The sequence below is a fragment of the Embiotoca jacksoni genome, unplaced genomic scaffold (assembly GCF_022577435.1).
Source record: "Embiotoca jacksoni isolate LCO1_2020_lvr unplaced genomic scaffold, fEmbJac1.0.p SCAF_27, whole genome shotgun sequence".
NCBI classification, from domain to species: domain Eukaryota; kingdom Metazoa; phylum Chordata; class Actinopteri; family Embiotocidae; genus Embiotoca; species Embiotoca jacksoni.
Genome location: NW_027185378.1, coordinates 3,227,343 through 3,285,767, shown reverse-complemented (window position 1 = coordinate 3,285,767; position 58,425 = coordinate 3,227,343). Strand labels below are relative to the sequence as shown.

General features: G+C 39.5%; 3 protein-coding genes, 1 long non-coding RNA gene and 3 other non-coding genes across 12 annotated transcripts; 5 read left to right on the top strand and 2 right to left on the bottom strand.

Annotated features, from left to right (window-relative positions):
* The first annotated feature begins 1,449 nt into the window (after positions 1-1,449).
* LOC138204911 (exocyst complex component 3) lies at positions 1,450-7,084 on the top strand. The gene is made up of 11 exons (XM_069160454.1): positions 1,450-1,561; positions 2,737-3,214; positions 4,106-4,190; positions 4,302-4,406; positions 4,517-4,617; positions 4,715-4,816; positions 5,027-5,153; positions 5,273-5,377; positions 5,541-5,696; positions 5,801-5,922; positions 6,507-7,084. The coding sequence occupies exons 1-11, from the start codon at positions 1,450-1,452 to the stop codon at positions 6,637-6,639; spliced, it is 1,626 nt and encodes a 541-aa protein (XP_069016555.1). The 3' UTR covers positions 6,640-7,084.
* Positions 7,085-9,784: 2,700 nt separating this feature from the next.
* LOC138205132 (tumor necrosis factor alpha-induced protein 2-like) lies at positions 9,785-18,781 on the bottom strand. 5 transcript variants are annotated; one of them, XM_069160852.1, is made up of 13 exons: positions 18,684-18,781; positions 18,313-18,369; positions 15,934-16,128; positions 14,334-14,982; positions 13,460-13,571; positions 12,987-13,109; positions 12,299-12,393; positions 12,106-12,198; positions 11,893-12,019; positions 11,531-11,650; positions 11,290-11,445; positions 10,558-10,679; positions 9,785-10,444 (listed from the first exon to the last, which is right to left on the bottom strand). In XM_069160852.1, exons 2-13 carry the CDS (start codon positions 18,362-18,364, stop codon positions 10,294-10,296), a joined length of 1,995 nt encoding a protein of 664 aa, XP_069016953.1. In that variant the 5' UTR covers positions 18,365-18,369; positions 18,684-18,781; the 3' UTR covers positions 9,785-10,293. The 5 variants fall into 5 exon arrangements, with proteins under 5 accessions (XP_069016953.1, XP_069016955.1, XP_069016957.1 ...); XM_069160854.1 differs by lacking the exon at positions 18,684-18,781 and adding an exon at positions 16,841-16,985 and having other exon boundaries at positions 18,313-18,327; XM_069160856.1 differs by lacking the exons at positions 18,313-18,369; positions 18,684-18,781 and adding an exon at positions 17,772-18,302.
* Positions 18,782-22,436: 3,655 nt separating this feature from the next.
* On the top strand, positions 22,437-22,643 carry LOC138205205 (small nucleolar RNA U3). Its single transcript, XR_011178855.1, has one exon. It is a non-coding gene; the product is annotated as a small nucleolar RNA U3 (small nucleolar RNA).
* A 272-nt stretch (positions 22,644-22,915) lies between these two features.
* exoc3l4 (exocyst complex component 3-like 4) lies at positions 22,916-44,781 on the bottom strand. Of its 2 annotated transcripts, XM_069160936.1 has the most exons (15): positions 44,605-44,781; positions 42,907-43,177; positions 40,716-40,832; positions 39,269-39,496; positions 37,510-38,128; positions 35,879-35,996; positions 35,105-35,230; positions 34,171-34,271; positions 32,234-32,326; positions 30,316-30,439; positions 29,947-29,991; positions 27,753-27,875; positions 26,830-26,982; positions 26,237-26,358; positions 22,916-24,050 (listed from the first exon to the last, which is right to left on the bottom strand). In XM_069160936.1, the coding sequence occupies exons 1-15, from the start codon at positions 44,632-44,634 to the stop codon at positions 23,831-23,833; spliced, it is 2,490 nt and encodes an 829-aa protein (XP_069017037.1). In that variant the 5' UTR covers positions 44,635-44,781; the 3' UTR covers positions 22,916-23,830. The 2 variants fall into 2 exon arrangements, with proteins under 2 accessions (XP_069017037.1, XP_069017038.1); XM_069160937.1 differs by lacking the exon at positions 29,947-29,991.
* Positions 24,272-24,450, top strand: LOC138205207 (small nucleolar RNA U3). Its single transcript, XR_011178857.1, has one exon. It is a non-coding gene; the product is annotated as a small nucleolar RNA U3 (small nucleolar RNA).
* Positions 24,991-25,201, top strand: LOC138205202 (small nucleolar RNA U3). Its single transcript, XR_011178853.1, has one exon. It is a non-coding gene; the product is annotated as a small nucleolar RNA U3 (small nucleolar RNA).
* Positions 30,407-33,778, top strand: LOC138205178 (uncharacterized). Its single transcript, XR_011178852.1, has 2 exons — positions 30,407-30,493; positions 33,533-33,778. It is a non-coding gene; the product is annotated as an uncharacterized lncRNA (long non-coding RNA).
* Positions 44,782-58,425: the final 13,644 nt, after the last annotated feature.

The window sequence follows — 58,425 nt, the reverse complement described above, 5'->3', positions numbered from 1 at the left end:
TCTGGATCTTGTTTACCACTGCGGATTGACGGTTCACCCCAAAACGCTAATTAGGTAGTTACTTTATTAATCCCTGACGGGAATTTTTTTTTTTTTAAATCATCTAATCCTTAAATCTAAGTAAACATTTGTGCCACATTTGAAAAAAAATTATGGGCTGACACGGCTGTCGTCAGTGCAGAAAAATAAATAGGAGACCAAAATATCGGACATGTAAACCAACAGATAGACATTACAAGTTGAGTTTTAGATGTTAATCCATTTTTTTATTTTGCATTTTAGGATGTTGCTCTTATGTCATATTTTAGAGCAGTAGTAATTGTAGGTTGCAGTTTATTTTTATTGATCTGGAATTCCCTGTTACTTGATGTTTCTAGGAGTGTCTCTCCTGGAAAGCTTTTTGTTCTCGAGAAGGAATTTTATCACAACGTTCTCAGCGTCAGACAAACCCAGAGATCTGTAACTTACGCAGTAAATAAATCAATATTATATATGTTGAAGAAAATGAGCAACATGATTGATCACTGTGTTTTAATCTCAAATCTACAGTAGTACAACGTAAACACAGTAAATGTCTGCTTATAATAGTTCAAATAAATCAGATGCTTACACATTTAAAACTACTTTGCATCTATTTAAATATTCAAAATATTTTGAAGAGTGATGTATGACAGTTTTCCATTTTCCTTTTCACTCATGACTCCACACAATGACACACCTATTTGGCAGATGTTAATACACAGATCCCTGCAGGAAGAGAGAATGACTCTCATTCACTTATTGTTGCCTCCTTTCAAGTTACCAACAAAAGAAGAATTTATTTTACTCTACAAAAACAGAAAATTATGCTTTCAAGCTATGGTTCTTTGTGGATTACCTGCATGAATACCTTTTGCATTACAACAAATAAACTCTGACATAAAATTTTAATTAAATGTTTATCCCTTGTTATAATCCGGTGTGCACAATAGCTAAATTTCCTTTTAAATCTCAGCACAGAGTTTAGTTACTAGCTGCTCTGGAGCTCATAAATTCAGGAAAAAAAACATCCTTTCGGCAAAAGTGATGATGAAAAATATAATAATATAATAATAAACATCTATATTTCTCTGAACCTTTGTTAAAGTGGTGACATTGTGATGAAACTGACTTTTCAGTTCAGGGTCAGGGGTTACATTCGATTGCAATTGTAAACATCATCATTAACAGCAGCAGTATGGTAGCTGTAGTATTAATATTGGTTATTATTGTGACTCCTCAACATGATGAAACAACTTTCACTTTCCTGGTCGGAAAAGACTACAGTGTAAAACGAAAGCTGGCACAGTTGATACAGTGGTGATGTGATGGGAAAATCCCTTTTAACTGCCTCTATAAAGGACGGCAGTGCTTCAGTCTCACACAATAATTTGACATGCAGAAACGTGGATCACTACAAAGTAACACAACATGAAGATGAACATGAAGAAGATTTTTCCATTCAGAGGATGGACGAAACTTCGGAAGAGTGAAAGCAGGAAACCTTTAATAGAGCAGAACAACAACGAAGACATACAAGCTGGTAGGAGTCTAATGTCATTATTAGAATGTGCTGAGTCTGCATGTTTATATCTGCACTAGTGCAGTTGCTTTTAATCTGGACGAGCTGAATCATTCACTGTCTGGTTTAATTGTTATGGTGCTACAGCTTGAAAGGAGTCAAAGTCAGTTAAATATGTAAAACACTACCAGTAAACAATGTAAAAAAAACCTCTGAAAACAGTTATAAATAGGCATTTTTTTGGACAAAATAACTAAAGAAAGAGCACAAAAACTTGAAAATAATTGTACCTTTTGACTCTCGTCTGTTTCACTTCTCTGAGTGTGCTGAAGTGTGTTTTAATGAGACAATTCATACACTGTATATGCTAGGTTTTCTATTATAACACGAAGGGGCAGCACCCAGGTTTTGGTTCACAGCACTGAAGCCTCTATAGCTTCACTGTGAGCTTTGATCTACCAAAGTTTAGTGATTTTTTTTTTTTTTTTTTTTTTTAATGGCAGACAGCTTATGTCATGATAATCATACAAAATTATATGAAAATGCAGTTTAGTCACATAACTGCCGTAAACCCCCCACCACACACCTAAAATCCTCCAGAAACGTGCGGGGAAACAAGTAACAATATGTATAAAAATCTGGTGAAGATTGATTGATATTGATGAGGTCAAAACTAAATGCTGATGTAACATATGGAAATCAGGGCAGATCAGAGTGAGGCACGGCCTCTGGTGTTAATTTCAAGCATGCCGATTCGAGTAAACAAATATGTAGCACGAAGGGTGTGTCGAGCTGCACAACACACAGACAGACACACACACACACACACACACACACACACACACACACTCTATTGTTGTTCTTATGACGTGAAATGTTCCGCCTCGTGTGTCGTTAATTTGTTCGTGTTAACTCGCTGTTGGCTCTGGTTTTTATTTCCTCCTGCGCAGTATACAAACCGGTCTTCAGCTTTGATGTGACGGAGTGAGATACTTTAATTTGTTGCCAAGAAGTTCAATCAACCCATAAACCCCAGAATCTCGTGTCTTGGTTAGACTAAATGTGGACAAGACCAATTCAAAAACTAAATATATCTCTATTGGGTTTATCAAAACAGGAAAGGATTGAGTGTTTGCGGAGCTGTGATGCACGTGTGTGTGTGTAAAACCAGATTATTTCATTGGCCTCTTTCACAGGATACAACCATGCAGTTGACAGGTACGACAACCCTTTGGCTCAGAACAACATCAACATCGAACAGGAGCAGCGCTCGCAGAGAGAGAAAAACATCACCTTTCAGGAAATCGCTGAACTTCTTGGGGTGTCCTCCGAGACCACCAGCGACCCCCCTGAGGTCGGATCTTGCTGCTCAGAGCAGCAGACCGTGAATCAATGCACCGTTCACCTCATGCAATCATCTGCATCCCAGAAACTCCCGAAGCCTCCTGCAGGTCCGAACCAGAGCCTCCAGCAGCATCTGGCAAATGTGCACGACACCGTGATCAACGAGCTGTTGAGGCTCGGCCCCCTGCTGGAGTCCAAGGAGTTGATGGGATGCCTGATTGAATGCTACCACCGTCAGACGTTTCATCACCTGCAGCTTCTGCTCCAGGATATCAGATCCTCCAGGGATTCCTTCATGCTGATGAACTGGGTCCTACACACATATCTGAGGTATCTGCCAGCCTACTTGCATGTTAACCTACAGTATCTTCCACTTTCATTCAATCTGTTTTGTGCAGCCTTCAAAGTTTAGCTCAAAGCAATGGTTTAGGGAAATATGCTCAAGGCTCAGGTTATGTTCGAACTAGTTCATTCGATGTTTCTGAAGACAGAAAAGCAGCTAAAAATAGTTATGTCACGAAGACATATGATTGTATATTTCTGACATTGGTCCCCCCTAATCGGTGATCGGAAAGGGGTCAGGTGAAGGGGCTTTCAAAGGTTTTAAATCATCCCGTAAAACGTTCTGCACCCATGCGTATGGATGCCTTTTTATTAGTATGAAAAAAAAAAAATAAAACAAACTCTTCTAGTGGTGTTTAAGGATTACATGAGATCAAAAAATAAAACCATGTAATGTAACCTTGTAATGTTTTAACTATTTTCAGGGACAGATTTGAATGCAGAAAATGTACATCTAAGAATGTTGAAGTTTGCTAAGATTGACATCAAAGTGATAAAGTAGAATAATGTTTTAAATTTTTTTTATTTTAAAAGCATTTATTTACATGGGTGAAATTTGTTGTCTTTAATCTGTTTTTCCCACCAATATTTCTCATTTATTCTTTGCATTTTATTATGACTTTGAGACAAAAAGTTACTAGAAATGTGTCCTATTACAAACTTTTATTTTTAAAGAGTTTACCGGAAGTGTGAGTGTATTAGAATATGTATGTCTTTACACTAGGTCGTTACTAACATTGTTTTTATAATCTTTTTCCCCCTTTGACTTCCTCCTTTATCTCCTTCTAGCTAATATTTTTGACATGTAGAGTTTTAGACAGAGAAGTCAAATCGTGACTGTACCCAGTTCTAATGTTGGTATTTGTGGTACTTTCCCAGTGAGGAGCTTCTTGGTCATCCTGACCACCTACTGTTCCGTGAATGGGAAGCAAATGCCAAGAACAAAGTGCTTGAAAATGTTCAGGTAAGAATAAAAACTCATACACTGCGATAAATGCACACAAGGGAGAGGGCGAGGTCAGAATAAGGGATGTGATGCTTATTAGTTTGCCTTGTCTGGGTGTTTCTCACACAGAAAGAGATCAAAGGGTCCCTGGACAAAATCCTGCAGATTGAAGGAAGACAAGACTGCTGTGACAGCGAGGAAACTTATATTGGACTTTACGTGGACATAATTCAGGTAAGAAGAGCGTCTGACAGAATCAATCTGCGTAACTTGTATGCATGCTTGTGTGCAAACATTTGCATATTGAACACTTTTTTTTTATTTTTTTTTTGCCCCTCTTGAAGTGCATTAATGCCATGCCCAATGAAGCGCAGAAAATCAGCCCAGAACTGTATGATGGAGTGCGGGAGGTCTGTTTTGAGGAGCTGCAGATGTTTGTGGGGAAGTGAGTGGCTTTATTTAGTTCATCAGCCTTACGGTGACATGAATATTCATCACTAATCAGACTGTTGTTTTGACCACATATTCTCTCTGCTCTGCAGGTACATGGCGGAGCAGGATGGGCTTCTTGGAAAAAAAGCAAAACTGAACAAACCAGAAACTATATACTTCCTCAAGACTTTGAAAACCTGCAAAGAACTCAGGTGAGTGTTTGTTTCTCTTTTCCAGATCTTCATTCAATGTAATTTAAACTTCTTTGTTTTTGCTAACATAATAAAAGCACTCCACTGAAAAGGTCTGTGCAATATAGAAATGGAAGTAAAGGCCTCTAACTCAGAGTTTAAATACAGTAAGAGAAGCAATGGTAAATGACGATGCATGTTTTAAACATTGTTTATGTTCTCTGCTATCAGGAAGAACATCCAGACCAAAGGTGAAGGCGTCAGAACTTCCCTTCTTGAGGAAACTGTGGCAACACTTGGAAAAATTGAGACTTTTACTTTGAAACTCCTCATGAAAATTGTAGCTGACATCACAGAGGTATCAGTCTAAACTTAACCAGAAATATACAGTTTGCTGGAATTTCAAAATGCCCCAGTATAAGCATGCATTCCTCAGTTAAAAAAAAAATTAATGATATCACCTTTTCTGTTCCACAGCATCACCTTAAAAAATACTTTAAATCAGATGACAGGCAGCTCAGCTTGTTGGCTGCTTTAGAGGAGTATTTCCCCAAATTGGATTATGTTTTGGATGAGCAAAAGGTAAGAAGACAATTCTCCCACTGCCAAGTATATTAAATGTAATCTGTGAATAACAAAATACATATGCCCCAGTATATATATATACATATACACACATGTATACCAGAAATCATTCCATATATTTGTGTCCAAACACTTTCTGTTGCTGTTTTTTGCATCTCAGGTTGTGATGGACGAGGCGTATAAGATCATCGCTCACACTTACCTCGAACATCTTCTCAAAAGCAGCCAGCACAAACTGAGGCGGTTCTGGAGTCCAGATGTTGGGCAAAGAGTCGATGAAGATGCACATCAGCTTCACAGCACCATGTCGGACCTGGTGAGATCAACACTTCGGTCGCAATTGCTGCAGACAGTCGGTCTGATGTGAATGTGAACGATCTTAACGTACATCCCTGACCTGTATGTGTGGTGTTGCTTCAGGCTCCTGGAGTCCAGCAGTGGAACCAGATACTGCTGATGATCCCAGATGTGCTTGAGTGCAAATCCATTGACCTGCTGAAGCTCATAGTGGCGGAAAAACAGCAGGAGTTTGTGGGACAGAGGTAATTATCTGTTACAGGACACATCGACGCAGTTAAGGGGGATTCTCTGTATTTGTATTATTTTCTAAAAGTATAGAACAAAACTTGAAACATCAAAACCACAGCTCAAATGTATTTTATTTTTCCAGTATTCAACTGTTTGTCTTATTATTGGCCTATCAATCATCTGTGAAGCACTTTGAACTGCACCAAAATGCACAAAAAGTGGTATAGAAATAACGTTTGATTGATTGATCGACCAAAATCAGTATGTAACAAACCAAATTTCCCAAACATCACTTCCCACTTTAGACACCATCAATTTCTACCTGCGTCAAGCTAACGTTAGCATTATGTCAGATGTGAAGCTCAGGCAGATTTTATTTCTTGCATATCTAAATGATTAACAGCTAATTGCTGCAGGTGTTCCTCAGACACCTTGATTTGAAAATCTTTACATCTGCGGTCTCTGAACTGAACTGTCCGTTTCTCCTCAGCTCTGTATTGACTTCTTTATTTGTCATTGTTTGGATTTTCCTCAAAGCTGACAACATCTAGTAGTCGTTATAGGAACTGCATGTCACTCACCTGCTGGTGTTTTTCAGCATGGACCTGAAGCGCCTGCTGCGATGGAACGGTCTTTCTGAAAGGGAGGTGCGAGAGGTGCTGGAGGCCCTTCCCGGCAGTGAACCCACATACGGTTCTGGATCCTGGTTCTCTTGTCTCATCTGCTGCTGAAGGCCGAGCTGCTCGACTGCAGAGAGATTGTTCAACACATTACAGAGATTTTCAAGGGCTTTTCTGATCAAATCCTGTGAAGACTCACTCCGTTAAATGATTTCTAAAATATTTATATTAGACACTAAACAAATTTTTATCTGTGTACAAGAGGCTGCATGCGGTGGCCTGAATGTTGCAGATTTCCTTTAAATTGCTGGTGTCATTTCAGGAAAGAAACGTGAATTTTGTGTTATTCTTTTATGTAGGTTTGATTGTTTACCATGAAGGCAATGGTTGTTGTTATTTTTTGTCACCACAGAAGAAACCTCAAAAATAACAAAATCATCTTTGGTTTCATTGGTTGTTTACATTTGTGCATATGATGAAATATTCAGCTGGAGCTTGGCTGAGGGAGATTTACAAGATGGTACGAAATGTTTACTCGTAACCTTTGTGCAGAAGACTATATAAATGATATTTATTCTGAGTAAGAGATACATTTTAAAATAAAAACAATTTAAACTGATTGAATTAAAAGGGAAATGTTAAGATTCTCTTGTTCCCAACTGTTTAAATATTATTTTACTTTTACTTGAAATATTATTTGAAGTATTATTTATATGAATGTAGAAATCTTGTACATACATTTCCAGTATTTACGAGCCTGCAGCTGTCTGACGAGCACTTATGAATTATACTTGAAGTACAGATTCTGTCCAAACTTGACTCTTCTACTTCATCCTGAGAACTTATTTATTTATTAATATTATAGATAATAAAATCAGGTTGAAGATATGCTGGAATTTAAATTTTTAAATGATGCATTCCCATGAAACCAATTTCCGAGCTGTATTTTTTTGGTTTAATTGGGGGGCACGGTGGTGCAGTGGTTAGCACTGTCACCTCACAGCAAAAAGGTTCCGGGTTCAAATCCGGTCCTGGGCCTTTCTGTGCGGAGTGTGCATGTTCTCCCTGTGCTTGCGTGGGTTCTCTCCGGGTTCTCCGGCTTCCTCCCATCATCCAAAAACATGTACCTTAGGTCAGGTTACCTGGCGCCGCGCTAGTGGCAGCCTGCTGCAGCAGCTCCCCCCTGAGAGCCCCCCTGCTGTAGTGAAGAAATTTCCCCTCGGGGATTAATAAAGTGTATAAAATCAAAATCAAAAAATCAAATAAAGGTTTAGTTTTTCTACTCTGCTTCTTTGTTAATGTTATATTTTGTACTTTTATATTGTTTTTTTTTCTTGCTACCAATGGTGACAGGGTTTAAAAAAAACAAAAACACTTTTATGTCTGCAATGAAATCAATAAACTCGATTATAATTCACCACAACATATGTTTTTGACTATTTTTATTGTACCACCAGTAAAAAACCACTAGATGGAGACTACCATCAGTTTACTACGGTAACTTACGTCATGGTTTTAGTCCAGAGAGAAATCTGCGGTGTCTCACGATGTTTAAAAGAAGAGGAAGGAACATTTTTGCCAACTTTTTCATCTTCATGCCTCAAAAAAAGTGCAGGAGGCTCACAGGAAGGCAGGTCCAGGTACACGACGACAGGTAGAAGCAGGTACACGTCACAATGGCTGTAAGCAACACTTAACTGACAGGTGGAAATGGGCCAATAGATATCAATGCCGAGCTGATTGGATAATGAGAACAGCTGGGTAAGTGGGAGGTCAGGTGACTCAGAAAGGAGAAAGTTTATGGGGGCAATGAATGCAACAGTTTATGTTGGGGAAGTATTACTTGTTTACTTGACAATTAATCAAGCATTAATATAAAATCAAATTGACTATCTTTTACAGGACTGCAAAAAGTTATTATTTTCATTAATAATCATTAATCAGCTGATAATGTAATAAAATCATGATTTGACCGATAGTTTGATTTGTAAAGATAAAACTTTAAAAAAAAATGCACATCATAATTACCCAAAGTAAAACTTTCATAATGTTTCTTTAACATTATTTAAAAAATAATGAATTATAGCAGTAAAATAATTAAAAGGAGAAGCAGCAAATCCCTACAACTGAGAAGCTTCTTTGCATGAAAAAAGGTTTTTGTCAGTATATTAATTGACATAGTTTCAGCTCTAATTGTAAATATCATTGGTTAGTGTTATTAAATGATAGAGCATTGTATTTTATAAGATATTTGCAGGCTTTGTATGTTAAATCTGAATTTGTACAGTTACCAATGTAATTTGTGTAATTAAAGTAAATGTACTTTCCACCATTGATGATTAAAAACTGATAATGACACTAAAAAAATATTTTAATGAATAGGCTGTGATCCTGGTCTACATGGTCTAAATGCAAAATCTTAGGGTCAATTCCTCTAAGCGGGAAAACACTGTGGGAGTTTCCAGTTCATTCTGGAGATTCCAGATTATTAGCTTTAATAAGTTTTGTCATGACCTTCTCTCTCTCTCCCGGTGGGAAATTGTGGCCTCCCCCTTCCAGAGCACATCCTCCCTTTTTACACTTTCAGGAAAATAGCTCCATGCTGGCAGTTCTTTGTAGTGACTTCTTGAACAGACTCACATCCTTCCCCTGCTGAGCTGTAACTCTGAAATAATAAACTGGAAACACCTCAGCTCACTCAACGCAGTCTCGGTTCTCCCACAACAGGATTAATGACTTCCCTGAATTGTTCACATTTGGCTGCTTGTGACTAAAACACAGTAAAGAGGATTTAGAGGTCTCTGAAGCAGAGCATTTATTATAATACTCCTCTGATGAGGTGTCCATCTGTCACCTTTGACTTCCTTGTGGGGAATTTCATCAACTGTGATATTGTTATATATTTTTGGCCTCGCTAACAGTGGGACTTACGGGACAGCACTGCTGGTTTTCTGGTTGCTCCATCGCTTTGATTCAAGATAAAATCTCAAAACCTGTTGGATGGATGTTGACGGCAGTCCAGAGGATGAATCTTAGTGACCGCGCTGACTTTTTATACCGTGCACTTCCGTGCACTTAATGTTCATGTTTTTAGTCCTTGAACTCATCAAAGCTGCAGAAAATCTGCATCTACTTAAGGTCTTGTTGTTGTTTTTTTAATCTAATAACAACAAAAGCTAATTTAAATGTGCAGATCTGTAGAAAAAGTGGAAAATGTGGTTTGACATCTGTAAGAAAATGTATCAAATCACAGTTTTTTTACCATATTTATTTATAAATTTAACTTACATTTAACAGTTTACATTATGTACATCAGGAGACAAAACAGACATGCCTTCTTTCTATTTCACACGTGACAAAAAACGTGGTATTAAAAATAACAAACTGTGACACTGATTTGATATCATAAAATAGACACTATGAAATGATTGCACCTGCTAGTGCTGACCTGGTCCTCACAAAAACAGAGAAAGATACACACACACACACACACACACACACACACACACACACACACACACACACACTGACCCTGATTTTTCAGCTTTGAAATGCAAGATATTTACCAGCAATACTTGTATATTCATACAGTAACTACAACACTCGTTCCATCATGTAATCTTTGCACAATATTCCCTCCAGCCTGAGTAACATTTAACCCATAATACTTAGTACATATTCACATAGAAACACTGAAGTACAGGACGGTGTGCAGCTCAACTCTCAGCTGGTGCTATAGTGACGAAGAAACTAAATGTGTGCGACTCATTTGACGTCAAGTTTGGAGAAAAACGGCTGAATGTCACCACCAACGCTGGCTTCTTTCAAAGTGTCCAACAGAGTGGCTTTGATGGTTTTCCTGTTGGCTTTAGAGAGGTTCGTCTTCAGCCTGAGAAGAGCTGAAATGTGTTTTCCACTGTGGGGGGGAAAGAGGGGGGTTCAATTCTGATCATGGATTACAATAAGTTTATTATTCATTGTCTCAAACTGTGTAATAAAGTTTAAGTTAATCCAGAGTGTGAAGGATACCTGAGGTCAGGATAAGCAAATCCCAGTGAAACTACTTGCACCTGCAGGGCAGGGACATCTTGGAGTTTCAGCACTTCTCCAATATTGGTCAGGATTTCCTTCAACCACTCGTCCTTTAATCCCTGTGAAGACAGAGCAGGTACCTCCGTTCAGTCTCCTAACGTCAACAGTAATCTAAAAACCTTGTGTTTGAGGCAGGATTTCATGTTTTGAGTTGACAGTAATTAAGTTTTACACTGGATCAGTTCAGTCAAAAAACTATTACTCAATTGACACGGTGTCATGTTTAAATAATGGTAAATTCCAGTTGTTTTTTTGGATAGTTTGCCTGCAGTCTTGTGAAAAGTACCGGTCCCAGTGCAGAGCTTTGTGGAGCTCGACGACCAACTTTTGTGTGGATGAAAGAGTCATTGTTGGCATGAACAAGACAGAATCTGTGATAAATTTGATTTAAACCGGCCTCTTGTGGTTCCTTAAAGCCTTTTGATATGGACAGTAGTTTTTGTAGTCTTTCATTTTGTTGTCCTATCTATTTTATTCTAAATTTTAGATGCTAAAAACCAGAAATCATGTGGCCGGGTGATCACATTAACATAAAAGTAAACCAGTATTTTCTACCTAAGTTCAGTCAAAATTTGTCCAGTTAAGATTTCGTGTTTGATTAATGGGCTTGTTGATATCAGGTCTCAGTGCCGGGATAAATGAGAGTGATTAGTTACACTGAAGTCTCACCCTTTCGTTGAATATCTTGTGCAAACTCTCCGCGTCGTCTCTCACAGTCATGTAAGCCTTCTCCTGACGATCCTTGTCCTTCAGTCTGACCTCTCCTCTCAGGAGCCTCCTCACATATTCCTCCGTCACTTCCTGGTAAAGCTGGCCAATCAGCTCCTGAGATTAATTCAATCATCTCATCAGTAATTGTAGTATATTTTTATTTAGTATAAAACTTCCCTTCCTGTTTTCTTCACTTTACCTGGTAACAGGACTGAGTCGAACCCTGAAGCTCCTGAATCTCTTCTTCCATGTCGATCAGCAGGTTCTCAAACACGTTCTTGTTCAGCCAGTCATTGGTTCCCAGCTTCTGGTAATGAGGCTGTGTGAGGTACAAACACGAGGCATTTTATTTTATCTCTCACTTTTACAACAGACACCCCATCCAGTCTTGTTTTCAGGACATCCCATAAAAAAAAAATCCCAAAAGTAGAAACTGGAGGAAAGTGCATCTGTCGGGGATTATTTTCATCAGCGGAGTAATCCACATTTGGACCTCTACATTGTGTGTAAGTGAGAATAAACTACAAATTCTGTCTTTAAATGTGTTGTAAATAAAGTTACCTTGAGGACCTTGTGCACAGGACTTAATAAATAGGTGTGTGCTGACTGTTTCATGTCAGTCAGAACACACAAACAGTTTCTCCTCACGTCGTCCGGGAACAGACGGCTCCTCCGATCCAGGAAGTCCCTGCAGACAGAAGACACATCAGCTCACAGTGACGCGCTCTCCTGTTGCTATATATTTCGATCCGACTCGTCGGATGAGAGACGCACCTGAACTGTTCTACGCAGCCGAGGTTTGCCTTGACGAAGGCTCTGCTGTTCGGCCTGTTCTGCTTGCTGACGTCTTCTTGGAAGACTTTGAACCTGCAGGAATTTGTGTTTGAATGAAAAACTCTTTGCTCTCATAAAACAAAATATCTTTTAAAATGATGCTATTTAGAAAAATAACGATGTCTATTGTTACCTGTGCATTAAACCTTCCAGCTGGTGCGTTATGCTCTGGGCCTTCTGCAGGTCTCCGACGACTGTTTCTGCTGATGTCACCTTACCATTGATGAGCTGAAGACCGACAGAGGACACAAATCAGCGACAGCATTTTACATAATATTTTTTTTTACATTTAACGTGCAGTTAAACTAACACAAAGCACCAAACCCACTTGTGTGCAGTGGTAGAGCATTATTACAAAGCAGCAGGATCACGGCAGGTCTTTAACACTGTGACCTTGATCGAACAAAAACAAACATCTTCCTGGTTGGTTTTTCTTTTTTTTTTAAGTTTAGCCGGTCTATTAGTTTTTTCAGTTAATATGTGAAACAGGCTAGAAAACTCCTGAAGTTTCCTGGTCTAAACTGTAGAGCAGAATATACGGATAAACATTTTGTTTTCTCGTGATCAAAAGAAGCAAAAGAAAACATTAAAATACTATGTGATTTCACCTTAACAAACTATTATAATAAGGTATGCAAACCGCTCTGTTTTCGGTGTGTTTGAACTTCTATGAAATACGAACAGTGAACATCAGAAAACAGTAAAGATGCTGAAACTCACTGTAGACTCCTTTCACACTGATTTCACATTTCTGTTACCATTAGATAGAAAAATGTCATTAATAGCAGCTTTAACATCATGCTGATGTGTTGATATTTTACCTGAATGATGTCGTAGGCCAGGGGGCTGTCGTAGCAGCCGTCCTCTCTGGTCGGCTCCTCTCCTTTATCCCACTTCTCCTTCGCTTCCGCCAGGATTTGGACGATATAAGTGGTCAGCACACTCTGAAAGCACGACAACACACCGCTGTCACTACGACACACAGTCTTTCATGCACGGTGTTTGTTTCTATTTACACATTTAAATATTCAAGCTTATAATTGTATCTACATTTATAAAACTAAAACTTCACTACTGGCTCTTAGAGGCTGCAGTAATTCTTACAACTCACAATAAAGCAATAAAAGAAACATATACAGTCCTGATGATTGTGTTACTGCTAAAATACAACCTAGTCAATAAAATTAGGCGGGGGATTATCTTCTGCAGAGTCTGAATAATCTCCCTAAATTTCATGGCAATATTCCAATCTTTGTATTTCTAAACACGCCACACTTAAATAAACTGGGGTCACCTGTTCATTACTCAGGTAATGTTTCTCCAGAGGCTGCAGTAACTCTTTGGGCAGCAGCTTTCCCAGCGCTTCAGTATCGATCTCACCGACCAGCTCCGGCTTCTGAAGGATTCTGACACACAAAGCAGGAAACACACAAACTTGGATTAACACCTCGGGTCATATTAGAGCTACACAATTAGGATTGCACGTGGATTTTGCATATTATATCAGATACATATGCACTGTTTTGCATATGTAAATCACAGTGTAAACTTTCCCTCAGTCTTCTGACACATATTCTACATTTCCAAAAGAACGTCAGACTCTGCAGACCATAAATATTCATGACAAATTTAAGTGATTTCATGAACCAAATTGTTAATAATGAAGACCTTTTGACCTGATGGAGAAGCTAGTGGGAAGACAACATTGCCATCAAAACAACTGGGGTTTAACCTTTGACCTTAAAGTAGCTCTACAACAATCAGCAAGTAAGGCCGGCCTTCTGAGTTTTACTTATAAGCATTTAAATAAACTATAAAAAGTACAAAAAGTCATTATGCAGAATAATATTAAATGATACTTTATCATACAGCAACTTTAATGCTGCAGCAACCTGAGTTACTTTATATGCTTGTAAGTTTTTAATCTTTGATAATATTAATCTGCAAAGTAACTGGTAATCAAAACTGTAAAATAAATGTAAATTATCATGAAGAAAAGTTCCTTAGAAACTATTGTGGGAAGTATTTGGTGAGAAATCTTGGTCTGTTTGGATCCGTGTGTTTGACAGGTGATGGACGTAATGAAGAGAAAAATATACCAACACAGTACAGAATGCACCCAGAAATTCAAGGTGCTGCTTCAAACATAAACCGCATTGACGACTCACCCGGGATAAAACTCGTTCACCCAGCGCAGGACGAAAGTGCTGTCCTTGTCGTCCAGAACAAAGTCTGCGATCTTCCTGAATCTGGCACTGAGGGTTTGGTGGTACAGTTTGGCGTAAAGGTTACAGATGTCCATCTCCGGCGGGTAGCAGCTCTTCACTTCCTTCACCACCAGCAGCAGGTCCTCCTTCAGCTGCCGGCCCATGCTGTTGATGTCGGCCTGGATGGACGACTGCTGCGCCTGGTCGGGAGGCGCGGTCGAGGGGTTGTCCAGGCGTCCCTCCACCAACATGGCGAGCGCCGCATCGTGGCGCTTCCACAAGCCACTGGGCCTCCAGGCCGGCGGGGTCCGAGACGACTCTTTCCACAGCCGGTCCTGCTCCTCCTCCTGCTCGATGGCCTTCACGGCAGACGTCAGGGCCGAACTCAGACCAGACGCTGCTCTACTGTTCGTCTGCTCACAGCTGAGAGACAGACTCTGCTGCACGGTCCGAAGAACGAGCTTTTCAAGGGTTCTGTGGTCTGCAGCCAGCTTGTCCGCTGCCTCTGCAGCTGTTATCTCCCCAAACAGAAGATTCTCTCTGTCCATCAGCAGGCGGCTGGCCTCACAGAAACGTTCTTTCTCCAGGTTTTGTTCGAAGGTGAGAATCACTGAGGGAGAAAAACAAAGAGAAGGCTTTGTTTTGAACTGTCGAACATGTTTATAATAAAATGAGGCATTTAAACATCCAGGATGAAATGTGGATTATATATTTAAGGCAGCAGTGTCAGAAAGAAGTGCAAATTGCCTTCACAAATTCCTACAGCTCCATAGCTTCTTCTCTGACCAGCAGAGCCAGAAGATCTTTAATGTTACAGAAGAAAATGGGGAAAATTCAAATGTACAGGTTTAAATCCTCATATGTTTGTTATTGTGTTAGTCATAAAGAACTTAAAAGATTAGTCCATTCTCAAAACAGCGGCAGAAAATATTCAGCAAAAACATCAATCATCAAATAATTTTAGTTATACAATCATTGCTTTATTGTAAAATGTATAAAGCAGACTAAGCAACTTAAAATTGAATAACTATGTCAGTTAATCTATGTCAATTAATCAATCAACAAAAAAATAACTTGCAACTGTAATTTGTAATTTATTAGTAAATATTCATCAGTTCCAATGTAAATATTTGCTAGTTTTTATCATTCTCTGATAATATGTGTATTGAGTATCTTTAAGGTAACAGTTTCATTTTTACAGTTTAAATGTAATTTTAAAACCTAAATAATCAATCTGTAATGAAGATAATCATTTTAATAGACTGTTTTGGAGGAGATTGTTTTGTCTAATACTTGTCAGAAGTCTTCCTGAGTCGTTTTATTGTCTATGTTTGGCACGTTATTTCAGTCAGGCTGTACCACTGGAGTGTATGATGACCTTTCCTCTTTGTGATCATTATCATATTCCATTTCTGTGTTATCCGCACTGAGAGAAATTTTAGACTCCCTAATATTTCCCATATTTTTGCTTCAGAGAACTCTTCAGTTTACAGTGTGTTTTCTTCTACTTTACAAAACATTTTTTGAAGTTTGTAACAAACTATAAAAACTATAATCTCACCGATTGGACACTCCTCATGGGGCTCCTCATCACCGGATGGCCGATGTCCATCTGTCGTGGCTGGATTGCTGACGCCGGCCTGACTTGTGGGGCCTCTCCGGAACCTCTGGAGTTGTCCTCTGAACCATCGTCCTCCCGCAGATCTCCTGCTGTGATCCGCCTGCGCCAATTCTGACTGGGTTCGCATCCTCATACCTGCAGAGGACCAAGAAAAGCGCTGCAAAATCTGTGTTTGGAGGAAAAAAATGCAGCCCAGTGTTTGTCAATTCAAAAAACAAAGCATGTCGGAATCTAAAATATTAAAGTCTGTGCAACAAAGCTGTAGGTTCTTTCTAGTTTTTACAATTGTTGCGTCTCCCTAATTACTTTTTAATAGGCTGAGGCAGCGGTTAAATTAGCATCTAATAAAGCTATAACCACATTAATTGTCAACAACATAAGCAAGCAGCAAAAAAAATAATATATTGCATTTGAATTTAACGCTTTTTGGCTGATATCTATCACTTTCATTTTTCCTTTTTAATGTTTAAATCGGCTATTCTAACTTTCAACATTACCTTTGCATTTGTAGATAATGCTATTTTCAGAAAATTAAAAGTTTATCTGTTAAACTTTTGATATAACTAATTTCCTGTTGTGTTACTTTCAAAATAAAACCCCAACGGACACGTTTTAGTTGTTTGTGCATACCATATCAAAAGTGAAATAAAAACATATATTAAAATAGTAATCTGAAATGCAAAGATATTTTTATCAATCAATTAAGTAAGTAATCAACTTATTACTGAAAAAAGAGAACATTGACAGATAGACAGAAGAGAACAGATAACAGAATTTAAGGCAAATTAAATCAAAGTTAACTCTGAAGTGAAGAAAGTAACTTTTTTAAATGAAACATGCTACCAACCAGTCCAGACAGGCAGATAAACGTCTGTTGTGTGGTAGTTGTGTCCGCTCTCTCAGCAGATGCTTTTCACTCTGATCTCACAGTCGCTGCTCTGTTAGTCAGAGTAGAGCTGCTGTCTATTTAAGACAGAAGAGAGCTCCTCCTGCTGGATCATGTAAATGAACGAGTTCAAGAGCAGTGGAAAAACACAGACACACACACACACACACAACTTATTTTTAGACACCAGCGCTGTGGCAACGTCCTGACCACAGTCGAATGTCTCCACTATCATGGATTGTTCTGCAATTTTTTACAGAATTTTGCTCATGCTGCCCTGCAACTCTGGTGATCCCCTTAATTTGAGTCTAGCGCCACCAACAGGTCAACAACACTGTAAGCAGCAAAGTTGTCTTAAGTTTTCAGAAGTTAACAACTTTGTTTTTGTGTGTGTAAAACTGCAACTAATAATCATTTTTATTCAAGATTATGCATCAAAAAAACATCCAAAAACTTAAAAAAAAAAAAAAAAAAAAGTATCTCCTAGGGCGCAGAGTGATGTAAGAAAATGTTTTGTTTTGTTTAAAAATGACAAATTCACATATTTGAGAAGTCGAAACCTCCAAATATTCAGTTGCGGGGATGCCAGGATTCAGGGACGGATTAACGCACGAACGGGGCTTTGGGCAAAAAGTAAGCTGTGGGTTTAGTTGCAAGCAAAATAAATGCAAATTTACTTAAGAATATGCACCATCTAGGTCTTTTATCAACTGGAATATCAAAAGCCACTCAAGAGGACACATAATACATAAAAAGATGACATAAAAATAAAGAACCAGGTTGCATTAGTTCAGGAGAGTTCCCCACTTTACCCAGTTTGTTATCCAGCCTTGACACCATTACGTCCACACAGCCTGCTGTTGACATAACGCTGCAAACCGCTTTTTCTCACCTTTCACTCTTCATGATCTGCAGGCAAAACAGCTGCAACAGACACATCGCTGCTGAAGTTCTCCCTCCTCTCACGGTACATGACGCTCACAGGACAAAAAAGGCCCCACTGTCCCATTGTTGACCTCTTCAGGGCCTCCATGGTGTGCAGCGAGTTCGTACATGCCTTCCTCGTGATTTTTAACCCTCGTGTTGTCCTTGGGTCAAAATGACCCGCAGCTGTGTTCAACCAATTTCTATTTTATTTTCACATTTTTTGGGATCATTGGTGACAAGGAGGCTGTGAGGGTTTCTTTAAAGAATGATGACCAATGATCCCAAAAAATATAAAAATATAGAAATAAAATAGAACTTGGTTGAACACAGCTGCGGGTCATTTTGACCCGAGGACAACAGCAGGGTTAAGAACCTCTGCCTTCATCTATCCTCTGTTATCTCGACCAGACAGATGCCTCTCTCTGTCTGTAGGTGTCCCACTCTCGCTCTGTAGGTGCCAACTGAAAACACCCTCACGATGCTGACTTGTAAACGATTCCTCTTACCTGTCGGCCAACAGGATCTGAAGGAGAAACAGCCGCGGTCCGTTGAACACATGACTCCTGAAGGCAGCGAGAGTCACAGGTGTGATTAAATCATAACAAAATTACACAAGAGAATAGATCCCCACACACAGTAATTACTGTTGCATTTAATGCATAAACAAAAAAGTGAAAGGACATAAAAACACATGAGAACAGAGGGAAGAAAAAAAAAATCAGCTACTGAAAATACACATTTTCTATGATAACAGGCTTATTATTGAAAGAAGAGAACATTCTAGAGATGATACAGATAACATCAATTAAGGCAAATTAAATCAAAGTTAACTCTAATGTGAAGTAAGCAACGTTTTGAGATGAAACATGCTACCAACCAGTCCAGAAAGGTAGATAAATATCTGTTGTGTGGTAGTTGTTTCCGCTCCCTCTCAGATGTTTCTCAACCTGACCTCAGTCGCTGCTCTGTTAGTCACAGTACAGCTGCTGCGTCGTTTTAAGGCTCTTGAGTCTCTGCAGCAGCTCGACCTGAGTGAAACGAGAAGGTGCAAATAACGTTTGATGTCAGGATGTTGTTTTAAGTCACACTCAGCACTAATTTCCATTCGTACACTGATGCATGTTTGCACGTATGATGTGACAATGAACAGATGAAAACCAAATATCAAGCTTTAAAAAAAAAAAAAGAAGAAGTTTATACCCTCACCCTTAAACTCTCTCAGTAAAATATTCTTGAATCTAAAACATCATTCCACATTTTTAAAATTTTTAACTTCAAACCAGAAAATACTGGATTTTACTATCTTCCACATTAACTGCCTCCATATGACTTCCAATCACACAAAAAGCACTCAGGCCCTCATCAGTAACACTTTCTGTACAAAACTGAAGGTAATTCATGCTACAAATAAATCAAAGTAGGTTTTCACTTCCTTAGAAAACGCAGAAGCTTGTTTTCCGAACTTATATTTTTTTAACAAGAGCTCTCAGACACCTCGCTGACTTATAAATAATCATTTACAGGCAGCTGACCTGAATTTAAAAGTGTTGTTTCCTTCTTGCTCAAACGAGTTCAATAAATAGGATTTTAAAGTACTGGAACAGAGAAAAATAAATCTGACGAAACAACCCAGACAGAATATCTGCAGATCCTGAAAAGCAGCCGAATCAGTTTCAGTACTGGAACAGAGAAAAATAAATCTGACGAAACAACCCAGACAGAATATCTGCAGATCCTGAAAAACAGCCGAATCAGTTTCAACAAAAGAGAGAAAAAGGGTCAGTTTGTTGGGGTTTCTATTTACAGAAATCAAATATAATACTCATAATTAGGATTTCATTAGTGTATGATCACCTGAAACGAGGAATTGTTGTGTTTGTGTTACCTGAGAATGAACCTGACATTGCGCTACACAGGAAGCGGATCCTCTTCCGCGGCCATTTTTCTACAGTAGCCCTGAAGGAACAAACACAACACTTGCACTGAGGAGAAGGACCTCCATAGATTCTCCTCCATCCATGAAAGGGTGTTGTGCAGCAAGGGATGCTCAGTTGGTTGCAATCTGCTACTCCATAGTAGCCTGCTTTTGCTGACAGCTTCAGTCTTACTGCTGTGATTAAAGTCTGTTAAACCCTGTTAGCATTAAGGCTTGCTAAACCACCGTGAAGGACGGACCAATTAGCGACCAGGGGGCTACGTGCAATGACGTTGAAGGTATTCTGTTTCTAAATGTAGCTCCAACAATGGCAAAATTTTACGTCAAAATGTTATCGCATTTTGAACATCTATCCATCCATTATCTGTACCTGCTTTATCCTGAACAGGGTAAATGGGGGGCTGGAGCCTATCCCAGCTCACTTTGGGCGAAGGCAGGGTCCACCCTGGACAGATCACCAGTCTATCACAGGGCCAACACGTAGAGACAGACGGAAACAAAGACCATTCACGCTCTCATTCACACCTAAGGGCAATTTTGTAGAATCACCAATTAACCTGAGACGCATGTCTTTTGGATGGTGGGAGGAAGCCGGAGTACCCGGAGGGAACCCACGCAGGCACAGGGAGAACATGCAAACTCTGCACAGAAAGGCCTGGATTTGAACCCCAAACATTTCTGTTGTGAGGCGACAATGCTAACCACTGCAACACTGTGCCGCCCATATTTTGAATATGAAAATCATAATTTTGAGTTCATCATAATTCACCATTCTCTATGGCAACATTTTCACTCACAAATGTAGAATGTCAAAAATCTCCCCCAACTTCACCGGATTTTTGGGTGAATTTAAAGATTATGTTAAAGACTCTCAAACGGATTAATACTGAGAGAAGTAACAAAACTGTCCAACTGTATGAAGAAATTTTGTTCAATAAAGTTCTCATTCTTAAAAAACAAAACAAAGCTCCAACAATGCTTCAGCTCGATGGCACTCAATTCTCCGCACTGCTCCTTTAAACATGGTGCCATTGAAAGTCGTCCTACTGGCACCTCTAAATATCACTAATTAACATGTTTTAATGTAGTTGTTTAACCCCTTCTGTCCCTCAGTATGGCATCAGCACAATATCGCAATAGTTTCAGGGGGAACTACATAGAGGAACTGTGTCTCGAGGGGTTAAACGTGTTTCTTTCTGTTTCTTACAAATCCAAAGAAATTAAATAAAAAATGATCATGAAACTAACTGGTTCCTCAATAAACCTATTGTGGCACATTTGTTTTTTAATTGAAAGTATATTTCAGACAACGTGACTGTGGCCCTCCACCTGTCCACTTGTGTTTTACAAAATCTCCTGAAGCTTTGAAACACAGAAGGTTTTTAAAAGGATGATAACTAACGCTGTGTGTGTTATGTTTACGAAAATTGGGATCATAGGTGGAAAATCACATTGAGAAAACAATCTTTGCACACGTTTTTGACTGTATCATATGATCTTCATCACTTGATGGAGTTTGAACAGTTTTTATGAAAGTGCAGAAGAAAGGTCCATGAAGTGCACAAACAAAATGGAAATTTGGTCATCTGCAAATGATCCATGGAAGTCCATGTGCTGTTCCAAGTCTTGTAATATGTTCAAAGAGCTATAAGTTGAAGGCTGTCGGTTCATTATCAGGAATGAATTTTCAACCAAACCTAATTCAAAATATAGACCTTTTTACTCCAGTACAATATGATTTATTTGTTGACGGTCAATTTGTGTGTCAAACCTAATGCAGTTTTTTTTAATAATTACATTTAGACCATGGATTGGACATTTATTAAATGCAAATTTTGAAGTATTTGTAAGTATTTGACACTTTACAGGAAGTTTTTTGGTCTTTCTCTTGCCAGAAGAGGAACCGTTTTGTGTCTTAATAATGTTTGCGTGAATTATTTTTTTTATTAACAGCATTCCTTTCCACAATGTCACAACAAAAACCCACTGAGTTGATTGACATACAACAGCCGTGTTGGTTCACTGTAGCCTTTGCCAATCGCGAGACGATATGAAAAGTGAAAATAGCAGAACTGCTGCATGACAGGTGAAACAAAGCAGGCGCCTGTGTAAAACAGGAACCGGCAGACACTACATTAACCACAGGCGGGAGTATGTAGAAACAAACATGTATTTTAAGAAAAAGGAGCATTTACAAGAAATATAGTATTTAGTATCAACTGCTGGCTTTTTCAGAAAGCATTTCTTTGCAGCGAGGCCAAACTGTTTAGAAACACATTTTCAGAGTCAATAATCTCTGAATGTTTAGTCTTGGCTTGTCTGGGGTGTTTCTCAGAGTCTTACACCTGGAGACGAACACTTTTTCTCATACTGAACTCCTTTTTTAAAAGACAGATGAGACTTGCCCAAAAAAAAAAATCAAATCAGTTACTAAAGAAAGAGATCCTGGAATTGTTGTTGAACTCTCTATGAAAGCACAATGCAAAATTATGCTACCATCACAAATAAAAACACCATGACCTCAGTAATTCCTTCAAAAATTAAATGATTTGTATTCAAATATTTTACTTAATAAATGCTTTTTTGATGCTACTGTGATTGGAGGAGGTGTGTCATTGTGATCTTCAGGAGCTCACCGAGAGTACGAGCGCTCGTCTGCAGAGGGAAGAGGATGAGAACCGACCACAACAAACCAAGACCTTACTTTCAGGGATCATTTCTATCGAGTTTAACTTGAGGAATGTGTTTCTAAAAGAGTTCGGTCTTGCTCTCCATGACGATGAGTAACGATGTTTCCTTCAGAGCAGGAACACGTTGAGAAGAGTTGTTTCTTCTTCACTGTTACTGACTGATTGGAGTTTCTCATTGAAACTCTGATGGAGGAAACATGTGCCGAGTGGATGGCTTTTTAGGAGTCCTAATAAAATGTTATCTGAAGATAATGAACTTCCATGTATTTTAAATAAAAAATGACTTAAAGAGAGTTGAAATGGGTGCAACAAAGCCAACAGGAAGTTAAAGATGTCACTCACGTACAATGTAATCAGGCCACATGAGTGAAAACACCTGTGCAGGTGCTTCAAAGAAGGCAGTCTTTTGCCATAACGGGTCAACAGGTAAGTTTGACTCTTGGAAATGGAAGTGCAATGTTATGCCAAAACAAAAACAACTCGATGGTGCCTGAGATGCAAAAACACAACCTCAGGAGTGATGTTTAATTTCACACATGCAAAAAAAAAACATTTTTATATACATATTGTCAAATTGTACATAAATAAACCAGAATGAAAACAGTGGAAACTTGGGGAAAAAAATTGCATAAATCTCTAAAAAAGGTGAAACCGAAACAGACAACTAAAGAAATCACGACACACATGAATCATGTGGCTTGAATGTCCAATAAAAGAGATAACAACAGCAGCAGATGGAAACATCCTTCCTTATGGAATCATGGGAAAACATGACACTGACATTGCGCTCTTTGTTTTGTATATTTTAATAAAAACAAAATATTAAATCCCTATGAAATGTCATCATTTTTATATATTCCCTTTTGGGCTCCATTTAAATTCAACACTGACACATTTCTTATTCAATTTACACAAACAGTTCACATGAAAACTTTGGTACCAAAAGGTCAGAAAAAAACTGAAAAACCCAGATTGAAATCATCCTGAGATACTAAACTACACGTACAAATAAACTAATTACACAAACAGAACAGCTGAATAATTAAATGAAAGCATACATGTGCAAAGAAAATCACATTTCAAGCTGGTTTCCTGCAGTGCCTGAAATAACAGATTTGATGCAGAGACAATAGAAGCGGTCACATTGAAAAAGCTTGGCGACGTCACAGCTGATACATTTGTCCAGGTATACACAATCTGTTAGCTTCAGTTCCTCGCTTCACGGCACATGACACATTCACGGCCGAGTTTCAGTTTCTTGCCGTTTTCATCACCTGATGTGACACTTTAAACTCAGAATGAAGAATAGTATCAAATCACAGCTTTTACATCCACACATGAAGCCTTCCTTTTCCCCTTCCTGAGCTCGCTTGCAGCATTTCAGCAGCAGTGTGTCCCCTAGTTGTCCGGCAGCAGGGAGCTGAGGCAGGAGAAAGGCAGACTGGACAGGCAGTCTGTGTGGACGCTGGCCTGCATGTTGCCGAATAAAACTTGGCTCGTGTCACCACCGGCCGCGTTCTTTTCCTTCTTCAGCGCCGTGAGCCGCTGCAGGATCAGGCGGTGTTCGCTGCCCCTCAGCAGGCCCCTGAAGTACAGAACAGCCACCAGGTGCTTCCGGCTACAGGTGGAGAGCGAAAACACACAAATATACCTCCTCATTTCAAATTCATTCATTCAACTTGGTTTGATGTCCAGTTTACCAGAAAGTAATCTGTGTTTTTTTGCAGTTTAATGAAGCGCTTAAAGACCAAAAATGTGTCGCTGACTTTACAGGAGTTCACTCATAGTTTGAATGCTCATCTGCAGACATAAGAACCTCAGAAACAACTTACACAAATCAAGACTATGCGTACAGGCATAATTTCTTTAGTTCTTAACTTGAGAAATGGTTCTGAAGTGAGTTTCGTCTCCACAATGAAGGATTTATTGTTTGCTTCAGAGCAAGAAATTAGTGGAAAGCCTTAAATTCCTTTCCACTTTTGATGATTGCTCAGTGACCCTGAGAGGTCTGTTTCTAATAAAGGTTTCCGTGCTTTCTCGTCCAAATGAAACTTTCTATTAAAATGCTAAAGCTCAACAGAAGATCAACTCAATAAAGATTTTCAACACTAAATTACAGGCCAAGAAACACTAAGTGCCAGTGTGAGGAGGAAACACACACTGAGTGGACTGTTATGTAGATTTAACAATAAAACACCTGTTAAATTGTTTAAGAAGTATGCTGGAGTCTTGTCAGCGAGGACTTCAGGAAGTAACTGCTCCGGACCAGGAAGTAGTGCAGCACATAATCCCATGTAAAAAATCACAACAGTTCATAATCTGTAACAGTTCCCGTCTAATCGGTCGAGCATTAAAAAAGTCACGACAATCGAGATCAAAGTCAAATCTTGGTTGGATTTTGTGGTCAGCAGTGAAGCATAAAATCCGCTCAGTGACTGTCAATAAATCTGTCACTGATTACGCAGCGATTAAAGGGTCCTTCTGCTCCTGGAGAGTTCACCATGAGTCTGAGTGCTCATCTCCAGAAACTAAAGACAGAGAATCTCCCAAATCAAACCAAAACTTGACTTTCAGGGATCATTTCATGAGTTGTTGATTTGAGAAATGTGTTTCTTCAAGGTTTGGTCTCGCTGTCCACGATGAGGAGTCAATATGTTTCCTTCAGAGGAGAAAAAACTGTTGGAAAGATTTAAGGTCTTTTTCCACTATTGATGGCTGTTCAGCGTTTCTGTGGGAAACATTTGATGAAGGAAACATGATCTAAGTGGAGTCTGTCTCAAAATAGTGTTAAAAATTAACTTTTGATGTGGAGAATGAAGATTTTGAATTGTATTTAACAGTTTTAAATCCATTTTAGTGTAAATAATATCACCAAATAATAACAAAGGGGCTAAATGTGAACATCACAGCTGGAAAATCCTCTGAAGGAATCTCAGAAATTTCATCATCACCATCGCAGTTCTTCAATTCAGGTGACTGCTTAACCAATCCTCTCACATGTCAGTTTGTTCCGCTCCGCTGGTCGTTACACGTGATGTCAGAGCAGAAGTCGACATCTAGCACATGCTCTGTAAACATTGAAGGCAGCTACGCAACTGCTGCTTTGTGCTCTGGGTAAACATTTAGAGAAATTCACTTCCTCATCCTCCTGGTCACGTTATTTGAAGTCTAGTATTTGAGACCTTTAAGTGGGGATTCCTTCAATCTGCTGACTTCTTACAGAAGTGAAGCTTTGACACTTCGGTTGTGTCGTAACTTTGAATTTGTTTCCTCTTGTTTGTGGTGTTTTTGACTTCAAAACCGTTACTTTTCAACACAGATATGTGCTCTGTCAAACTCACTTTAACAAACCTGTCTGGTTTATTAGAAACCGGTCGACAGGACGAAAGCTCAGAGTCGCCTTCTCGCCTGGTTGGTCCTCAAGTCGCCAATAAAGCTTTCAAAGAGACTCGTTGACAATGAACATGCAGCCCAAATCTCAGATCTATTGGGGACCTTTCAGACAGTATTTAGCACCAATTTCTGTTATATATTTGGATAATATGTGTGAGGAAGTTGTCTTAAGTGTCAGCTATTTGATATTTATCTGAATGGTGTTTCGAGATACACAGTTTCAACTCCAAATCTTTCTCTCCAGGCTTCAATCCATTTATTAAAAAGAATATTTCCATCACCGTGTGGGAGATAAAAACAGTCTGAACACTCTGTCCACTGACGATTTGTTAAAATTTCACTTCATATAACTTGATTGATTAATAAATAGCTGCAGAACTTCTGGCACTTTCATGAGTCAGCAGTTCCTACCTGAAGTCTGGGTAATGCTCCATTAAAGGCTGCAGATGATTCTTGATGTCTGTCTTGTTTTTCTGGCCGATGATGTCGCTCAGGTCGTCTCCGACAGAATGGAGCCACTCGTGAGTTGATTTCTACAAAAGAAAAAAAATAACAAAACATAAAAGAAAAAAACGTGCTGGTGCTATACAGTATTTAAAGGTGCTTTGGATTTTTAAGGCAACAACAAAACAAAACAAATGAGGATTAAAAGGTGTCTAAATGAACTACTTCATATGTGGTTAGGATGTTCCCAACACAGAGGTGATAAAATCAGTCGTAAATTTGTTGACTAAAATTTCAACGTTTCTACGAAGGTGCTGCAGGCAAAAATCTTAACACGGCTGTCAGACAAATGTAGTTTTGCAAAAGTAAAATGTTTCCTTCTTAAATGTAGCGCAGCAGAAGTATCTTCAAAAGTGAAGTTAAGCACAGAAGTTGAGGAAATGTACTCAGTTACTTTTCTTAAGTGTGTTTTAATCCCCAAATAGTTCGGGATTCATTGTATCAAGACGGTTAATATCCTTTAAGTGTTCAGAGAAGATGGTGTTCCAGGTGTTTATTACCATGTCGACGAACAGCTCCCTCAGTTTATCCCACTGATGACGGATCTTGGTCGCCGCCGTCTCGTGTTTCCGGTTCTTGCATGTGTAGTTGTTCTTCATCAGCTGGCTGACGTATTCCCTCACAACATGGTAGTGCAATCGGCTCACGAACCCCTGTCTCCAGGAAACACACACACACAACACACACACACACACACACACACACACACACACACACACACACACACACACACACACACACACACACAGAGGGTTCATGTGGCAGAATAACAGGAAAAAGGGGAAATATAAATGAGATCAGGAGGCGTTTGTCTTTTTTTTAATTTTTTTTATCCCTCACCGGACCAGCAGTCATCAGATCATCTAAACTCACACATACACTTCCACCTATTCATCCATCCCTGCTGCCAGGATGAATTACTAACAGAGGAATTAATCCTGGCAGGAGGACGCTGCAACAGCAGAAAACAGTTCTGTTTTCCGGGGAAAAACAATGGAGTCCCAACCCACTTACTGGAACTTCCAAGAGTGATAATAGAAAGTGAGTAGGGATTTCCTTTTCGTGTCATGTCAGCATGAAAACCTTATCACTGCAATGTATTTTAGCTCATATTCTATACTTTTTTTTGGTGTGCTTATGACTTCAATTATGACTCTTCAAATACAACCCAATGAAACCTAAAAACTCCTGTTGGAGATTCGTTGAAGATCCAAGGATTTGTCTAATCAGGATGGGATGATGGCCACTGAATGTCGTAGGAAGTGTGTGTCTTTCCTGTTAGTGTATTGACTTGGCTGATAAACAAACAAAAATGGTTTGTAAGTGCTGGAATCCCCCGTGATGGCCATCTCCTCCGCCATCATTTCCTCCGCCATCATCTCCTCCTCCGCCATCATCTCCTCCTCCTCCTCTTCCTTCTCACCTGGACGTGTGGAGGCCTCATGGTGTTGCAGTGCTTGGAAAGCAGCTCTGTGTGCCTGTAAAGGTGATCAAAGTCCTCGTTGTTGGTGAGCCACTTCCTGGTCATCATGCTCCGCAGATACGGCTGGAAAAAAAACAAAAAACAGCAAAGAGAGACGGTCAGAAGGCAAAAATAACATGATAACTTTTTTAGTTTCATTGAAATGAATGGAGGACAGCTATGTTTTCTGCTTTTTTAAAGTTTGAGTAGGCCTGTCAAACACTTAAAATCACCCATGTGTTCTTTACAAGCAAGCGGTTGTCTGAATATTGGCTGCTGCAGCAGAGGAGCTAAGGAAGGAGAAGGTGATCGTGGTTCCTGTCACCAGTCGACGTTGGTTTTATTTCACCACAACCTCAGTGTCAGAATCGCTTTATTGGCCATTTGTTGACACATACAAGGAATTTGACTCCGGTTTTAGGTTCGCTCTCATGTCCAAAAACAAAACAGACAGACATATAAAACATAAATAGACATATTTACAGGATAGAAATGAATGAATATATACATACAGTGAAGGAAATAATTATTTGATCCCTTGCCGATTTTGAAAGTTTGCCCACTGACAAGGAAATGAACCTTCTATAATTGTAATGGTAGGTTTATTTTAACAGAATATCCCCCCCCCCAAAAAATCACATATAATTTGTTTATAATTGATTGTGTAAAATAAGTATTGATCCCCCAGCACAACATGACTCTGTACTTGGTGGAGAAACTGTTGTTGGCGAGCACAGAGGTCAGACGTTTCTTGTAGTTGGTCTCCAGGTTTGAACACATCTCAATATGTTTGGTCGACTCCTCTTTGCAGATCATCTCCAAATCCTTAAAGAGCTGTCGCTCGGCAACTCCAAGCTTCAGCTCCCTCCACAGATTTTCTGTGGGATTAAGGTCCGGAGACTGGCTCGGCCACTCCATGACATTAATGTGCTTCTTCTCGAGCCGCTCCTTTGTTGCCTTGGCCATATGTTCTGGGTCATTGTCGTGCTGGTCCATGACCCATTTCCAGTGTCCTGGCTGAGGGAAGGAGGTTGTCGCCCAAGATTTCACGGTACGTGGCCCTGTCCATCCTCCCCTCGATGCGTTGAAGTCGTCCTGTTCCCTTAGCAGAGAAACACCCCCAAAGCATAATGTTTCCACCTCCATGCTTGACGGTGGGGACAGTGTTCTTGGGGTTATAGTCAGCATTTCTCTTCCTCCAAACACGGCGTGTCGAGTTGATGCCAAAGAGCTGGATTTTGGTCTCATCTGACTTGAGCAGGGGGACCTTGCAGCGCTGCGGGATTTTAATCCATTACGGCGTCGTGTGTTACTAATGGTTTTCTAGGTGACTGTGGTCCCAGCTGTCTTGAGATCATTAACAAGTTCCTCCCATGTAGTTCTGGGCTGATCCCTCACCTTTCTCATGATCATCGATACCCCACGAGGCAATATCTTGCATGAAGCCCCAGACCGAGGGCGTTTGATGGTCATTTTGTGTTTCTTCCATTTCCGAATAATCGCACCAACAGTTGTCTCCTTCTCACCGAGCTGCTTGCCGATGGTCTTGTAGCCCATTCCAGCCTAGTGCAGGTCTACAATCTTGTCCCTGACGTCCTTAGACAGCTCTTTGGTCTCGCCCATGGTGGAGAGGTTGGAATCTGATTGATTCATTCTGTGGACACGTGTCTTTTATACAGGTAACGAGTTGAGATTCAGAGTACTTTCTTAAAGTGAGAGGACTAATCTAACCGGCCTGTGGGAGCCAGAATTCTTGCTGTTTGGTTGGGGATCAAATACTTATTTCACACAATTAAATGCAAATCAATTTATAAATTTCGTATAATGGGATTTTCTGGATTTTTTTAAATTTTTGTATATTCTGTCTTTCACTGTTAAAATAAACCTACCATTACAATTATAGGCCGTTCATTTCTTTGTCAGTGGGCAAACTTACAAAATCGGCAAGGAATCAAATAATTATTTCCTTCACTGTATATACACCTAAAACAATGGCGCAATTGCACCTAGTGCAAATTGTGCTGATGCGGTTGGGTGTAGTGCAAAAAGGTCCAGTCAGGTAAAACATTTGAACTGTTCAGCAGAGTGACAGCCTGCGGATAAAAACTGTTCTTGTTCCTAGTGGTTTTGGCGCACAGTGCTCTGTAGCGCCTACCAGAGGGGAGGAGCTGAAACTGAGGGTGTCCAGGGTGGGGTGGATCTGCAAAACATACCCAACACATGACCAAACATTAACCAAAGTGGCAGTACTTCAGGAAATGGTCACATGAATGGACTCTTATCACACTTCCTGTTTTGTCCCTGCACTTGTTTTTCTGTATTTTAGACACTATATGCCTTATTTTAAGGCTCTAAATAGCCTCTAGTTTTGTGAGTAGAATTTCAGGAAAGCTGCATCTCTTTTTTCCGATTCTCCTTTTAGAAACCACAACAGATAACAACTGCTCTCCAAGAGGAAATGAAGGTCAACTCGGTTTTCACAGAATAAAGCCCGAACAGTAATCGACCCGCTGGACCGCCATACCTTGACCTCGTCTTTGAACTGGTCCTCCAGGTCCTGCATGAGCCTGGCAACCAGCAACTTCACCTCTTGTCTGAACCCTTCCACCCCGTCTGGACAGGAGTCCTGGTAATTGTCTATGTGGTCCCTGCAGGACGACGAACAGGACACGGAGGAAGCATCAGTTTCTGAGGCGTATAAGGTGATTGCACATACAATATTGTACAAACAATGTTGTTTGTTAAATGTTTCATTTTATTTGACTGTTTGGGTTTTGGCTCTGGTGCCGACACCTCTACACATTTACACATCTGCAAATTTGTCGATCCATTCATTTTTTGACCCTATTTTTTGGAAAAGTAAGATATAACTCAAATGTTTTCATGTTTTCAGTGTATTTCCTGCATGATACTGAATATATTTAACATGCGATATGTGTTTGTTTCGAGGAACCTTCAAATGAAATGATACTTATTGAATATTCACACCTTAAAACCCTGCGGATTATCAAAATTAAAAAGCTTAGTTTGTGCTGCACATCATTTCACACGTTTCCCTCTATTCCAGCATCAAACTTTATTTTTTAGACTCTCCGATTTGAAAGTTAAGTAAATTACTTTTGGCGAGATTGCAGCGCTGTGTTGATGTTTGTGACTGACATCCGCCAGGCTCACGTCTACTTTGAAACCTCAGAGCTGCATAAAACCACAAAAGCAGACATTGAACCTGCAGTCAGAAACACACACAATATAAATGTCCCTGAGTGAACCAACTCCAAACCACATCTGCTTCTCTGTGACTGACGGATGTAGCTGACGGTGAAATCCAGCAGATCTGCCTGCTCTCAGTACTTCTCTTTGACCCACTTATAACAGAAGCAGAGTTTCTCACTTGCAGCGCCGCTTCTCTGAAATCACGTGATGCAGCACCCTGTCCAACAACTCTCAGTGAAGTGAAAGTGGCACTAATGAGCCTCTATTCAAGAAAACGCCTTCTTTTCACCACCAAGCTTGTGAAAGTTCTCTTTGTGAGCTTCATTCTCACATAAATCATGTTGGCACAAGTGCTGGGAATCTCCCAGCAGAGTCGAAAATATCTCGGAGATGAATCATCCAAACAAAAGCTCTATAAGCACTTACAAAAAACTCTCCAGCCTGTGTCCTTAACTGCTTGTTTTCTGCATTGAATTTTCTTTTTATTAATTTTTTAGAAAAAAAGGATGGTTAGAAAAAGGATGTTCAGTGCTGATTAGAAAAGGCTAAACAAAGACCATGCCTGCTTAACATCAGCATGTTAGCATGGCTACACCAGCATTTAGCTCAACTTACTGCTGTGCTCAGTGCAGCCTCTCAGAGCTGCAAGAATAACATGGCTGTCCTCGTTTATTTGATATTATTTCCACCTGAATAACTCCCAGTTTCATTCAGTTCCATAACTCCATAACTCCATAACTATGAAGCCATTATTTTATCAGTGCCTGATCAAAAGTTTAAATGAGTCATGTTATGTAACGTAATGTTATTGAACCTAAAGGGACTTCCAGACTGTCAATGGTTAACTATAATGTATACACATAGAACCGTAAATATACTTTTTTATAGTCATGCCTGAACAGGTAAAGTGCTTCATATTATAGTTTTAAAAATCTATATTATTACGAAAAGCCATATTTCTTATTTTCATTTTTGTGCTTTAATGTATTTAATGCTTATTTCCACAAATAACTGCAGTAGGTATGTTTTTAAAATCATATTTCTTCCTTACACTCATCCTCTCATTTCTGTAGCTGATCTCAAACAGGAAACAAACAATTAATCCCACACAGATCCTCACTGGGGACAGATTGTTTTTCTTCGGGAGGCTGCCCCATTTTGGGGTTTTGGCAGGGTGAGTCAGTTGTCGTGGTGCATCATGGGTATTTTCTGGAAGTCACGTGACTTACTGTAAAGAAGTGAAGCTGTTGATGTAGGTTATCTGATACTCTGTCCAAAGAGGTTTGAGCTTGCTGCAGTGACGCCTGAACTCCGACTCAAACCTGCAGAGGAGCGAAGAAGAGACTTCAGTCAGAGGAGGAGAAAAGAGGCAGGATTAAACCTGCCAGACAAATAAAAGGGCTTCAGTGTCCCACTTTAAAACAAGCCCTCAGAAGGTGGACAAAATATCAAGAACATCTGACAATAAGTAGACAGAAAAACAAAACAAAAAACCCCATTATAAAATAAAGAATAAAATAATGAATTGAAAAAAAATCATGGATCGCATTGTAATGACAACGAGGTTGATGAAGGAAACTGTGATGTTAATGTAATTGATACTTGGTGTGATATGTATACAATAAACCAATGTTGATGTGCAGATTTTTGAAGGTCTAATAAAGCAGCTTTATGGTCTTCTGGGGTCAGAAGTCCAAGACAGGCACCAGTCGGAGTATGTCGGGGGAGTAGCTCAGAAAAGGATGTTTTACTTCCAGTCGCAACAAGTGATGACGAATAAAAGCTGTTTGACACACAGGCAGACTTTCTGTTTGTCTGGGACTCTGTGAGGAAAATCTACAACATCCTTCCTTTGCATTGTGTTGTATTAAACCTGCAGTGAGGAACTTTTGACTAGTCCTTCTGTTGGTGAAAGTAAATACAAAAACACTACGGACAGGTGTTTACATCGTAGGTTTTGCTGTAGCAGACTGATGTTGGGGCTGTAAAACGGTGGATAAATGAAATCAAAGGCGTCACTGCCTTTGCAAAATGACGCAAAAAGTCCAGTGGAGCCACGTGATTGAATCCTTTTAACCAATTTCATGTTTGCCATCCCACAGCAGTAGACACTAAATTTAAAAACTCTGTAAACTGTAAAACAAAGGGAGATATATCTGGTGGTGATAGCCTTAATCAGCGTTATGTAAACTCATTTGCAAAGGGCTTGAATCTAAAAGTTCCACACAATAGTTTTTGGCATTAAAAACAATATGCACTCAACAAAAATAGAACTGCAACACTTTTGTTTTGGCTCCCATTTTTCATGACTTGAAGTAAAAGGTTTTAGACTTCTAATTTTTACACAAAAAAGGCTTATTTCTCTCAAATTGTGTTCACAAATCTGTTAAAATCTGTGTTAAAGAGCACTTCACCTTTGCAAAGATAATCCACTTGAATTTTACTGTTTAATTACCTCAAACGTTCTGGTTTATGGCTCGTTTTGATCCTGTTTGTCTTTTATTTTGTTTCCTTTTTTCCTGCTACAGACAAATCAAACGTCTGCAGAGGAAGATGGAGGAGGACGTTTCATCTGATCTTTCTGTGTTTTTGTGATAAAAAAAAAACAACTGAAGGAGGTGAAGGCAGACTCTGGGTATTAACACATTACTTCACAGGGAAATCTCACAACTGTGTAGTAATTGTAGAAAAGTCAAGATCCTGTTTTTTGTTTTGTTTTGTTTGTTTTTTCCTCTTTATTTATATTTTTAAATAAACTTGGCTTTTATCCTGCATCATTTTGTCTCCCACAGTGTTTAACTTTAAATTGCTTTAATTATTCATCTGACATTTGACCTTTGACCTCCCACTCTCTACAAATAACGTCTCAAAGAACTTATGATGTTCATAGGCAAAAATGGCCTGTAACAATTTGAGACACCCAGTTAAATTTAAACTTTTATTGATATTTCAGTGTTTATTTGTTGATTGCAGTCATTCCAGTTCAATGACTCTTCACCTTCCTCCTAAAAACTCTATCGTCAGGTTTATTTCAAAGGTACAAACACTTTATATTACAAAAAGGGAAAACGCATCTTTTATGCCATTCTTGTTTTGTTTTTGTTTAATTGCAATTTTTGTGTCAGTGTGTCAGTATACAGGTGTGTGTGTCACTGTGTTAACTTACTTCTTGGGGAAGTGTTTCAACTCCTCGAGGCAGGAGGAGATCACACTCTGCTCCAGTTGAGCATCAATCTTTTGAAAGAGCATAGCATTTCCCTTCACTTTCTGTTGAGAAGCAGTGACAGGGTAAGCGTCAGAAAAACGGTGAAGATATGAAGCTCTGTGCTGCCACCACGTGGCCAAATCCATTCACTGCATCATGGATGAGAAAAAAATAATTCCACAGACTTTTACTTGTCTCTGCATCTACTTTAAATACCCACCAATTCATTTGAATTCTTTTTAGGAGACAAAAGTAAAAGAAAAACAACAATAACGACAATTAAAAATCCAACAAACACACAACCCCCCCAAAATAATAACAAACAAGACAAAGCAAGACAAAAACAGAATATCAAACCTATAAAATAATTTTAATTTACCAACAAATATATCCCATTTATAGCCAGTCCTAATGATACATACTTAGAAATCAATATTACATTTATTAATGCACATTTTACTTAACTTAATTTATATTAAAAAAAAATACAATCGAAAGTTTACAGTTTTATTTTTCTTTGTTCAAACTGTGGTTCCAAGCAAAAATGAAGAAGCAAAATATTAAAATATTTTTTAAGTGAAAGGCTTTAAAGTACTTTAATAATAAAACATTGATTCATTTTAGTGTATAAATCTTCAGATTTTTATAATTAATTTTAAACATTCAGTGATGAATGTCGAGGCAATGTCTTGGTTTTATTTGCCACATGAAGACGTTATGTGATATCTCATCTTTGATATCAATAAAAAAAAATGAATCAAACCTTCAGGCACGCTGATAGCTGAAGGGTTTGGCCCCATATCACATAATGCACACCGTCATATCTGAATAAATGCATAAATTACCCCAAAATGTGATCTGGTGTCGTTGTGTAGCACAAACAGCGATGTCTTACCGTCCAGATGTCCATGGGAAACGGAGAGTGGAGGAAGTTCTCCTCTTTTTCTGGCACTCTGCTGTGCATCCAAATGTCCTCATTTTCCAGTTCAATGACTCGATCCAGCGAAGACCTCATGTCCTCCTGCAGCAGCAATCAGAGAGAGAAGCCAGGCGGTAGTCAGCATGACAGAAAAACTTCTGTCTCAGGAACAACAGGCATCTTTTCAGAGAACTAGCACTATTTATGAGCTGTAACAATGACTCAAACATTTGCTCGGGTCAACTTCCCAAATTTCTGCGTCATATATAATAATGTGAAGTGTGAAACGAGCATCCTGAACACACAACCTTCAGGTATGTTAATTTTTTCAATATTAAAATTATTGATTAAGAAAATAATAAGTACAATGATCAATAATGAAAACAAATTATAACTCATCTTCCTGCAGTTGGAAGCCACTGTTGATGTAGTCAGTTATAAAAACAAGAACAAGGGTTAATATAACTGTTTTGTGATCCAGTTTTTATTGTCATTGGCATGTCCATGGAAATTGCATAAAGGTCAGAGATGTCAAATCAAGTTAAAAAAAATATAAGAGTTAAAACAAAAACTCGCCAAACTGTTACTAAAAATAACAAAAAAAACATAAATTCATTCCCTTTAAAGATTTTGAAATTACCCCAAAATAACACAAAAGACATAAAAAGACAAAAATAAAACTGAAATGAAAAGTGTTTTCAATAACTCAGTATGTCCTCTGTAGAAGCTGCAGCGCTGTGTGCTCCTCACCTTCACTCTGCGGCAGCACTTCTCTTTCAGCTGCCTCAGGAAGTCTTCCTCCAGCTGCAGATCAGTGCTTTCACCCTGCATGTCCGTCTGCAGCGAGAAACTTCCCATGATGCTCTCGCTGTCGGGGCGACACGAGACACAATTCACAATGTTTCATGGAGCTGCCGTGACAAAGAACTCTGAAGGCATGTCGCCTCATGTTGAGAAGAAGAAATCAAGATGTAAGACCTGTTGATTCAGGTTCTGGTAGACCTTCGTGATGTTGTATGAAGGCATTTAAGAACAACATCTTTGCATAATGTTTGGAAACAACACAAATAGTTATGAAATCCAACTGTTTCCAAGTAAAATGCTGTAAATCCTTCTCCAGAGATGCACCAGGAGGAACAAGTGCAACACTTTCATGCCCACAAATGTGTAAAAAGATGTTTCCAAATGTCCAAACTGTAGTGCAATAAGGAGTTTGATCCAAAGTGTATTTGTTTTATGAGAAGAAAAGTGTGTCACAGTACACCGTGTGATATACTCTAGAAAAAAGGATTCTATTTTACGTAATATGTGAGCAACATAGACATGACCTGATTTTGGCCTCCAGAGTATTGTGCTTCTTTTTTTTTTTTTTTTTTTATCAGTTGTTTATTTTCGGTTTCCCAAATGTTGTTTTGAGCACAGTTTTTTATTTTTTGGTTGGCGTGGCCTGATTCAACAGCAGTGCTGCTTCTTTTTTGCACTGCTTCCCCCACTCACGCTCGCTCTGGTGCTGCGGTCCTGCGCTTGGTGTTAGGTATTAATTTAAAAAAAATCTCGGGCCGCGCCATCTGTGGAGACATTTTTAATGTGGGCAGTCGAGATGTGTTTGTAGATGTGTTTTCCTTTGTGTGTTTGAGGCCATAGATGTTGCTGCAGGAAGACAATCAGACATACCTCTGTCACTTCTAGGTAAACTAATATAAAGACACCGTGCATTACTTCCTGGATCATGTTTGCAAAATACATTACAGTCTTTCTGAGGACTTTTTTTTGCATGTCTCTCTTGTTTTATGTTATAAATATGGCAGAAAATGCATTAAACTGCAGATAAGATGAGTATTATCTGTGTTTGAAAATTGCTGTGTGTTGTATTCACATTGGTGAGAATAATAAAAAAATATATTAGGTCCTAAATCTATTAAAATCGACCCTGAATGCAAAAAAAACCCCTGAATTTTCTTTTATTAAAAGGGTGCTCAATGAATTCAGGATTGCACATTTTAAAGTTGAGGGAAGAAACAAGGAATAATTGTCATGACAACAACCAAAATCACAACAGCAGAGGATGAATTGTTGAAATATGCTGGCTTTAGGTGTCTAACTCAGGTTTGAAACTGCTTTGCAGTGATCATGTGCACTGCTTGTCCTTCTGTGACCTCATATCTCAGCTGCAGAGGCCTGAAGTGAAACCAATACTTCCAAGTTTTGACCCAGAAGTGACATAAGCATGTTTGAAATCCCTCCCGCATCTGTAACTGTGCATATAACAAAACAAAAAAAAAATCCAGCCTTGCAAAAAAGAGTTTTTCTACACAATATGTCATGTGACCCTATTCCCCATAATTCCTAGTAGTAGATAAACCCTTCCTGCACACACTGACCTCTTGTATTTGTTGATGATCCAGTCCAGCAGAGCATACAGGTCCTTCAGCTCCGTCACTTGCTGCTCCAGCTTCTTCAGGTGCTGCCCAACGACTTCGTGGTAGCTCCTCACGTAGGTGCTGAAGACCTTGAAGCTGGGCGTGTAGGACGACCGGAGCTCCCGCTTTACGTTCTCCAAGTCCTCCAGGATGGTTTTACCCAGCAGCCCCAGGTGAACGGCCAACCAGGAGGCGTCCTGCTCCCTCTGCTGCAGGTGAACGCTTTCCACCTTCACCTGCACACCCTCGCGCACCGCCTCCTTCCAGGCCTCCCTCCAGCTGTCCGGTAGCCCTCCCGGTTCCTCTGCCCTCCTCTCCTCCTCCTGGATGATGCGGGCCACGGGGACCAGCAGCGCCTTGTTTCTGGAGGGACGAGAGTTGGAGTCGCGCACTATGACGCCGATCTTATTCCTCAGGTCTGTGTAGAGGAGGCTGAGGTCTTTTTCCTTCTTGGCCAACTCCGTCGGCGAGTCCTCGGCGCACTGCTCCCGCTCCCGCTGGAACTCCTGCCGCAGGGCAAGGAGGTGCAGGTGGGCCTCCTCCAGCTCCTCCATCTCTATCAGCTTGTTGATCTGCATCACTGGGAGGAAACAGAACACATGGTAAATGACTTTATAAACCCACAGCGACATGTTGTACACAACTACAACCTGAGCCCAATACCTGGATGATCCACATTTTAACACCCACATCAGGACAATTGTAGAAGTAAAACCTCAGAAGGCCCGACTACTTCACGGTGTCGTCATAGGTCTCTAAAAACGACAGCTAAGACCAGAACAGTGGATCACATCAGTCCAGTTCTCCCATCTTTTACGATGACTTCTTATTTATCAAATGATTGAATTTAAACTTTAACTGAATGGTTCATTCTTGATCTGCTGCTTTACATCCAGAAGCAAAACAAAACTTCTGGAATCTGCACTTTATTTTGTTAAATTTATTTTATGTTATTTTATCCTTTTAAATTATTTATAAACATGTTTTTTGATATAATTTTTTCTTCTTAAAACAAGTGATGTATTCAGATTTAGAAAGTAAAAAAACTGCAATATAAAAACAAGCTGTTCATTGATTGTGTCAGTAAAAGTACAAAATATTTCCAGGTGCATGACAACGAACAGCAGAAACTCCAAATTTAACATGTCAAAGTATTAAAATTTGAATAAATGACTGTTGTTTTTATAGTTAAAGCAGCGACTCTGCAGCGTATAAACTTTTGTCTACACATAAACTGAACTGTTGTGTATTTACACCGGGACCAAGATTCCTATCATCGGCTGCTTCTGTTGCAAAAACAGAGAATGATAAAGAAAAGAGAGTTGAATGTTCAGACAGAGAAAGAGTTTGACAAGTCAAGGGTCCTGTTTTGAATTCTTGTTTTTAAGTTATAACTCTTTAGAGAAAGGAAAAATAACAAATGTAAAACCTTTTCTGATTAAACAGAGTTGGAATCAACAGAGTTGACCTAAAGGAAAGTTATATCTTCCCACTGTGGTGAAATTTAAAGCTGGCTGAGCCTGATGCTCTTTAAGATGTCAGTAACATTAAAGAGAAGAATTACGTAATAGTAAACATGCCTTAAATTAGTATATTATTGTTTGAAACTACACATACAGTTGTGACAGTACATACTTACTATACTATATATAAGAAAACAGTCCACAGTAAACCCTCCTTGGATAGAAAGGTGTAAAAACATGTGTGTATGACAGACTACCTGACAGCGGTGTGTGCGGTATTTCCGGCAGCGTGTACGACTCCTCCATCTCCACCCACACGTCCTTCTCCTCCTCCTCCTCCTCCTTCTGCTCCTCTGCCAAGCCCTCTATGAGTGTCTCCTGCTTGATGTTTTTATCTCGGTCCTTCTTGGTGCCCAAATTCAGGCTCCGACGGAAGGACTCTGCTCTTGTCATGAAAGAGTTGCTGAACCTGAACATGTTGGGATCTGAGAGTGGAAAGCACACAACAGTCAAGTGTCAAAATCAGTAAATGAATGTGTTGTGGTTTGGTTTGTTGACATCCACCAGGCAACTGAGAGCATTTTACAATGAATAAATAATTTAAAAGTAAATTTTATTTTTTTTTCCAACAATTCTCAATATTGAACTTTATGGCTTCATCTGATAGCTGATAATTGGACTTTTTTACACTAAACAGTTTTAACTTTTTAATAGCAGGAAAAGCTCAGGTGCAGACAATTACATTAAAGATGGGCCTCTGCCACCTACAAGCCTCATTAAGACATGTTGGTTCGTCAGCATACACAACACCAAATCACTGGAGGTGTTAAGATTTATTTGTATGAGCAAAATGGCCAACCATTCTGGGTTTATTTTATTGTAAAGTTTTGGGTTGTTGCTTGGCTAAAACAATAAATTTGAAGACATCAGATGAGGCTTTTGGAAACTATGAATAAATCAGTCACCCAAGAAAATTAGAGATTAAATGATAATGAAGCAATGAAAATCATTTTCAGTTGATGCTTTCAAACTTGCAGTTCAGAGCTTATTTTTCTTCAACACAGCACGATGCTCATTCACCTAATATAAGTTGTGGAGAAGTTTCTATTTTAGCATGTTTCCGTTGCATAATTTTTGCAATATTACAACACCAAAATACAAACTGCATTATTGCTTTCATGCACTGTTTACAGCTGGAGATCTCTGCTCAATAGTCATGTGCTACACACGTCCCGACTGGCTGTATGTGGTCTACGTTTGCTGGCTCAGGCTCATGTGACCATACGTTTATGCTGACATCTGAGTTACAGCTGTTACAACTGAGGGAAAGGTTAACTGTTTGCTTTCTGGGTCTGGGCATATTTTAGCTTTAACATACATTACATGGTTAAAAGTGTGTGGACGTCCTCGACATTTGATGCGGGTCTGTTTTTCACAACCGTGACTGAAAGCTCATTCCTGAAACTGGAAAAAAAAAAGCTAACAAAACAACCTGGCAGGTCTGCACAGAGGTCCAACCTAAATACCTTTCAGATGAACTGAAACAGGCCTTATCACCCAACATCAGTGTCAGACCTCAGTAAAGCTCCTGTGGCTGAATGGGACCAGAAAAAAAAAAAAAAAGCCCTGCTGCTACATTCAAAAGCAGGAGAGTGGAGGCCGCAAATTAATGCCCAATATAGGTAGACGTTTAGATGTATGTACCTGTCTTCGGACGTGGCAGTGATTTGTGTTTGACGTGGGCCTCATCTTCCTCTTTTTTCTGGAGGAAAACCTCGATGCTCTCCACAGGAGAGGTGGCTGGAGATCTGCTGCTCAGACCTGACGGAGAGAAGAGGAAGAGGAGGCTGAAAACAGCAGAAGTTACTCAATAAACCACTAACTCTATCTTATCTGTTTCACCACCACACCTCTGTTTGTTAAGTGAAACCAAAATGGTTTCACTTATTTACATTTGCGAGTGTGTCAGTGTAAATGTGCATGCCTTGGCAGTGCTTTGTCCTTACGGTGACCTGATAAACCGACTGAGGAATGCAAAGATTAACTCCTGACGAAAACACAAGAGCTCCAGCATGTAAAAGTGAAAGTCGCCAGCAAAGTTTGGGAGTTCAGCTTGCCCTCATTTCTGCTGACAGAGGTAATGATTTAAAATAAATCACATGACGAGTGGTAAATGAAATTACTGCATGTGCACAATGGAAAAGGAAGACAGTACCCTCACCCTGCTGCAGAAACCTCAGGCTGTAGGCACTTCCACATACACACTGCACACAGAGTTTTTCCTCACTTTTCTGCCTCAAGAATATTTTGTAAATGATCAGTTGATTTAAGTCTAGAAAACAAGAGAATCCTCTCACTTCCGCATCACTTCAGCCTGCCTCACCACAAATCAGAATAAAACAATATCACAAAATCCACAATTGTCATATTATTTAAATAATACAGTATCAACAACAAAAACAATGAAGAACCCTTTCATGGTAATCTCCAAACATCTATCCTCTTTTTCTCATTCACAGAATTAAAAAATAAAAATAAAATAGCGAAGCGCACACAGTTTTAACTATCAATATATTCAAACTTTAACAATATAAGTAGTTAATGAGAACCTCTATTATTCAATCCAAGCATCTGATCTCTGCATTAACGGTGAACAAGAATTAGGGACTCCACAGTTTGTGGTCATCAAAGATTGTCTATTTTCCCGATTTTATGCAGCGGTCTGCTGGTGGAACAGAGAGGGACAGGAGGAGAATAAACAGGCTGGTCAAAAGGGCCAGCTCGGTCCTGGACGGTCCCCCGGACTCCGTAGAGGAGGTGGGTGAGAGGAGGATGTTAGCCAGGCTGACATCGATCATGGGCAACACCTCTCACCCGCTCCATGAGACTGTAGGCGCTTTAAGCAGCTCTTTCAGTGGCAGACTGCTGCACCCTCAGTGCAGGAAAGAGCGCTACCGCAGCTCGTTTGTTCCGACCGCTGTTCGATTTTTCAACACCACCATAAAATAATGTGACACTATTCATATTCATTTAATTTCATTTTAATGCACTGGTCACTTTTTCCATTTTAATTAAAAACATTTTTTTGTTTTTTTGTGTATATAGTCTGTGTGTGTGTATTTATTCATTGCTCTTTTTCATATTGTGTGCACTTTTTTTGTTCTTTCGATGCTGCTGTGACGACCGAATTTCCCCAATGTGGGATCAATAAAGTCTAAAATCTAAATCTAAATCTAAAGATGGGATTTTGGCTAAAAAGACTGACAAGCTTGCTATCTAATGGAAAATCTAAAGGCTGTAATGTAAGTTTTCACACCATCAGCAGTTTTCTTTTATAAAATTTTGCATTGGCCTTCAACAAATAATAAAAGACTATATTCTGCGATACAAGCGTAATAAAGCTCACCTGTAAATATTTGCCTTCTTGCTCTTTCTGCACTTTTGCACTCTGTGCTCTCCTTCCACCTACACACACACAGTGTGTACAACAGCACCCACATCTGAGTGGTACAAGTTCACGCACGTTTTCTGGTGGGTGTTTAGGAAAATGTAGACAAGCAGCTACTAATCTATAGAGGAGGCAGGTGGAATGAGCCAAACGGGTACTCACTACAAAACATGGCAGATGTTTTGATAAGATCTTTTATCCTATTTTATCTTAAATTTTCTGTAAAAACTTCTCCGAAGCTCAGTGGGTTTTAAAGGTTTTCGGCAAGAGCTGGACATGCTGAAAATGTCATTTTACTGTGCTGTAAAAATGTGACTTTTTAGCCATAACTCTGCACAAAAACAGCAAATCTCCTCTTGTGTTGTCTCTTCTTCTGACCTTGAGAGGTCATGTTATTGTACCTGCCTGCTAATGCCACTTCAGATTTAATGACAGTACTCTACTCACTGGGAGACGGAGACGGCTGTGAGGAAGAAGACCCCGACTCATTCCCCGATGTGTCTCCTTTGGGTGTGACCTTTGACCCCTTGCCTGTCGGGGAGAGGGGGCTCTTCTCCGCAGCATGCCGGAAGCTCATCCTGAAGGACTGCAGCATGCCCAGCTTCGGGGTGCTATTGGTCGACATCTGCCCGTTGCTCTTCAGGGACACCCTGTCCTCGCTGGTGTTGTCAGTGGACTTGTCCATCATTTGTGACATCTCATCCCGTAAAACATCCAACTGTGAAGGGAAAGAAAAACGTCAAATATAAGATGAAAATCTGAGGAGGAACAGTCCGCTGTACGACTCAAAGTGTGTGAAACGCTGGTGTGTTTTTGTGACTGCAATCAGCAGGGACAGGTAGAGCAGTTTCTGTTTACAGATAACATGACAGCCAGCAGTTCTGGTCAAAAGAAAAGAGAAGCCGTGGCTAAAAATGAATGTGAATTTGATGTAACAGCAAAACTAAAAGCTCTACTGAAGGACTGAAGGGCCTCATTTCCACAGGGGGAACAGGTTCTTCTTACTTTTCAAACTATTGTTTTTGTAGTTTCAGGTTGATTTTTTTGTTGAAACCCCTCAACCCAGTTTCCTCTGAATCGCCAGCTCCCATTATCTCGATAAGAGCACAAAGAAGTCTATAAAAATCAGCGTAAGGGAATCAGATGTCAGGTCTTAGGGCTGCATTTGACAGCAGTGAGCAAAACCTTTAATTACAAAGATTGAAAGTGTCATTGGGATTAAAAGAGCCACACAAATCATATTTATCAGATAGATGATGACTCTTCCATACAAATAAAAAGTTAGTGGTGGAGTTCCACAGGGTTCTGTATTCGGCCTGATACTTTTCACATTATAAAAATGCTTTAAAAGTATGTTGTAAAGACTTTAAGTACCCTGAAATGACGAATGTTGTTATTTGGTGCTATATAAATAAAATCTAACTGAACAGTAAAATAAAAATAAAACTTTATTTTTACACCACTTTTTAATACAAAGCTAAAAGTTGCTAACAAGGCTATAGATTTGTTTCGGCTATTGATACTTAAAGAAATTGATTGATTACATATGAGATTACTGTGAACATGCTTCTTAGTTCTGTAAAAAGTAGTCAATTATTCAAATAATCTGTCAATAGTGAATTAAGGAATAACTATTTTCATAAATTAATAATTTATTTTGAAATTTTATAATATGAAATGCCACATATTTTTACCTTTACTCTTTCAAAACAAGACATCACTGTGTTAGGTTAGGTAGTTACTTTATTAATCCCCGAGGGGATTTGTTTTTTTCGCTACAGCAGCATACAGGAAGCAATAAGATAATAATAGAACAATAGAAAGCAATAAAATAGCAGTGTTTCACTGTCCACTGTCACAATAAATTAAACAGCAACAACAAAGACTAAATGAACATGAAACTAGCTTGCAGCACTACTATAAATACATAAAATATAAAATGTATTTTAACCATTACTAGACAATACATTGCTTTTACAGATTTTCTATGAATTTTTGAAAATAATTTCTGTGAAATAAAAGATATCGAGATCATCTCTTTTCTTTCAACCGTGTAAATGCTACGATGTTGTGATATAGTTATAAATTCTTAATAATATCATAAAGGTTTGTCACGTCCGTCAGGATCAAACATTAAAAACGTACCTGTCCGCTGATAACATCGTTTGTCGCCATTGTTTTACCAGACTGTCACTGAGCGAACAAAATGTGATCATATGAGAAGAAAAAAACAAACTCTGCTTCATTTTATTCAGCCACAGCATGCAAACTGTCCAAATAACTGCAAGAGAAGCAGAGTAGGAAACGTGTTGCCTTACAAGCCCGTGGATTTCTCAGGGAAAAAAAAGAAAAAAAAATAGTCCGACAGGTTTCCTTTACCTGCGTTTCACTTTCACTGTCTTCACCTGGCCGATCCGGTTTAGCAGAAAAATAAAATAAACAGGGACACTTGTCGTGTCAAGCTCAGAAAGAAAAGGTTAAAACAACATTTAACAATTTTCTCCAGGAACACGGAGACTACAAAGTCAACCTTCCTGCTTCAGCTGGGTCTGAAGAAACAGTTAATGATTAAACAGACATAAACTGAAAAGGGGAAGTATCGGTCACAGCCGTTCACAAGATGTTTTCATTACAATGATTATCGCAGACATTTTTATGTAGTTTTTTAAAAAAAAAAACCTGATCAGTTTACAGGTAGATTTCTCGTTTCACCTGGAATGTGGCATTAAAGTATGTGTACCGCCTTCAAGAGTTCCTGTAAACTCATGTTGCAAGGTCAAAAAGTGAGAGGTGTAATAATCTGTCAGTGGTGAAGCAAGCTCTATACAAGGTACAGTATATAAGGCTACACGTTGGTGGAAAGTAATTTCGCGTATTTACTTCATCAATGTACCTTAGTTTATGTTTCTTTATTAATCTCTGCTACTTTTCAGAGGAAAATACTGTACTTTTAATTGCACTGCCTTAATTTGACAAGTGTAGCTGCACAAGTCACTTTTTGTGAACATGATCTCACATTATCAACCTTTGGCAAGCAGCTAAACTTTTTTCTTTCTTCTTATTAATCACCTCCTGACCCCTGTGGTTTGTCTAGGAAACGTTTGGAGGGCCCAGACCCCAATCAGTTTCACTTCATGCTTTAGGTGCATGTTTATTTTTTTCACTGCTTTATTAGCAATTAAGTAAAAGATGTGTGTACTTCTTCCACATGCTGTCTGTACAATAGCAGCTACACACAAAGCACTTTATTAGGAACACCTGTGTAATCTAATGAATCCAGAACAACAGCTGTGCTTGTCAAAAAAAGGGATACTTCTACTTTATCTTTATGTGTTAATGTTAATGGAATGAACAAAATATTAGGAACACCTTTCAATACAAAAAACCCACTTGTGACCTCAATAATAAAGAAACATCACCTCTGACAAAAACTAGGATTTATGGCAGCACTTTTGTTTTGGATTGTATTGGATAGCTCAGGAATTCCTAATAGAGAGCTCAGTAAGTGCATATGAGTATATAAATGCACTTGTAACAGTGAGATCTTTACTAATATAGTCTTAAAAGTGAATTGAACAGCTTCAAAGTACTTCCTACTGCTATAATTTTGGTATCTAAGTTGCAGATTGGTACGCAGCTGTCAAGGCAATAATAAAACAAACTATAAACAATAATAAACAGCAAATATAAAACAAATTGTAATTAAACTAAATTATATATACTTTATTTTAATCAGGTGTCATAAAATGTAAAATATTGGTCATCGACTGCAACTTTTCCAAACCAAAGTGTTGTCTTCTTTTTTCATCTGTTTTAAAAAGATCTAAAGAATTGAAAGTATCCAATATTTTGCCAAAAATAGCAGAAATTCACAGAAAATATCCTTTATGACCAACAGGTTGCTCATCACTGAGCTGCTGTATATTTATGGAGCTGCATGCAAACCTAAAATAAAACCCTCAGCTGTTGACTCAGAGGCAGGTAAGTGTGCCAAAGTTCGAATAACCCAAAATCCAAAGATGATTTCAGGCCCTGTCGAGTCATTTACGTCCAATAGAGGGCGATAGGGGCCATATTAGTTATTTCACAAAAACTATTAATGTGCGGTGGTTGACATTTATTTTTTTAATGCAGGAGACAGAAGTTAAATGAAGCTCAAAGTGTGATGATATAAACATTTCAGATTTGTTTCCTGCTGCGGTTTGGCCCAGATCTGACATCTGCTGCATCCCAGAGACCGAAGAATCATGGAGAGAAGTGGTGAAAGCTTTAAACAAATTGCATTTTAAGGTATATGTGCACAAAAAGAGGAAAGAAAAGAAAAGAGACCAAAACATCCATAATTTTTGTCCCACTTCTTAAATCGAACCAAAATCTTTACAAAAAGGAAACATACTAGAAAGGTTTTGTTTACATAAGAAATATATTACTGTTTCACATTTGATTTCACACAAACAAACACTAAACAGTGCGTTTAACATGGACAAAGCAAGTTTATTTCAATCATATAGCACATTTTATTAGACCATAACTCAGTGTTAACAAATAAAATGTCACATGGGATTACAAGACATCACCATTTACCCTCTGACATCACTATGGTATGGACAATTAATCCTAATTTTCTATTTAATTGTTGACTAAACTGCAAAAAAATACATGCCATAATTGAAAAGTTTATCCTGATAAAGGTATTCTTCCTTTATTTGGCTAGTTTAGTAAAGCTTATTCTGTGTACTTGAGTATCTGTATTTGGTGCTTCTTTATACCTCCACTCCCACTAGATCTCAGAAGGAAATATTGTGCTTTCCGTTACTTTCATTTACCAGCTTTTTCCTGAGTTTCGATTCACGGTACGGTTTAACTGGTTTTGCCTGCAGTCCAGGGATTTCCACAGCGCCGCTTAACTCAGCAGCAGCTCTGCCACACAATGGCTGCTATTGAGCACCGGCATCAGATTAGTGTTGCATAATGAACGGAGAGCTGTGGCGTGAATGGTGTGTGTCTGCGAGCCCAGATGTCCACGAGCTTAGACCAATCTGTAGATTATACTGCAGCCTTCTAAAACCCTTGTCATGTTGTCAAAGATGTAATTGAGATCATTTGATAATGTCTGTTGTATTGAGCTGAGCAAAGGGAGATTAAAAAAAAAAAAAATCTTTACTCCATTATTGGTATCTTTTCATTCAAATATACTCAGTTTGTGTTTATCCAATCAATTTGCATGTTGTTACCACAGAAACTGCTTGAAAAGGGCAGGTAGTGGCAACGAAATGTGCCTTCTCTTATTTGAAACTGCATATTAAATTATGTTATCCATCCATTATCTATACCCGCTTTATCCTCAACAGGGTCCGTACAGAAAGGCCCAGGCCCGGATTCAAACCCGGAACCTTTTTGCTGTGAGGCGACAATGCTAAGTTCTGCACCATTGTGCCACAATTAGCAAACAAATTATGTTATACTGGCCAATTCTTAAAGTATGTTGGACTATATGTTGCCCTACATTACATAATAATTTAAGTTGAAAGAAATTACTGTATGATGTGCTTTAAACTAAGTTATAGTTCAAGTTTGTTCTAATGAATGCTGTCTGTATAATGTAAGGCATCAGTGAAATATTAGTTTGCATGTTTGTTTGGTGTTTTGCCTGTCGCCATCTTGGATTTTTGGAGCTAGAAATGACCATATTTGGACAAGCCAAAGAGGAGCAAGGGGCTGGATCTGACCAAGAACCTGAGGACAGTATGCCACGCCCACCTATACCTGAAACCTGACTGCACCAAGGCATGTCAATCAAACAGACACACCCTTAAACATAGCTCTGTTTGAGGCCTTATATTTAACTGATGCTATCATTATTTTCAGAGGGAACACCAGTAAAATAATCAGAAGGAGTAAACTTAGCAAATGACACCATCATGACTAGAGGAAAGAAAGGTATTGACTATGTATTTCATGAGAGAAGTTAACACTTTTTTAATGGAAGTCTACAGAATCAGAGATTTTTTGGAGCTGGCCCCCTGGTGGTATTGCACTTTAAGGCATTGGCTTCACTTTCCAGATCTAGAGACTACGTTCTTTTTTATATACAGTCTATGGTTGATAGATATATTGAATAGTTATTTCTAGAGGGATTTTTAAAAAAAAATATTTATTGTTATTTTTTTGCTGTGTTTGAAAATGTAACACAAAAATTCATGTAAATCCAAAAGCTAAATTCACCTTTGGCCTGTTCACCCACTTTGGGAACCACTGGGTTATAAATAAGGTCCACGATTTTCTCTGCTCTGTGCTATTTTACAGCTCTTTAGTTGCTATTCTCTCTGTTACAGTCCTAGTTTCACACACCCCCGCACACACACACACACACACACAGAAACATCTACCACCCACATCGTGGCACGGTGTCACCTTTTACCCATGGGCAGCCCTGGAGTGAAGAAGAATCTCGATGCTGGTGCTCCTCGTTGGAATGCACCGACACCGATAGCTCGGCAGAGCTTCGACGCAACCACCGCTGAAATAACACGTTTTTATTCAGACAAAATACTACATGAAAATTGAAAATTATGCAGTTGACTTTTGTGCAAATTCGATCCATTCGCGTCGGTCCTCTGTCACCCGGTTTACAGGTGACCCAGACAATTCTGAGGTTTTTCTCCCAAATAATCACAGTCTCACTGGACAAGAAGTCACCTGAGAGAGCTGCACATCTGTCGTTGGTCACAGTGTTCGGGGCTTGTCGCTGCCTGAACTCGGCTCTTCAGAGACAGCAGAGCCAGGATCATCTATTGAACAAAGCTGCACCGCTGCGTCTGATGTGTCCATCCATTACAATGATCCAGGGTTGCCTTTTAAACTGTGTACAACATTGTAATTCCCAGAATCTCTCCTCCTTCATTTGCATCCTTTTAATTCTTCCATAGCTGCAGTGAATTCAGTGTCAGTCAAACATTTCCATCTCAGCTTGTTAAGAAGCAAGTTGCCCCAGATTTTGCATGTTTAAATTTTGTATTCAGTGGGTGTCTACTGTCACTATTTATAGGGGTTTTTATGTTGTTCCCCAGGATGCTGTGACAAAAAAACAACACGCCACACTTCTCTTTTAAGTTGCCCCGAGTGCATTTCAGTTCAGTTCCAGCTGTCTGACAACCAGCATTTCTGCTGCTGAGCCGGTTCATCCTTCTTATATCAGTCACAGAGGCTGACTGGTTGAAATGCATGTCAGCCATGATAGTCATAATGTTTATGAGGTCGAGGGGTCACTGTCAGGCAGAACGAAAACTACAAAACTAATTCATTGACTTTCCCAGCATTCCCTCGCAACAAACTTTTACATTCTGTCTGATCGACAGTAAAAGGCTCAACAGTATTATGCCATAACACCGGACCATTTCAGGTGGAAGAGACCCTTAATGGACATTTGTTCCCGCCAGATTTGGCTCTTACCTCTTTTTTCTCTTCCCCAAAAGAATATTAGATCAAATTTAATGTGCACTCTCTGCTCAAGTTTCAGATGCATGTAATTGCTGAGGCACCTGAAAAAGTGGTCACAAAAATGTTACTTTGAATACTTAATCATGAAATCTACAAATCTAAACTTTTTGACTGCACCATGTCTCTGTTATATCTGACAAATGCACAGGGGATTTTAATCCTGTGTGGCTAAACAATGCTTTCTCAGCCAATGTTAATTGTGTAGGAGCAATAAAGCATCATTACCGTATAGAGTACATTGTAGGGCATATCACAGATTTACCCACAGATGCAGCTGTAGTCTGAGCATATCAACCAGCCTCAACACAAACACCCAGGAAGAGGAGCTGCAGCTGCACTCACAGCCAGGGCAAATAAATGCATCATGTAAAGTGTCACATTGTCTCTTCTGTCTGGGTTTGGTCTGAGTTCTATCATGAAAAAAGGGCCCGATGGATATTTTACAAACTTTATGGGGCTCTTTCGTGTTTTTGTAAATTTATTCTCTTTTATATTGTGACATTATTCACCATACCACTTGTTATATCTCCAAATCTCTCTTTTCTTGGGGGATGTACCCTTAGAAACATGTGAAATATAAATTTTCTGTGTGTTTTATAGTTTTATTTTAGGTGCCTGAAAATTGAGATGAAAAAGCCTCATCTGAGATCATCTTCAGAGCATCAGGTGTCGGAGGAGGGATTCTGACATTAAAAGCATTTGGGATCCACTGTGTCAAACAACACAGCAAAATAAAATATTTAAGAATAGAAAAAAAAAAAAAAGAAGAGTCACCAGGCAGATGGCAGGAGAGTGTCAGCTACGCAAGCAAAGTGGAAGCTGAGTGATTTCTTTTTTGTGTCTTTTTCTTTATCTTTCTGTTAGGATTTCTGCTCTGTGACTCATTCTGTTTCAATTCTCGCAGCTCACAGGAGAGCAGAGAAAAATGAGAGGCAAAAACAGGTGAGGCGAGTTTTTATGCCTTTGCTGTCAGATACGGTTTCATGAAAATGGGTTGTTGGGGGGAAAAATAAGAAAAGAAAGAGACAAAAGATACACAGAGAAGATGAGCTTCAAAGAAAGGGAAGCTGACAGAAAAAAGAGAAAGCAGGGGAGAGAAAACTGAAGGCAGGACATGAAAAGAGTAAGACACAAAAGTCAAGCAGCAGAAAGGGAAGATAAGGTGAACCCTGTTGGATTTATAAAATGGGTTATAGGGATATTTAAAATGCATCACGTGCTGCAGTTTTGATAAAAAAAAAAAAAAACTCACTTGGTTTTGACCGATATGTAAAATCACAAGTCTGCATGTATTTTGCATTCTGTATATTTTTTAATGACAGCTTCTCAATTAGTAGAAATGATCACTGATGTCAACTAGAAAACCTCCAGTTTTATTGTTTATACCTGCAGGATAAGTCCTTGAGATGAGATCACTTAATGAGAACTGGAGCAGAAAAAAATGAATTAAGTTGCACAGAATTATATATTTTGGACTTTGGGCCTCTGAATAGGGGCCACAAGTGGACATGAGTTCATATCAAGGTTTTTAAATGTCACTCAAGTGTAAGAACGCTCAGCCCACAGAAAAATAAACACATACCGGCAAATGCGCCGTTTGAACTTTGTGATGCCACAAACTTATGCTGATGTCACATGTCCTCCCTCAGCACCGCCCAATGTCCAACCTTTAATGTGGAAGATAACACAGAGCCGTCATTTTTGTTGTGGAGCCAGCAAGCTACAAGACAGAAGAACACCTGTGATTGGCTTAAACTCAGAAAAGAGTCAACCAATCAGAAGAGAGGGTCAGTGATATTATTGAGCCTTAAAGGCACAGACACAAATAATCTGTAATTGGTAGAGCTGCAAAGAGAAGCTTAAGAGATGAGATGCAAAACTATATTGAGATGATTTTTGCTACTCAAAACAACCAAAATATATTCATAGACTGCAAATAAAATATAGAAAAGTGTAAAATATGGGACAGGAAAAGGAAAAGACAGAGGAAAGGAAAATGGAGGGGTAGTTTGTGGTGATAAACCGTCCCCATACTGTTCCCATGCTGTCAGATGAGCTTTGCTGTGAATGTGTTGAAGGCAAACACCCACCAAACACACAAATACAAACAAATTCTACACACACACACACGCACGCACGCTTACAATCTCACTGAAATCCAGAGCTGTGGGCTTTCTTCACAGAGCAAGGTCACAGATGGCTCCTAATGCCCCCATCACAAAAACATCAACCTCTATCTTCATCTCCGCCACAGTGTGTCCTCCCCCAACGCACACACACACACACACACACACACACACACACACACACATACACACCATCCTCCACTCTGCCTTTTTCAGAGAATAAATATAAATATAAATATAAATGAACCTTAACTGGAGCTTTTTTTTTTTTTTTTTTTGCTTAGTGCCTCTATATGAAGCTGTTTTTACTGACAACACTTTGTGTTGCAACATGGGAGCAAAACATGACAGAAAAAAGCTCCAGTTAAGGTTCATTTATATTCATATATATATATATATATATATTTATATATATATTTTGCTCCCATGTTGCAACACAAAGTGTTGTCAGTAAAAACAGCTTCATATAGAGGCACAAAGCAAAAAAAAAAAGAAGACTTATGTAATACTCTGGCAAGTTGTCAGTCACTCGTGTTTAATGATGTCTGGTTTGTGTGTGCGTTAATCAGATGTTAAGTGCATGCATGTCTGAGCACTTTATTAGGAACACCAGTGCACGAAGTCCGGCAGATTCAGGTCAGGAGCTTCAGTTAATGTTCACATCAAACATCAGACTTTAATTGTGCCATGATTGTTGGATCTCATTGATTTTTACCACAACTGTCTTCCCTTTCAAGAGTGGAGCGACAAACAAAACACATCCAGTTCTGTGGATGAGAGAGGTTAGAGGAGAACAGCCAGACTTATTCAAGCGGAGACAAAAGCTATACAGTAGCTCAGATAACCACTCTTTTTTTTTTTCTTTTTTTTTTTTACAGCATCCTGGAGAGGTTTGACTCTTGTCAGCCAAGAACAGAAATGTGAGGCTGCATTGTGCACAGTCTCACCAAAACTGGACAGCTGAAGATGGAAACAACACAGCCTGGTCTGATGAATCTCCATTTCTGCCGTCAGTCAGAATGAACAGCATGAATCCATGGAGCCAAACGAACACTGAGGGGGAACGTTTCTTGCACAATTTGGGATCCTTAATACCAACAATCATGGTTTGAATGTCTGAGTACTGTTGCTGACCCTGTGCATCCCTTAATGGCCACAGTTTACCATCTTCTAATGGCTTCTTCCAGCAGGATGATGCACCACAAAGCAAAAGACAAACTTGTTTTTGGAGTTCAGTGGATTCAAGTCCAGGCAATGAGGAAAAAGCAAAGTCCAATACATGGAAACAGGCTCATGTACAAGGTACACTTTACAATCAAGCAGTATTGGGTTTTCATGGAATTTGTTAAGAAAAACAAAACATAAAATACTGCCAGTCCTGTCCTCCAAGAAATCTCTTACATTTAAAGGAGAGACTCCAAAAATGTCTACATTTAGGACTAAAAATAACACAAAAAGTGTAATATTTAAACTCCTTTTAGTGTTTAGAATTGCAGTCAACCACATAAATTATCAGAGTATCCCCTCAGTACAAAAATAGAGTTTGTAATGTTGAGTCTCGCACCAATTTGCACATTGTATATGTCACACCTGTGATAATGAAAATCCAATTGTGACCTGACTCCTTAATAAGTGAAATCAACAAGGGACTCAGCTTTTCCACCACTCACCTGTAAAATCTCCTCCACAGGAAAAGACTATTTCTCTGTCTGCAGGCAATAAATACATCCCGGCAGCGTGTCATATATATATATAAATATACATATACATATAAATATAAATATAAATATAAATATAAATATAAATATAAATATAAATATAAATATAAATATATATCCTATCCAATGTTTCATTTATTCAGCAAAAAGTGGCGTTTGACATCACAGCTCTCCTTTCAAAGACGTGTTCCCTGTGCAGAGGTCTTAACCGCCTCGCTGCTGCATGGTCCAAAACATCAAACACATGTTCAGTCTTAGATGTATTTTTACACACACACACACACACGCACACGCACACGCACACACACACACACACACACACACACACACACACACACCCTGTCTGTGCCGAATAGACCCTTTTAAGGATTTTTGTCTGACCACCTCCTTTATTCTCCCCGCTTGAGGGCTAATTGAGGTTGTGCAAATTAACAGAGGGAGCTGTCAGACAGCAAAGGGGGCAGGAGGGGAGGTGGGAGAGGAGAATTTGGTGTGGTGGGTGGGGGGTTGGATGGCTGTGAAAATAAGTACTTCCTCCTCAGTGGTTCCCAAAATAACCAGCGTCCCCATGGCTTGATCGCTGCACTCCTGAGGACCGGGTATCCCAGCTGTGAGACGGGCTGTCAGAGTCACTCTCTCTGAGACAGACAGACAGACAGACACACACACACACACACACACACACACACACACACACACACTTTTTTGTTATGGCGAGAAAGCAATATCCACACCTACACACACACACTCCTAGCTTCCATTTTTAGATTAGTACATTGATATCTTTAGTATTTTATTATGAAGAAGCAACAATATTTATCCAGCTATATACACCACATGACCAAAAGTATGTGGAGCCTCGCTGCAGGGATTTGATCACATTCAGAGCATCAGTGAAGTCCAGCACTGATGCTGAGTGATGAGATCTGACTTGCGGTTGGTGGTTCAGTTTCCCCCAAAGGACTCGGACGGGGGTTCAGGTGAGGACCCTGACTGGGCCAGTTCTTCCACACCAAACTGGGAAAACCATTTCTTTAAGGGCCAGGCTTCAGGTTGTATCCGTCTAGTTCGTATATCTATATGATCAGCTTTTTCACCATCTTGTTCTTTGTTCCTCGTGTTCCTTGCCTTTACGTCGGGCTAAAACAACCATACTTAGTCATTGCCGACAAATCTTTCGTGTGGGGCCAGAATATGAACGTAGCGTACCACAAACGGGCTTTGTAGTGTGACATGACTGAAGAACAGCGACGCGGTGTCTTGGACTCGGCACGACACTCGAACAAAAAGTCTTGCATATCAGAATCTTTTTTTCAGTTTTACCTGTCTCATTTTGACATTTCCTACGTGTTCCTTCGTGTCGACCAATAGCTCGACAGAGTCCTCTCTGGCATGCATTAAAAAACATGGCAAAAGGACTGTTAGCATCTGTGGCAATGACTGAACACTTCTTGAACCACTCGTGAACGTGAACAATGATTGCTCCTGGTCGTACTTGTAGTGTTGCCAGTCTCCCGACAAAGACGCGGCACAAATTGATGTCACTCTGATTGTCTAATCTGACAAAGTTACCATCGTAAAAGACATAAAATTGTGTACTCTGACCCCAGCTTCTCTCCTGTTTTTCTCCCTGTCGTCGCCTGCCGCCTGGCCCGCTCACCGCTCCAGCCTGCCTGCTCGCTACACCGACCTCTTCCCTCAGCCTTCACCTGTCATCAGTCTGCAGCTCAGCCTCTCACTCTGTCCGCCTCGTCAGCCTCAACTCACCGGCTCCTCCTTCAAGCCTACGCCAGCAGTCAGCCTTTTCTCCGCGGCCGCTCAACTCCACCGGCTCAGCCCTCCTCCTCACTAATAAGAAGCCTGAGTAAATACCTTTATCTCTGAGGTCCACGTCTGTGTCCAGTATTTGAGTCAACCTTCATCACACATCAGTACCAGTTCTTGTCTTTCCGTGAGGTTTGACCTCACAGCTCCTCCTTCAAAGGCCGACTCTGTTCAAAGGTTAAAACACCTCGCCCCTGCGTTTTGCAGACATCAAACACATGTTCAGTCTCACAGTTACTCTGCGAGTTACATATTCAGGTGCACTTGCTTAAAAATATAATTATTAGCAGCAGCCCACAAATAAGCCAATCACTGCAATTTCACGCTGCGCATCAAACCCACAGGTCTTTATTTTTAATTCTAGTGGGATCTTAAATTTTTTGAAAAGGAAATCTGGAGTATTTTCTTTACAAGAAAATGCAGCAGCCATGAAAACACAAAGTATTCTACATTTCTATATGGTTGGAACACGTAGTTACAGATGACAGGGATGTCTGATGATGTCCTTTAGTCTTGTGTTGTTGAGATAGAAAATGACAACGTGATTAATGTAGCATGCAGAATGAGCAGCTGATGGCCTGAAGGAGCTTCAGATCTTCTTTATTAAGTCACAACACGCTGTCTTGATTGCAGAAGTGAAAAAATATGAGACAGACGGTGAAAGATTTTAATCACCTTACCTTTTATGTCTGGATGAGATTGTTTTTATCTCTGAGTCTGCAGAGAAAAGCCTCATATTTGGTGGCACCGGCGTCAAATCCAGGTCAAACACAGGCGTGATGCCATGCAGTTTTCACCACACCTTGTGGGAGGTAATCATCCCCTTTTAGTGTTTTACGTGCATTGATTTTTAAAAACCTGGCTTACATGTGAGAGGGCAGGCGGGCTGGCGGGAGCCTGGGAAAAGCTCCCGCCATAGATATTTTGGGTGAATTAGCTGCACAAGACCTGAAATATCCAATAAAATCAAACTGGAGACGAGCTCAAGTTCAAAACGGGAAAATCTGCCACGGGCTAAAAGGAAAAGGAGAAGATGGAGGGTGGTGGTTGGGGGGACCTGTAATAGAGAATAGTGCATTTACTTTTTTTTAGCCAGGGTCGAGATGCCCTCTAGCAGAGCGCTTAAATCTACACACATCCTCGGTGCAGTTGTGCCGGGCAGCTTCAAGGTGCAATAGGCAATTCAAAATAAAAAAAAAGGTTATCTGGTCAGAAAACCTCCTGAAGGAGAAGAGAAGTTAAAAATAAGAGAGTTTTTATTTATCTCAGTCTCGTCTCGTGACCTGGAGCTCCATGAATGACTGCAGGGGTGTGAGGCGTTGCTCCACCTGCTGCGGGAGCTGCTTCAGGTGACGCTGTGAGCTCGATAACACACCTGGCTGGTGGCTGCCGGCATATGGACGCCACCGGGGGGGAGGAAATGTAAGCCGCCATGGGGGGGGTCATTACAGTTACATCATCCATCTTTTCCTCTGCTGCTCTGTGTTTACAAGGATTTAAAAAAAAAAAAAAAGCAAGCTAATGATCCTTATTTAAATAAGACGGCATTACAGGGCGATTAAATAGTTTACTACGAGACGAGTGCCTTCTTTTGTTGAAATAACTGAATGGATACGCCATGAAGCTGCAAAAACACCTTAACATTGGAGTTTGATTTTTTTTTTTAACTAGGGCTGTAACAATAAGGGAATTTAAGTTGACTATTAATAGTACATGAAAATAACTCCAATAAACAATTTAATTGTCTTTTTTTGCTCATTTTATGCCACTTAGTACGTTAATACTAATTCCTCTTATGATGAAGAGGAGCCATTTATTGGCTGTGGTGTTTGGCTTTGGAGCTAAATCCATGATGCTTATGTCAACAGATGCTCATTGAAACGTTATCAGTTGAATATTTCTTGTGTCACGACCTCCATCCATGGGAGGTCCCCGCTCTGTTTATCGCCATGCCAGTTCCTCTTCCTGCGTCTCTCTTTGCCGACCACACCCACCTCACCTGCTCCCAGTTTCCCAATCAGCCCACTGGTGAAGTCAATCAGCAATCACTCACTTAGTTCATGTTTTGCCCTTCAGTTTGTCATCTCTCAAACTAAATTTTCTCATGTAAATCTTCTAAACAAAACTGGTTCTAAACAGAACCAGTTTTGCTTTTCCTGGACTCTGCATTTCTTCCTCGTGTGTTCACCAATAGCGTGGACTTTTTCAATGATCATTTTGAAAGTAAGACTCCTTTGTTTTGCTTAATCCTTGTGTCTTTGTGTTGTGCATTTGGGTCCCAGTTCTTGTTAAAATGCGATGCAAACGGCGGAAAAAGCCGCAGTAATCATGACACATAAATGATAATTTTTAGGAAAACTAAAAGTCCCTGATGGTCTAGATTGATATGTCATATCCAGCCATCTCGAGCATCATGTATTTGCTTTCAGTCCGCAGTCTATAATTTTAGAGACATTATGTGCTTTTTAAAAGAACTCCACTGAATTGAAAAGCACCGCCGGTAAATAACAGGTGCTGATTATGTACTCTGTTCTCCTGGATCTATTTTGCTGTTTGTTTTATGCTGCCTATTCATTCGGCTAAAAGGAGATAAGATGGATATTATGTCTGATACAGCATCATTATAACAACAGTCAGCCTCAGCACTCAATGACTTGGGTGTCAGTTCTGCAGAAATGAAGATGAATGACTTCTTTCCAGACTCGTGATTTCCCACCTACCGTCCATTCTTTAGAAATCCAGAGCAGGGAGGGGGGGGGAGCATCCTTAAGGGAGCACAGGAGATAAATGGTGACGTA

What these genes read in the sequence shown, in the direction of transcription:
- LOC138204911 (XM_069160454.1), top strand. Translation starts at nt 1,450, where the DNA reads ATGAAGATGAACATGAAGAAGATTTTTCCATTCAGAGGATGGACGAAA. An exon ending in TTTACGTGGACATAATTCAG is followed by an intron (nt 4,407 to 4,516) that starts GTAAGAAGAGCG and finishes CCCCTCTTGAAG; the next exon opens with TGCATTAATGCCATGCCCAA. An exon ending in CTGCAGATGTTTGTGGGGAA is followed by an intron (nt 4,618 to 4,714) that starts GTGAGTGGCTTT and finishes TCTGCTCTGCAG; the next exon opens with GTACATGGCGGAGCAGGATG.
- LOC138205132 (XM_069160852.1), bottom strand. Translation starts at nt 18,364, where the DNA reads ATGTGTTCAACGGACCGCGGCTGTTTCTCCTTCAGATCCTGTTGGCCG. An exon ending in CTGGAAGGTTTAATGCACAG is followed by an intron (nt 12,199 to 12,298) that starts GTAACAATAGAC and finishes AAATTCCTGCAG; the next exon opens with GTTCAAAGTCTTCCAAGAAG. An exon ending in CGACTCAGTCCTGTTACCAG is followed by an intron (nt 11,446 to 11,530) that starts GTAAAGTGAAGA and finishes AATTAATCTCAG; the next exon opens with GAGCTGATTGGCCAGCTTTA.
- exoc3l4 (XM_069160936.1), bottom strand. Translation starts at nt 44,634, where the DNA reads ATGGCGACAAACGATGTTATCAGCGGACAG. An exon ending in TTGAAACACTTCCCCAAGAA is followed by an intron (nt 32,327 to 34,170) that starts GTAAGTTAACAC and finishes GCTCCTCTGCAG; the next exon opens with GTTTGAGTCGGAGTTCAGGC. An exon ending in TGAGGCCTCCACACGTCCAG is followed by an intron (nt 26,983 to 27,752) that starts GTGAGAAGGAAG and finishes TCCTGGAGACAG; the next exon opens with GGGTTCGTGAGCCGATTGCA.